We start from the raw sequence: 72,089 nt of genomic DNA, 5'->3' as shown, positions 1-72,089 counted from the left end.
TCAAAATTGTTATTACCAAACATGCAAATGCTACAGGCAAGGTGAGGAGTTCAACACTTGAGATGACTGCAGACTACACAAGCAGAATTCCAAGCAGCATGTTTGTGCCAGAGGTAAAATATTTAACCAGTGCTATTCAGAGCACTGAAGGTGATTAATCAACAACAAAAGACAACAACAACAATATCATGTTCAAGACAGAAAATTCAAGGTGGCATTTTGTCCTCTTGGTGGCTGAAAGTTTCAAGGTATATTGAAGCCAGTGCTTGTTGAGTTACTATCCTTTTCACAGCCAAGACAGCCACAAGACAGTAAGGTGGTCCATTCCAAATTGAATATCTACATTGTTTTGGTTTTTTTGACTTTACCTGGGTAACTACTGAATGAGACACGGCTGGTGCTGGTGTATGGATCAACTATATTGAAGTTCCAATGCTTATATATTCTCAGTGTGGCTGCATAAGTAAACCAGCTGGAATGGGCAAAATATATATTCTCATATCCAGGCAGAACCTGGAAAACAGAAGCAGAAAGATGAATAATTTCAGACCCCACAGTATTCTGCATTTTTTCTACTTGATAGAAACTAGGAGAACTACTTGATTTAAGTAGTTTGATTAATTGCATTGTTGAAGAAAGAGCAGATTCTTTTGGTTTTAACTGTGTACTATATGAATTTCTGAAACCTCTGGAAACAATTCTTGCCGACGCGTTATGTTCAAAATAAAACACCTTGGGGTTATTTGGGATACCTGCATCACATGGTATGTTTTTTCTCCCCAGTTTCATTTTGAATATTTGTATTCACACATTCAGATCAGATCTTTGCAAACATATCCAACATTAATTTAAAACATGCTGTTTCTGTGATAATTCCCCTAGTTCACTTTGAGGTGAAGTACAGAAGCACTTACAAATGCAAGTAAATTCAGTTTGAAAAGGTAAATATATATATTGATAGTACATCTCTTCAAAATATTTCCCTGGTTCTATGATCTGTTGTTAGCTCAGAAACCTCTTGCTGTAGGCAAATGCTTCAATTAATGTTTCTCAATTTAAGATGAATATTGTTGCTCTGCAATACATGGAGCCTCCAGATGCTGCTTAAATCCTTAATAATTTTAACTGAAAAATGTAATTGCCACCATGATGCATCAGTCACTTATCTTAAAAATGTGGGAGATTTTTCTGTCATCATCCCATTGGAAAGACATTCAAGGGCATCACTGACTATTAACAGAAAACATTACCCACTTGCACCCATTTGTTTTTATGTTAGCACCGTCTTTTAGTTTAAGTAATCCTTTTCCTTTTCTCCCTGTTTGCCCAATGTATTTGTATTCACTCACAATACCCCTTTTCAGACTTCACTTCTCTAGGTGAAATGAGTTACTCTCTTCCAGTCTCCTCTCCATGGTAGTACCTCATTCCCTAGTAATTCTAGCAGCTTTTCACCATCCATCTCTGTGGTTTTGGTTTGGTCTTTTCCCTCCCCTTGAACACAAGTGAGAAAAACTGGATTCAAAATCCTACGGAGGCACAAATGTCAACTGCATAAATGCAACTTGATCATTGACAGAAGTCTCTTCATGCATATGCAACACGAACAGGGAAGACTCCAGAAATGTACACTCATGGCACTGCAAATCAACAGAGGCACTGGAGATTAAGTTCTGGTGCTCACCTTGATCAGTGCAGAGCAGTGTCCCATGTCCCACTGGTATCTCCCATGGCCTCCTGGCTCCACATCGCATTGTCCACCCCGTGCAGAATAATCAAATAATGCAGGAATAAGGTCCAACAGGTCTCCAACTGCATTCAGAAACTGGACATCAAAGTTGCTCAGTGGCTGAGGAAAGAAGAAGAAGAGAAAAAATGCTTTGAGACAGAAAAGCATCAAGACAACTTCAGTGGTTAGAATTTTTCTTTTGCTCCCAAAGGAAGCTCTTGTATGGTCTATGAAATGCCTACTGACAAGGCCCAGATGCTCACACTCAGTATGGCCCCAGGCACTGAGGAAACTTTCAGGGTCTGGTCCTTGTGGTGGCATTACCAATGCTATGATTTCTGAGGCAAAAAGGAAGACATAACTGTAGCTTGTGAAACCTTAGTGTGTGTTTGCAAGCAGCATACCCATCAGTCTGCTGTTACTGGTACACTGAGCTAAGATTTAATTTTTTTTGTTTATCTAGATGTCTTTGAAGAGTCTTCCACTAATGCTCTTGGGAGCTCTCAGATTTTTATAAACACTGCAATTTAAGACATCCTCAGGACTGAGGAGGAAGAAACGAATGCGGGAAACAATGTTAACAATACCAGTCAAACTAGCTGAAAAAGGTAAGTCAGTCAAAAGGCACTCTGCTATGTGCTTTTGAAAACTCCATATGGTTGGAGCTATCCAGGGTTAACAGGGTTAACTACACTCAGCTGGTTCTGCAACACACTCTTTAGAACCTCCTCTTACTTTGCCTCATCAAAATAAGAGCTTAATAGTGGTTTAACCTCAACCTTCAAATACCGTTTTCTAAATCTTTCCTGTTCTTGATTTCACCATGCCTTTACTTAAGGCAAGGCCTAAGGAAAAGGAGTCAGAACACACATCACTTTAGGGCTGTGAATAGTAATTTTATAATGCCACAGAACCATATGGCAAAGAAACACATTGCTTGCAATATAAATCACTGTTACTAAACCATATAGCTGACCTCTCTACAACCCCAATGAAGGGGGACAAGGAAAAATTAAACAGCATCAAATCCATTTACTTTTTGTTCAGAAGGCTGAATTCTGTGTTATCCATCTGCTGTTTTGGCAGAGAGAATAACCAACAGGAAAACCAGAAATAATGTAAACACCAGTCCATGTATCCCATGGGAAGGAATTAAACCTTCCCACAATGCTTACAAAGACAAGCAAGAGAAATAAGCCATTCTGACAACTAAACCCATTTGTGGCAGAAGGCCCCAACAGGGGCTATAGTCTGAGGAAGAAATCCAAAACAAACTTTCATGTATGTCACATTGCTTTAGTTCACCATGTTTTTGCTGTAGGATCCAAACAGGAAGCAACATCAAGAGACATGTCTTTGGATAGTTTTAAGCAACTTAGAGGTACGAATCAGTTACAAACCAGTCACAACTTCTATTTCATTGGAAACCATATAGAGAGACTTGGCACTGTTTAAGCACCATTTTTCCCCATCCAGCTGCACTGAAAACCCACCACAAAATAAGAAAAAGCCATTTTCCAATGTCTGATTCACATGGGCATCCCTGTACAGTACCACCAGGAAGGGAGCAAACTGGCTTGCATATCAGATTGCTAAACTAGCCCCAAGACATTTTAATTGTACTTAACATCCATTTGCTACCACTCCATATTCTCCTTTGTAAAATCTGCCTTCACTGTAGGATCTTCAGGCAGCTACATTGATACTGCTACAGCATCAGTCAGAATTGCCTGTGTATTTTTTAAGTTTCACACTTCTATGCTTTCTTACTTTCTTAACTTCTGTAACTATTAGGAAGTCCATTTAAATTAGAACAAAAGTGCCAAGCAATGAAGCTTTCATTGGGCACGGAAAGGTGCTCAGTGAGCAGGAGGAAAGACCCACTCAAACAAAGCACAGGTTATGCAAATTCCTAAGGCACTGGGTGAGATTAGGCTGCCAGCTGCCAAAGCCAGCCAAAGTATCAGAGATGAAAAAGACGGACTAGGTTGTTAAGCACCCCCTAGGCTTCTGTTTTCATTCCCTTTTTGAGGGCCAAGCCAATTTCACTCCAGTTTACTTCCAAAAATTCATTATTCTCTTTTAATAAACCTGGTTTTGTGTTTAAAACTGTCTGATGTGACATCACATAAGCACAGTGCTTCTCTGGAGCCTCAATAAAACAATGTATTCAAACAGAAGACACAGGAATCTGCACTGCAAGACAAATCTGGGAATTTCAGGAGTGGTCTGAGGCATCTGCCACAACAAGGCTGAGAACCCTATTTTTGGAAAAACTACAGCTGATGTCCAGGATATATAGAGAAACCTTCTCTGTGAGAAGTAAATCAGTGTCCACTAGCAAGAATTAGACCCAAAAAACTGCATCATAACAAGTGCATGATATAGGGTATATTACAGTTTTTTGTAATCGCCTTCTCCCATCTCACACAGCAATGCCAGGAAAACTCCTTATATACATGGTTTACATCCTGAAGAAGAATGAATAAACTAAACTGACAAGCAGAGAGGTGGTAAAGCCACAGCAAAAGTCCTTTTGCTAGAATGTGTGGCTCCTCTAGGTACTGTCCTGAACAGCAAAACAAAAAATCAATTTGAGTTTGAGTTACATCACAAGTAGGGAGAAATAAACTTACAAAGGGCAGCAGAAAGGACAGAACCAGCCTTAAAGCCTTCTTTACACGGGACATTAAAATAGGCAAGTTATTCTGTAACAATTGTTTTCCAGTAACTTTTCCAAGCCTGAGCACTCTCAGTACAAAATAAGGAAGTACAAACAGGGAGTTATCCTGGAGTCATTCTAGTATTTAAAACCCTGACACCTCCTTATTCAAGAGTAATATCCCTGCATAGACAAGCCCAAGATTAATCACAGCGTTGGTAGAGCATTAGGCAAATGAAAAGGCTTTATGTTCTTTGAGTGCCCCTCCCTCAGAAATTGTCTTGACAAAAGGGTTGGGTTTGTTTACTGGATATAAAATGTTGCTAAACCAGATGGAACCATGTTACACTTTAAGATGAAGATGTATTCAAATTTTGACATCACTCTTAATGATACCTGTATATATCAAATTCAAAATACAGAAGTTTACAATGTACATTGCCTTCATGCAGGTCTTAATGGAAGCACCTACCCAAAATAGTCCTCAGGAGGACAGACTCCATGCAATAAAAACACCGAAGTTTAGAACAAGACGCTACAAAGCATTTGCTTCATAAAGAATAAAAAAAAAAATACTAGTACTGATATCAAACCATTCAAAGTCCAAATTTTCTTTCTGCAACAAGGCTCAGTTACTTGTGGCAGACACAACAGTTCTACAATATTCAAGTGAAGCAGATCTGAAGTTTAGGGGAGAGCAGAAAACCAGAACACTTCAGAGTGACTTGTGTGCACATAATCCAACTCTCACTTAAGAAGCATCTGGATCTGGTTTCAAACTACCATCCATAGCAGCAGACAACAGAAAGACCTGTCACGTGGCTTCCTCAAAGTGCACATCAACTAATCCACCAAACGTAAAACTCCAACCACTTGCAAGTTTGAAAAGGTTATGTGTAGTGCTGATGAGTAAACTTGAAACATGAAATGTGTAAAATTAAAAGCAGATTAGCCATGAAACAGCTTGTTTCCATTCTCCTGAAAAGGAAACAGTTCTATACAACTTTGCCCAGTGCTCAGTGTTACAATCCACAGACTCTGCAAACATAGCTCCTTTTCTTCATCCCCTTTATCTCTTTTAGCCTTTTCTTGCCAACCAAACAACTTCTCAGTGTTCAGGAGAGCATTTTGTCCATGTATGATCATTCATGCTGCAGGGGAACATAAGAACTTCAAAACCCATCTCCTCCTCCCCTTCTCTTTCTCACGTCTCTGGTATTTTGGAAGGGGAAAAGCTTCCCAGCCTTTCTTCTACAGCATTTATTCTTATTTTAAGCTTAAGACAGTGGGAACAATTGCCCTCTACATATAGAGAATAATCAGTTGAATTCAGAAGTCACACAGCTTTCCCAACAGCAAGTAGAACATCAGAACATCACGCAACAAAACAAAGACTGTCACATGTTGGGTCTTGGCTTGATTTTGTTTGGGTTTTGGGGGGTTTCTTTTGTTTTGTTTGGGTGTGGGTAAAAAAAGGAAAAGAAAAACAGCAAATTCACACAGCAGGTATTTTTAGTATTTCTGATGTTCATTACCATCATGAATTCAAACTACTGAACTAGTAGAGATCAAAAGATCAACTTGCTCCCGATGATGATAATCCAAAGACAATAAACACATGGAAAGGATTTTTTTTTCAATTAAACAAAACAGTATCTACCAAAGGAAAGAGGTAAGAAGAGACTTTCAAAGCACTAAGGAAAACGTGCAATAGGAATGAGATTTGTTTTTAAAAACATGCAGAATTTGTTACAGACTTTCAGTAAGAAATGTCTTTGATTGTTTTATTTTAAGGTGAGAACTGAGTAACAGAAAAGTAAATACTTGTTGCTGGAGTTGTTGTCCAAAAAAATATCAAAACAATTGGGTAAATTGAACCAAAGTACAATACTTAAAAATAAGAAAAAAATCATCAATTAGGTGGATTTATTTACCTATCTTTGGATGGTGGATTTCTCTAATCCCAAGGAATAAGGAAGATACTGGTGGTGGTTTTGCTTGTTTGTTTGGTTTGTGAGTTTAGTTGGGGCTTTTAAGTGCTAATAGTTTACAGAAGCTGGGCTGATTCTCAGATAAATGCATGTGTCAAAGCCTGGAACTTTGCATCTGCACCTGTTTTTATTACCCATGTAAGCTCAGAGCGATAGTCTTCCAGCTCTGCTTCCTGAAGGAGATTCTAACAGCAGTTAAGTATGTGTACACAGTTGCAGCCTAATCTCCCAAAAGTACTTAAGAAGTATCATGGTATCCAACAAAATGAACTTCCTGTACTTTTACAGAACTGTCAGGTATCATTTTGATGCCAAGGAAAACCAAGGACCTAGCTGCAAGAGCAGCTGTCCAAAACGTACTCAAAGGTAAGGACTGATGCTAACTTACTGGCTGTGGCAAAGAGAGGAAACAGCAGCACCACTGCAAGTAAGAAATACACACAAGGTGAACATTTCTGCTTTGAATAAAAGTATATGCATCTCAACATTGGTAATAATGTCCAAAGCTAAAATTGTGACTGGCATGGAAAACAGCCAAAATTAATCCCACCAATTGCTGCAAGCACATTTGAGAAAAGAAAAAAAAAAAAAATTTCCTGCATATAATTCAAGAATGGAGGACACAAATATTTCTGCCTGAACCACATATCTAAACTTTCACTAAATGCACCATTTTTTTACAGACATGCCGGGGAGATCTCTAAAAACAGGATAAAAATTATTCAGACACTTCAGAGGTCAGTGCTTCTTAGTATCAAATGCACAGTTAAATAAGCAAGCATCAGGGAACACACCGCACAGGCAGGACATGCCTATTACAAAGAAATAACTCCGACACAAACCAGCACTTTTCCCTTCCCCCCACATGAATCTAAAAGATTCTGAAGCAGCAAAAAAAACCAACAACCTGGTGAGCTTGACAGCGCTCTTCAGATACAGGAGTTATGAAAGGCAATTAGTGTGCTCTTTTCCTAGAAAGTCAAGGTTTCTAGTGTTTTCCCCTACAAACTCAAGTCCCTCAAGATGGATTACTATTATGAACACATTTCTTTTTTTCCAGTTTGAGCTGGCTCCCCATTCATGAAAGCCCCAAAGTGACTTCTATACAAGAAAGATGTACACTTTACTAAAATGCAATTGTTTATAATTCAGGACTTCCAACTTCTCAAAATTCTTGGTACGGTTAACCCAGGTAAAACAGTCAACTACAATTATTCAAGTCCTTCCTCTCACACTGAAAAGCCTATTAGGTATTAGACCTTTGGACAGCATTATAATTGCCATACCTCTACTGGAGTTAAAGGAGTTCTGCTATTATACAAGCTGACGATCTGGAATACAATTCTAATTGCAATTGAAGAAAAATTAGAAAAACAAACAAACAAACAAAAAAAGGCAACGAAACCACCACCAAACAAAACCCCCAAACCTATTCCATCTGACCTGCCACAGACCATATCTTTTGTAACCATAAATTTTTGAGACTTAAAGACAGAAAAGGAGAAGTCATTTAGTAAAGTAAAACATACACTAAAACAGAAAGGCTTTTAAGATTTGAAATCTAATGCTTGGAAATAAGAATGAAAGCTTTAATGCATTCCCTACATGCTGATTCATACTGTTACAGGCACTCTTTATACCTAAAGGGTCATTTGCTTAATAACAATTGTAAAGTGACACCAACGAGCACTTTAGAAGTGTCTGTCCTTCCAACATTCACAGGGATGCAAAAGCCACCCCCAACATAATCAGCACGCGAATGTCCAGGGTTCCAAGTCCCTTATGAAGAATCTGTGGTTACATGACCTGAGTGCTCAGTCACAGTATCTACACTGAAGAGTCACTAAAGATTTTGCAGAATGGCATGCAGAACAAGTACTTGCTACTAAGTATCCTACTTTTTTATTTTTAGAAAGCAGATCCCCTTCTCTCATGTTTGTCCACTGACATCCCAGCCCCAGCTACTGAAAAAGAGGTGCAGTAGTCTTACTGTTCGCTTATGAAGTTTAGCCCACTCGAGGGCTCCCATGTACAGACCATCCAACTGTGCAATAATATAGCCAGCATGTCTCCAAAATGGGTCATCCTTATTATTTCTGATTTGTTGTCTTGTCCATTGATCTTGCTTCCTGCAGAGGAACAAACAGGTTGGGGTTTTCTTGGGTTTTTTTGAGTATAATTGATAATGCAGGGAAGGGACAAATACATTATGACCCAGATGGTCCAGTTTTACTAGAGATTTGAGGCAAATCATGCTTTGGAAATCCTGAAGATATAAACATTATATCCTCCAAGTGTAAATGTTCAGACTTAGGCAAAATACCCTACAATCATGTGCCTCTACCAGATTTTAGTGTCAAAGAAAAAGTTGGACTCCCTGTTTGTGGGGGACTTTGCTATAGCAGATCTAGCATTCCCATACAGTCAGTAAAGGGAAACAAGCATTTGATAGGTCAGATGAACCATTCCCTTTTAAATGCCTATTTAAGACTAAAAATAGATTGACATTTGAAGAGCCTCCTTCTCTCCCCCAGGTTCAAGTGCAATGAAGGCTTTCTGCTGGTGGTGCTCAAATGCTGCCTGAGAACCACGTCTATGCTCCTCTGAGTAACAGGTGGGAGGCCAAACAACTGTACCCTGTGCCAGATCCAGTCAAGAGCCAAATCACCCAGGTTTAGAGCATGAGGCAAGACAAGTTGAACAGACCCTAGGGTAAGAGCCAGCAACATTGTAAGGATCTCTCAGAATTTGCTTTTGCTATGCACAAAGGGCCACAAAAGAACCACAGGAAATGAGGACCAGATGCTGGCCTCTTCCATCCTCCTGTATCTATCCATTCAGCACTATGTAAAGTAGCAAAATAGGACAAACCTGTAAAGGAAACAAACTCTTCCAGCAGTATATGAGTGATAAAACCAACCAGAGTTAGCTTTCTAGAAGCAACAAGATGCAAGAAGTATGTCCAAGGAAATAGGGATGTGATCAGAGCATTTAGGGCTAAGGACTTCCAAGATAACACAGCAACCCACATTGCAAAACTGCTATGAAGTAAAGCAGTAATGCAGGAGTTGAGGATAGAGGCAATAGAAAAACAATACAAGGCCACCTAGTATTGTCCCCCTTCATCCAACAATGCATCTTGGGAAATACAGCTGCCATGCTGTGTCTTTCTAGAAAAAAACACATACACATTGATACGGTAGCTATCCCATTTCTCTCCCTAGGAAGTGCAGAGCAATGCTGAATAATGATAGCAAGGGAGCACTAAGATTTTTTGTTCTATTTTTTGGATAAGCTAAAACCAATCAACTTTATATATGCACACCAATAACAGAATTAGTCAGATATATAACCCCTTATGGAAAGGGCAAGACAAGGCAAAGACGGAAAAAACCAGTCCCCATAAGTGACCATTTCACAAAAGTATTTGTGATGGAAAAAACCACAGGTCTAAGGAGATTAAAATAATTGGTAATCACAGCTGAGTTTCCCAGTACCTGACCTGGTTCTTCTCCTACTTCTAGTTTCCCCACCAGTGTAGCTGCACTATTCAAGCAGAATTTCTTTTGATTTTTACAGCTAAAGAGAAAAGTGAATCAGGACTTTTGTGATTATAACAGAATTTATATTAGTAGTAAAATAAAATATTAACCTAACAGAAGAAGGAAAGGATACACAATGCTAAAAAGATTAAGGTGCCAGGAGACCGCCATTCAGTGTAACATTGAAAATATCAGCTTTTCAAAAAAATAGTTTTACTAGAATGACCTTCAGAATTCATTGACATTATCCACGCCCTCCGGCAGCAATGGTTTTAAACATTTCTTTGAAACAATCAGAATTAGGGAAGGGTATATGCACTTCTTTGTGTATATTTAGAATTTCTTTTAATAATAATGGCATTCAATCAGAGGGAAGGGAAGCATGTATTTTCCTCAGCCCATAAGGAAGAGAATAAAAAAAGCTTGAAAATTCTGTCATCCTCCAACCCCAAGTCTTAACTGATTTATTTTTAGCAAATAAATACATACCCCATAAAATTCTGAACTCCACTTCGAATGGTGGGAGTCTTAATTAGCTGTGGATACATATTTGCAGCATGGTCATACATCTGCCTGAAAGAACAAGAGTAACAGGAGTTATTCCTCTGCATCTTCTATTTACCAACCAGTTAATCAACATGCCTTAACAGACAAGCAACACAGTACACAAAGTAAGCTTTTCCTACTCACAGAAAATACTCCAGTGCATGACAAATAGCAAAAGTAACACAAAAGGATTGTTAAAAGTTGACTTAAAATAAATTACTTTGCTAATGCCTACTCAAACTGCTGCACAATGGAAAGAAGATAAGCAAGAATGAGACTGAACTACTTCACAGCAAAATTTCACATTCAGGGAATATGTGTAGGCCAGAAGCATCTTGAAAGCATTAGCACATTCATTTAAGCACAACAAAAATAGTTTTCTGGAGAGCTATTCTATTCGGAATCAAAAAACCCACAGAGGTGAAGGTAATATTATTTGCTGATTCAGTTAATCTCACTCTTCAGAGAGAGAATTTCAGCATATCTAGCAGGTTTTACTTGCCATTAACCATGTTCCTTTCTGCTTAAGCTAAATATCTCCATTTCTAAGTGTGTGTAAGATGATCCTACATGTTACCACAGGAACTCCCACTCATGGCAGCCCTAAATAGATTCAGCTTTTACGGAGACCAAAATTCTTGTGATTTTTCCTGTTGTTGAATTCAGTTAGCTGTTTTATCCACATTAAATATTAGAAACAGAAGTTCAAAGGGTTTTGTTGCTTGGTTGGTTAGGGCTTTCTTGTTTGTTTTCTTGAAGTGAAGTTCTGCAAGATGAAATCAACTGTCAGAAATGATCACAAGCCCAAAATTCAAGTCACCCTTCCATTTTAGGTGAAATGTAACTGTCTGATCCAAGCCAAAACAAAACTTCAACATTTCTTGATGTGAGTCAAACTCAACCAACATTTTTTTCAGTCGCTGATTAAATTTTTTAAAAAAAAAGGGACATCAGCAGAGAATTGTTTCTCTGAGGTCTGGAGCTGAGAGATAGAATTACATCAGTCATCAGTACACTTATCTCCTACCAAGCGCTGAGAGAAAGAAAACAGCACTGAGAAACAGATACTAGCCTCAAGGAAAGCACATGCCAGCAGAACAGAATTCCTATAGTGAAACTTATGAGGGCAGCTTTCTCCAGGAGGGATGCAGACAGGAGTTCTTCCCAGTTTCCCACAGGGCATAATTAGAGAATGTAAACAGATGATGGAACGGTTTGCTGATGATTAAAGAATCATTCACTGACCTTCTCCCCTCTTTCTGTCCCACTCCCAGACAACTGAATGAACTTGATACCATGATCCTGCTGCTTCTTATCTCAGCTCTGGTACCATTCTGACAATCAAATCCAATTGTCTCACACATTCAGGCATAACACTAACCCAGCAAAAATGTGGTTTATTTTTATTTGTAGTTTGAATTAGGTTGTGGAAGGGAGGTGCTGGGACAAGTGGGGAGCATTCAACAGCTTTGCACCATTACATTTTTCACAAAACTGCAGCTCCAGCACTAATTTTAGTTCTAGAGCTTCCTGTCTCCCATGTAACTCAAGACTACAAAAATAATAATCATAATCTACTTCTTGAAGACAGCAAGAAAGTTGGAGAAACATATCAATATTCTCCACCCCTGCATATTCACAGAGAATTTGGCAAACAAAAATCCCAAGAAATTTTAGGAAGGGAACTAGAGCATGACATACTCCATACTAGAAATCACAGCTCTTGTGTCACTAAAGAGGAGCAAATAGCATGAGTTGGTCCATCTGGCAGATGATCATTTAGGGATTAGAGCCAGATGAGGAAGATAAAATCCAGCTAGAATCCTGGCCTAACCACTGCCTAGGCCAGGACAAATGATCAGGCTTCCAGACTCAACCATCAGCTCTACTCTCTATTTTGCACTCAAAGATTATGCAACACAAGGCAGATTTTACAGCAGTAGTATCTTTAAGCTGTCATGACTGATGCAGAGACTGGGTTAGTTCAGAATCATGTGACTGAAAACACCTTCTTTAATGGCTTTCACTCTTTTACTTGCTAACAGAGGACAGACAATTCCTGGAATTGATTTTTTTTTTAATGACCAAGGTTATCAAGAATTTTTCCCCCAGTTACTCTCTCTGGCATTTTTTGCTTTAACAAAGCTTCTATGTGCATGGCTTGTGCGTTTTGTAAGGGCATTATTCTCTGAATTAAATTGGATCACTACAGTAAGGCTTTGCAATTACATCTAAGGCCAAACACAAGGCAATTGCAAATCCGGGACAAGAATTCCAAGTCTAAAACCAGAAAAGCAGAGTCCTCCTTCTTTAAATTAGTGAGGAAGATGACAGAACTCAGGTCAGTTGAGGCTTTATGAGGAAAGAGTAAAATTAATGTTGCTTCAGATTTTAGGCACCTGGCATGTCCCAATTGGAACTGATTTAAAACAATGTCACAGATTTGGATATGCTCTGCCACTAAGTCAAGTCAGGCCTCTGTTAGAAATGGGGAAAGGAATTTCATACCTAAGAAAGCCAGAGCAAATAACTTGGCTGGATGATATGACTGGACTTTACAGAAAGGTGAGAGATTTGGGATAAAAGTGTCTGGATCTCCAGACGCTACGGGCACTAGGATTCAATTTGTCCAACATCTAACTATGCATTTTAAAAACATACAGATACTCTTATACTCTGAATCAAGTGTCAACACTAGAAAGATGAAGCACGTTGTAGAGAAGATTTACATTTCCATCACTGGAGAACTGGTCTGACTATTGCTTTTTCTACCACTGACCTATACCATTAGAGCTGAGATTAATTCTTCCCCAGTAATCCAAGATAAAACAGTTCTAGCATGTTTCATATTTTGATTTTTTTAAAATCTGGTTATTTTACAGTCTGTTTAGGTTCCTATCATAGGCAAGGCATATACTTTTAAGAGAGATACTTTGTCACTCTTTTGCTTACATGTTAAGGGCCTACCTGTGTCTGGAAACTCTCCTTCATGCCCTAGGAGTAATGTGAGATCTGAGCTAGCTGAGAATTCCTGAAGGTCTCCAAATTGCAGGCACTGTCAAGTTGGAGCTCCTGCTCATCCAACAGCTTCTGCAGGAAGCTGTACTTCAACATGGGTTCAGACACCAACATCTCCTTCCTATCAGTTCATCACATTGGAGCTCTTCTAGTAGGACTTCTAGGATTTCTGCAAAGAGCCACTCTGTGTCTGCTTCATGGAGTCTTTACTGCATATGGATGCAAGACAGCTGGAGACGTTGGAGTTGTTCAGACTAGAGGTAGCCATGTACTAAAAGGCTCTTCAATTACCAAGCACACCAATGTTTTCACATTGGAAGGCTCTGCCTGAACCACCTGAGGTGCTTGTACAGGTAAGTCACACAAGAGTCTTCACTCCAGCAGCTAAGTGGCTGACAATGCAAATAAAGCCTTCCCCAAAGCTAAACACATACCTACACTCTCCCGTGTTCTTACCAAGAACTTCAAAAAGAAGGATGAGCTGTGGGCACCAATGTGTGCAAAAGTAGAATGAGAGTGTTTAGGGACACCTTCTCTAAGGAAAGTTGTGATGGTGCTAGAGTTTCCCTGAAGACAGCCTAAATGGGCCAGGCAGTCTGATGGGAATAAAGTTACAGATTGAGAAAGGCTATCTCCCAGTTTTACTTCAGAAGACTTGTTTAACTGTCCCATAGATAGAACATCTATCTGCCAGCATGTTAATTAGGATTCTCTACATTCTAGGCAAGATGAAGGAGAAATAGAGTTCTGAGTGCAATCTTAACATCTGCAGCCTTAGTGGGTTCTCACTTCTGCAATTTAGGAAATTGCAAACACAGTCTATAAAAGGATTCATTAGTTGCAGTTTGCCAAATAAAAACCCACCGAGGTCATGCAGCTAAAACCTCAAATAATAGGATCTCTCTCTTATCAAGGGTCAAGAGAGTACATCCCTATTTCATCTCTGCTCCTTATGTGAAACATTTTCAAAAGGTATTCTCAGCTTCTGGAGAAGCCCTCTTTATCCAAAATAGCTTTACACAACCTGACAGAAAAAACTTATATTTGCAACCCCCAGTGAGAAATACGCTTGCACTGCAGTTACAGATGGGCAATGGGGCAAAGAAATAGCCAAAAAAATTCGATTCAGATGGTATCTATAATATTTGATACTAATTTTATTCATAGCAAGCATTTTCAGGTTTTGTCAGAGAATTCTCTGTGGATTTTATCAAAAAGTTTCCCCAGAAAAAAAGGCTTCGGCTACTTCTGGTTTTGCATCTTAACCCACTCTCACACTTAATCTCCTTTAAAACAGTTGAATTTCCCACTTTGCTTAAAAGCCTAAGTCTCAAGCCCTACTTTTCCACTTTAATACAAACACTCAGCTTCACTTCTGTTCGTTACTAGTTCTTCTATATCCAGTTCTTTACAAAGGGCCACTTAGTGCTGGAGCTGCTAGCCCTAGAGTAAGAGCAGCCAGGGCTAGGAACCAACCTCACCTCAGTAAGCATATGACCTGGAGAAGGCAAAAGCCTTGAGCAGAATAACTTGGATAATTTCACTCCCATGAATCTTCACTAAACACGCATGTAGGGGGAAAAAAAAAAAAAAAAAAAAAAAAAAAAAAAAAAAAAAAAGGAGAAAATCTCCTTCCTCTAAAATTTAGCCTAGAATAAGACAGCAGATAAATCCCTGTAGACACTTTCACATTCAAACCACATTTAAAGGAACAGACATATACTTAAGTTTGCTTAAAACCCAGGAAGACACATAAATCTATTGTGTAGGCAGAAGAGGAACAGGGTTTGAGTTGTTCCTGCTAGAGCACTATTTGCCATCTAATCAAGCTTAGCACAGACTGGGCTACCTGTAGTATGACAAAAGCTTAACCACCTATTGATTAATATACCTAGGTAAAGCCTTAGGAAAAAAAACCTGTTGAACAATACCCAATTTGAACAATATTCTAAATGTAATGCTAGCATTCCCCAGATTCAGGGACAGTTTACATAAACTGACTGAATAGTGCAAGGCAGTAACCTCTCACACCGAATAATCCAACAATATACATTCAGATCTTTCATGTACTTCATTTCCTTTCCCATCTTGGAGTACAGGTTGTGCACTATGAACTTTAAGACTCCTTTCCTCTCACAGAAGTGTTTTGTTATTGACAAGTATTACTTTATTGAATTTCCCTTATACACTTCCAGAGACCTAGGTGCCTCATCAACAAACCCCACTAGAGAGTCACATTTATCATATGCTCAGAGAACTATCCATAAATATTAACTGATCTTAAAATATCTTACTAATTAAATGAATATCATCTTGTCCAGCAGCTGTATCTGACAAATGGTCAGCAGACAACCTTCCCTTGGTGGCCTGTTCAACATAGCCTATGGGTATTTATTTCAGTGTTCTGAAAGCAAAGTTTGTGAAGCCAAAAAGTCACATCACAAGCAGCCATCACAAACCTCTCCCAACCATTTCCCAGCCAGGCATCAGAATTTTGGAATTTTTCTTTTCCTATGACTATGCTGATAGAACAAAAGATGGAGCTTGTTCAGTAACAAGTCACATGTCATGTTCTCAGCTATATCACTAGCTTTAGAGAGTCATAGAATCTCTTAGGCTGGAAAAGACCCTTAAGATCATCAAGTCCAACCTAGATCTGCCATCTTCTAGCAGAGAGTATTTCATAGTATCATTCTGTCTTCCAACTTGGTCAAGGAAAGAACAAAGTTTGGTTAATTTTTTTGGTTGGCTATTGTTTTTGGTTGGCTACTGTTTGGGGTTATGGACTTTTTTGTTTATTTTAGAAAAAAAACCCTGCACTGGATTTGTAACAAGTACAAAATTCTGTCACTTTTCATAGATGTGCAGTGTGGGAAAGGCGCAGCCCCTCAGGGCTTTCAGGACAACACTCACCCTTCTAGACATACCCCAGTCTGCCTTCAGGCCTACAGTGTATATTTTACTTAAGTTGGTCAAGACAACTCCCCATGCTGTCAAGTTTCACTATCTGCTCCCCGGCAGTTTCTTGACAGTATTTGCTAAAAAAGGTCCTTAAGGAAGCCCTGCAGACCTTGCAACCAACATTTCTCCCTGATCTGCTCTCAACTGCCTCATCAGTCATCTAACTACTGGCTGGGGAAATAACTACACTTTTTGCTACTCCTTATGCACTTCTTTACACATACATTATTTTGTGATTACAATACTTAACCAGTAATACAAATATAGAACTCATCTATCTCACCAAAGTGTTGGGAGAGCCTGCAGGATGAGAAGGGGAGAGCACATCCTGATCCCATAATGAAGAAGCTATACTTCGTACCTGCTACTAATTAAAAGAACAGCATACAGCTGAAAAATGTTTAAATGGACAGGAATTTAGGGCAATGAAAGCAAACAAAAAAACCTCACAAATACAGATATCCACTGGAAGTGTCGTGAATTGAGTTGCTTCCTGAGGTACTTACGGAGCTGTGAGATAGCCTTCCAAGAAGCCAGCAACATACATAATATCTTCATTGCTTAAGGTCTGAGTGCCATAGCCTGCTCTGATCTCCAGAACTCCCCAGCCTGTAGTCTGTAGACTGTTGTTGTAGAAGCCATAAGCATCTCCACTCCTGTCCAGCATATTCCTGACCTGAAGTATTTTTTCAGCTCTATTCCAGTACACAGTTGCATAGCGGAGTTCTGTGGTGGAGAAGAAAGAGGATAAGGGAAACAAACATAAGTAAATGTTTCCTGTGCAATACTGAAATGTCAAGACAGTATTTTAGCAATTTAGAAAGTTAATTTTATAGCTTTCCATCAGGCTTAGTTCTACTACAGAGATCAACACTAATGTTAATGTACTAAAAAAGGGCATGAGAACTAACTGGAGTTTTACAAAAGCTCACAGTTAAACATTCTCGTGTTATTCTTCTGGAAGTTATCTACAACTCTTTCAGTGTACAGCTCCAACATAGCTGAGTGTTAACATAAAACTCTGAAAAGTATTTCCTTACCTGGCCCAGAAGACAATCTATACAAATCTTACTGAAATCTACTTTAGGAGACAGCATGCCTTAGCAACTGCAAAGGATTATAAACTACTGTTGACTTAATTTTCCACTTAAAGATTCAAAAACTAGCAAAAGTTTTCTACATTGACTATCTGGGCAACTAATCCTGGAGGTGGCATAACAGAAGCACTAGGACTCAGTGGGTCACAATCTTAAAGACAAAAGCGTAAGAGGTATGCAGTCCTTTACAAGATACACAATGTCTGCCATCCATCTGAGATAGAATCGATCCCAAGCATGAAATGACAGGAAGGAAGGGCGTTAGATTGCTCAGAGTTCCATGTGGACCGCTGTTTTAAGAAACATTCTTGATTACTTGTGTTTCAATCCTGCAAAACCGAAGAAAAAAGAGCAAGGTATACTGCTTTCTGAAAAAAAAGAACCAAACCACCAAACAAACAACAACAAAATCAATAAAGTTCCACATCCTACAATTCTAATTGAATCTTCCCTAAGATGGGCTGTGATTACATCAGCTCCCTATTCATGAGTGATCAAATCAGTACTACAGTACTGTAAGTGAGAAGAGTTCAAAAAAATCAAATGTCAGATTTCTCAGAATTATTTGAAAAGTTTTAAGGCATAAATTCCTCAACAGCCCTTCTGAGTGGCTGCACAGCCCTCTGGCACATCATCAGCAGACCTGTCAAGGGTACACTCTGCCCCATCATTGAGGTCATCAAGGAAGGTGCTGACCAGTATGAAGCACTGGTATATACCACTTGTTACCAACCTCCAGCTAGGCTTCGTACACTGTGCACTAGATCAGTCTTCATGATGTACTGCAGACACTTCTCATGGGAACAGAAAATGCATTGTCAGAACCAGAATTTTAGTAGTGAAAGAACTCTGCTTTTTCGACATTCTATGAACACAAGTTGTTACTTGAGTCTATTTAGAGATGAAGTAACTTCAGGGACTTGGAACACAGTGTTTAAAAACATGTTTTTCATCTGCCAGGTACTGAGGCTATTTAAAGGACTGAGACATGATGGACTTCCAGTAACTCTTCAAGCAGCTATGAGCTTAGTCTTCTGCTGTCTCCTTAACTATCTTCTAGCAATAGATGCAGTCATTTCTACTTAAGGTTAAAGGTAGACATGAGAATCACACAGACTGAAAAAACCATAAACAGACGCATAGGCTGATAAGGATCATCACTGATGAAAGCCAAAGGCCACCTTACAAAGCTAGAGCTTACATACCAAAAAAGTCAGAGAAAAGGAGCTTCTGTGAGAGAGTGATGCAAGGGGTCAGAGCAGAACACATCTTGCCTGTCTAGCAGTAAATGGGAAGGCTGATTCCAACCAAGACGGCCATTGCAGGGTAGAGGAGAGACAGGCTACTTGCACAGTAAACAAAGATGTTGAGGAATGTGTAAAAAGAGCAAGAACAAAGTAAGACAAAACATGACCATCTTTCCTTCTCTTTGGGAGGCTGTGGAGACGTGGCTGGAAGTCAAGAGGAACCAGGGCAGCTGGGTATTGCTATTAGTGCCTGCAAACTAAATAGGTATGTCAGATATAATGTGTCTGCCTAAAGCAAAATAGCTGTTGCTTTCCTTTGGAAAAGAAAGTGGATGCCAAAGCCAGACAGACCTATCTGACACAGGTACTCTTACATGGCAGGCTGGGTTTCTTTGTTTTATGCTCTGCCAGAGCATGAACATGCAGAGCTGTTTTCAAAAGTCAGAACAAACTTTTCAATTACCCCTGAAGTCTGCCCTGCTCCAGCTTCCCTACATGACAAATTTAAACTGAAGAAAACCAGGACTCGAAGAGGATGGGAGGGAAGGGGAAATACTAAATAAGAGGATAATTTGCAACAAACCTTGAGAGACCTGTAAAGGAATAGTATTGAGGTAGCTGTTATAGGCATAGTTTAACAACAATGCTGGAAAACACTATTTCCCATTACTGCTTTTTCTTTTCATTGGCTCATCATCTCATTTCACTTTGCAGTTGGAGCTAAAACTACAAGCTTATAAACCTGTGTACACTACAAGGTAATCAAAGCATTTCATACCACCTAATCTGTTACAATTTTATTCTGTGTTCATCTAAACAAGAAGGACTGCCTTTACCAAGAAAGCCATCCAGAACTGAAGCATAACATGGAATACAGATATACAAGAAGCACCTGCACATTTTCAAATACTCCTGTTTGAATTCTGAAAAAAACAGGAGCCTTCCTATTGAATAATACTGGAATTTTTACATTTATTTTTGGAGGGTGAGGCAGGGGTCCTAGCACCTCTTATCTCAGTAGTCATATTGGTCAGCTCTTGCATATAAAACAATTGCAAGGTCTTCATGAACCTACAAATCATCCTTTCATCACAGTTAAGACTTCCAAGTGCTCAGCCTATTAGGACTCTGACAAACAGAAAAGACTGTGCCTGATCTGTAACTATTCCACAGCAGTGTGTCTTAGAATAACCTCAGTAACACACCAAAGCACACACCATCTACTGTGATGAACGAGTCAAAATCCCAGGGGATAGGGCAGGCCAGTGGAATCACCCTTCCTCTCCATCAGCCAGCCAGAAGAACTGCACAGCATCAGCAGTGCAGAGTTTCACCACAACCACCGGTGCGGTGGAAAAGAAACAAGCAGAAGTGCAATGACAGAACAAGCCTGGAAAAAAACAGTTCCTTCTCCCTTCTGCAGACAGTACGGACTGGGAGGAGCCCTCCTCCAAACTGCCTGCTTATAAAGACACATCAATGCTTCTGCCAAAGATAGATCCAGAAACAGGGACTATAGTTGAGGAAGTGCTGGAATTTCTACAGCAAGTGAGAAGTATCTGCTTTTTGTCAAAATTATTCCCTAAATAATGGGAAAAGGAACATATTTCAGCCATGAATAGGAGGTGGTAGTGGTCCCTTTGGGTTTCAAGCTGAAATGCCAAATCTGTTCTCTGCCTCTTGGGCTCAATACAGGTACTTCCAAAGTTTTAATATAACTGCTCATTGTCTTTTATTTGGTGGCAGCAGGAGAGAAGAAATACATATATGTTCATTAGAATATGAAACAAGCAATTAAAAGAAATACTAAGAGGATTGACACATGATGAAACACAAGGAAAGCAGATGCTGAAGAGGACATGAAAGAATGGCAGTAATTTGCAATAAAAGAATTGACAGAGAAGATGAGGAATTAAAGAAAAGCAGTACAGAGATGACCCAAGACCATCCAACAAGCTAACATCACTAATATTTATTAAATAAATTACAGCTACAAAAATAACACCTGACATGCCTTAAGAACGCCAGTAAAATTTGTTTGGCAATGTGCAACAGCTGCTTTTCCTTTTGCTTTCCCGGGTATAAGAAGTTTTTAAAACATACATGTATCAAGTTAGGTTCTTGGACTTCATAATTGAAGAAATTAGTAGAACTCTTTCCCTTGCAGAGGAAAGAACTACAGGGTCTGGAGGTGAGAAATAGCATTCGTATTTTTCCTTAGTCTGAGAAACAAACCAACTCACAAGCAATGGAACACTGGTTAGTTCACATGTAACAACCTCAATTAACAACTGTGAGCATCTCCTACTAATATGAAAACGACTGGTTTCCTTTACTACTAATTTTACTAATTTAATTTAACTACTAGTTTTTATCTATGGCTTTCCAAATGTGAAGCTATTTTTGTAGAGGTGTTCTCCATAGATTCTGCCTATAAACTTTCCACTAAATAGGGAAGATATCATTTCACTGAAAATTAGTTTTGCATCACTTCAAAATACAAAAAAAATCTAAAACAAAATTGCACATTTGATTTCAGTATACCCTCCCCTACAAGTAATGTTCAGTAGTAAAGATTATATTATCACAGCATTGTTGGGGTGGCTCAGCCCGCTCTCGGGCTGAAACCATCAAATGTCAGTCAAAGCAGGGCCACCCACTGGGTGGATTTCCCCACCCAGGACAGTGGATCGGAAGGCGGACCAGACGAGATCACTGAGGTCTAGGTTACCTCCCCCTGGGTGGTTCCCAATTTTAAGTTACCTCCCCCTGTTCCAGAAAGTTCTCCCAATCTTAGTTATTAATTGGCTCCCTGTTGTGACTCCTGCCTCCCTGTTTTCCCCATTTGTTCTGAAAAATTGTATCCTCCCCTCTGCTTGTACTCCATTGGTTGTTTTCTCTTTCCCCGCCTTGCTCCACCCCCCCATAAAAGGGTGTGCCCGCTTCTTTTCGAGGCTTTTTTCTGGTTCCTGGACCTTCCCGCAAATAAACCTGTTGGAACCCATACCAGAGGCCCCTCCCGCCTTCTTTGCTTCCGGACTAACGCAGGCCTAGTCCATCGGCTGCCCGACGTGCTTCCTCTGAGGAGGAGCCAGCGCACGCACCCATCCCACGCCGATTCCACTGAGCCGTGTAGCGAGGACATTGTGGAGCCCAACGCTGCGTCCCCTCTGTCCGAGGGCATGCCGGGGCTTGTGGTGACAAGCCCCCTGGTTGCGTTACAGGATAGCATTTAAATAGTTCAGGTCAATCATAACAAGGATGTTTCTGTTCAATTTTTTAATTTGAAAGAGCTTGACCTATTTTTCCATTAAAAATTTTACAGAATCATAGAATGTTAAGGGTTGGAAGTGACATTAGAGACTATCTAGTCCCAACCTCCCCACCATAGCCAGGGTCACCTTTCACTAGGCCAGGTTGCTCAGGGCCCCATCCAACCTGGCCTTGAACATTTCCAGGGATAGGACATCCACAACTGACTTGGGTAACCTGTGCCAGTGCTCATCACCCTTGCAATAAAGAATTTCTTCCTGTATCTAATCTCAACCTGCCCTCTCTCATTTTAAAACCATTGCCCCTTGTCCTGTCACTACACGCCCATATGAAAAGTATAAAATGCCCGTATAAAATCTCCCTCCTCTTTATATGCCCCCTCCAGCTACTGGAAGGTTGCAGTGAGCTCTCTCCAGAGTGTTCTCCAGACTGAACAACCCCAGCTCCCTCAGTCTGTGTTCATAGGAGAGGTGCTCCATCCCTCTGATCATCTTTGTGGCACTCCTCTGATCCTGCCTATCTATGTGTTTGGTTTTTTTAGAAGCATCCTTTTATCTTTTTCAAAAAGGTATAACTCTAAAGAACAAGTGAGATTTCAATATACAGTTATGACTGGAATCTATTACAAAACAAATGTTAAGCATTTCAGGGCTTCTTTAGAGATTATCTTAAACCACACAAGAAATTAACCCGAAGCCCAGTAATTTTCAAATAAAGGAGTAAATACTTTCTTGATCTGCCTGAATAGAAGCCATTTGCGTTTTCTATTCCACTGGCCTTAATTTATCCTATTTCCTCAAATACTTCAGGTCTAAGTAATTTTTCAATTTGCTTCCAACAGGCCTGTCATTATTTGAAGCCTAATCCCCTGGTTTGTGCTTACATCCGAGAAAAGCAATACTCAAAGGTGAACTATCAATTAAGGGTTTCAGTCTTGTATGGTTTTCATGTTCACAAGGACACTTACTAGTAAAGTTTAGCAAATGCAGCAGATTTGCCAAAACAGTTACAGGTACCCACTATAGGTCACCCAGAGAAAGAAAAATAACCATTCAACAAATAGCTTCACTAATCTGAGAGCACCTCAATTTAAGTCATATTAGAGAACATTCTCTAGAAACAGTTTCCAGAGCGTATGATGGAGAACCTTCAAGGCATTCAAAACACTAAAGAACAACGAACCAATTTTTAAAAAGAAGGAATCTAGACAATTCACAATGTTGAAAGCCATTTACTCCATTAAAACAGCCTAAAGGCACTTCTATTTGCTCCTTTGTAGTTTTCTACCAGAACTCAATTATGATGTTAGAAATCAGTTGGGCATTAGCTGAAACTACCTCATACCCTAAACTTCCTTTCATTAATTCATAATTCATATGTGCATAATTCACAGCTGACCCTTCCTTTGGTTCTCTTAACTGAAGTTTTTGCCAATCCAGGTAAAGTTTTAAACTCGTGTCTGCAAGATGAGGTAGGACTGCCCACAAAATTATATAATCACAACATTTTGCACTCATTGAAACAACTCTTAGGTGAATTTCTCCTTGGTTTGTGGCACTTAATACATTAACTGGGAAATTCATGTAAGATAAGCACCAAATCCAGCCCTTAAAACCTTCAGAACTTACTGAAAGCAGCACAAGAGCAAGATACTGTGTCCCTGCCCGAGGCAGCATGGTTGGAACAAGATGATCCTCAAGGTCCCTTCCAACTCAAACCGTTCTGGGATTCCGTGTGAGTTCTGAAGCACAGACCGTGACCTACACCCACAAGGTAGCACTAAAACTGTTAGTCACAAGCTGCAGCATGCTGTAGGCCACAGCACCACAACGGAGTCTCCATTCGGAACGATTCCCGTGCCTGCATATGACACTGAAAACCAGCACGGCTGGGAGCTCAAGGCAACTTCCCACCTGCTGGATCCTCAGTTTGGTTCCCGGCACCCCTCCTGGGAACGGGGAAGATGTTTAGAAAGCGCCGGCACCGAACACCCACGAGGCGGCACGGCCGCGCCGGCCCAGCCGCCGGGGCACGAGGTGCTCCCGGAGGAGCCCCTGGGGGGGCCAGACCCAGCCCGGCCTGCGGGGTCCCGCCGTGAGGAGCGGGGTTCCGGCGGCCTCGCACCCGCGTTCCAGGCAGCGCGGGGCGGAGGTGCAGCTGCCCCAGGTGGGGCGCGGAGCCCGGCGGTCCCCCGGGAGAGCCGCGCTGCCGCAGCCGCAGCAGAGCCCGGGCCGGGCTACCCCTCCCGACTGCCTGGCAAGCCCGGGGCTGGGGGCACTCGCAGGGCAGCGCCGGTACCTCCTTTCGTCCCGCCCACGACGGCGACGGGGCTTTTGGCTGACCGCCCCCCGCGACCCCGCTCGCCTCACCTGCGCGGCCGCCCGCCGCCGCCCACAGGAGGACGAGCGCCCAGCAGCAGCGGCACGCACCACCACCCGCCCGAGCCATGCCACCGCTCCCCCGCACCTCCTCCGAGCGCCGGGAGGCGGCGGGACTTTAAGAAGTTCCCTCGCTCAGGGCAGGTCTCGCCGCTGCCCCCGCCTCCTCCGGCGCCCGCCCCGGCCGCGGCGCCCCGTGCTGGAGGTTACGGCGGCCGGGGAACGGTTGTTCCCCGCGCCGGCCGCCGGGATGTACCCCGGCAGCGGCGGCATCTTTCCTGCCCCGATACGGGTTTGGAGACCCCAAGGCCTGACTGAGGTGTGGGAGTCACTCCTGGCTGAGGTCCGGCGTCGCAGGGTAGTGAGAACGGACCCCCAGGCTGGTGCCTGTGGGACCCCTGGACTTCCCGAGGGTGATTAACCTAAAAGGGGGGAAGGTTTATCAGGAAAGGCCTCCGAAAAGCAACCAGAGTTGGACGATGCCTTGTCGAGCGATGCGTTTTTCATCACAGGAAGGGCAGCTTTCGGCCCTGTTGGGAACAGCAACTGCTGTGTGTCCCAGCAGAAGAAATGAGGGACAGTCCTTTTCCTGGGGTTTACAGATAAAGACAACTGTCCATGGGGTTTTCCTTTGCACCCGTGATTCAGACCATTTTGAGGCACTGCATTTTTGTCTCAACCAGTGTTGGATAGTCTATCTGAAAACGGCCATTATTTGGACTTCGTGTTTCAGTAATTGTTTAAGACAGTTTGAATTTGATACCGGTGCCTGTAATAGCCTCATATAACAGGGTCACATGCCAACCAGTTCAGGCCAAGTAGCAAGCCTTGGCCCCAAGCCCAGGGTAAGAGCACTGTATCTCCAGGCTGCAGGCATCCTTCCATAACTGTCACTGCTTTGTTCTAGGCTATTTTTCACTTAGAGATAAGGAAAAAAACAGACATTCATACCAGAAACCAGGATTTTTAAAAAGAGTAGTCAAAGTTGATTTTATTGTGATGTGTAGGTAACAGATATGTGCAAGGATAGAACCATGTGAAAAACAAGTCTACCAGAAGATGGGTCCATCAACTCATTGCTAAGGTTAACTATTTATCTTCACAAAATGATACGAAATTTATTACCTGAAGAACACTGGAAAGAGAAGGGCTGCTGAAAACTAAGCACTGTTTAAAATAATCTTCTTAATCAATGTCAGCAGACATTTGCTCTAAAATAATTTGTATCTCAGTGGTGTCAAAGATGAAACCCATAAAACTCCTCTTTAAAAAGAGTAGTTATGTCACTTGTTATCACTTCAAAGATCAGAACAGCTCTTATTGGGGTAATCATAGTGGTTGTCTTCAGGCTTGATGAGTCCAGCACTTGTCACTACAACACAGCTACACTTGCTGAGTGTTTCAGCTACAGCAACCTGAACAGCCCAGCAGTGCCCAGCAGCGCAGCAGTTGCACCCAAGAATGCAGACAAAGCTTGTTATTGGCACCATGAGGTAGGAAATAGCAGACGTTATATTTTTATTGTACTCATACTCTTTTTAATGCATACCAATTTTAGAAGATATGGGTTGGTTTTTTTTCCTATGCTTATCCCAATGGATGTTTCCGTGGGGACACAAAGGATGGTATGGTATTAATGGCAGGTTGAGTTTCAGATTGGTTATATATAATGTGAAAGCTATGGCTGTTGGGTACACATTTTCTGCTATTTGTCTGTATCATGTTCCTGAATGTAGGAATTTACATTTATTAGGTAAGAGTATAAGCCCTACAGCACCTCATTATTTAATTTTTCCAGTAATCTTTGCACTTCAGATCTGTCTATTTACATCTACATTGTTCTTTTGGTGTGTTTTCTTACAAAGCCAGCTTATCTTAACAAAGGAAAAGGCAACTGGATTGCTCTTTTAAAATTCTTTTTATGTTGTCTAGTTGAACAAAAATGCTGTTCAAAACTATAAAAGAATGATTTTGCACCAATGTTAATGGTTTGAATACTGACCAATATTTGACAATGGTGGAAGTAGTTCTGCTTTGAAAGCCAACAATGCACAAAAGGCCCTTGCAAAAGTAGATGTTATTCACTCAGTACATGTTATTTCTTCATGTGAATGCTGATTTTCTTCTACATGCGGCCCCTGTGCTTTTGTTGCTTTTTAAAACTGTTTATTAATATCAGTGCCATGGTGTCAGTTGAAGAACAAGTCATCTGAGTAAAACCTGCTTGACTGTAAAACTGCTTCCAAAAGTTGAATTGAAAAGGTCTGAGGTTAAGAGGTTCAGATAATTTTATTTCCTTAATTTCTTTCTCACTTTTGGTTTGGGTGCAGAAGCAGAAGTGGTGAAAAGATATGAAAGTGTCTTGTTTTGCAAGAATGGCAGTTTCCTTTTTCAGGCCCAGGAGATTCAGATAAGCTTTAGAAACCATACTTCTGGAATAATCTCCCAATGTAAATAACAGAAGTGTCGTCTCTTGAACAAAGTCAGCTTGATTAAAGAAAATACATGAAACAGAGGAAAACAGCAGAAGAAACAAAATAGCAACATATGCAGGTTTTACATATGATATATTTAATTATATTTCCAAATATATTACACCAAATCTTTCTTCAGATAAAAGTTACAAATTAAATACAACATCTAAAAATCATAACAAATTAAGGTTTTGCTGTGAATATTTTCAGAAGTGGATTATTGAACAGGCTATCACAGTTAAAAAAAACCTAACTAAAACAAACCCGCCCACACTATTTTCTGGACTCAAGGGCAAACATTTTCATTCACCTCAAATCACGCTGCATGTGTCCTAACAAAGTCATCCAGCGATTTCAATGTTACAGTGAAGAGATGTTCGATTTACTGATAGCAGGTCGGACAGTAGAAAGGACGCTTGAAAAGGTGTTTTCTTTCTCCTCTAGTTGAGATTATAAGCCACCAGCCTCCACATGAAGTTGTCCAGAGAGTTGCTTCAGCTTTTTGAGTCATACTAGACATCCAGTTTTAAATATATGTGGTAAAATTCTCTTTGCTGACCAGTTGCAGGTATTCCAGGGTACCTGATCGGTAGCTGGCTACCCGCGAAAGCTCCCGCGCCTTGGATCCTTCATTTTCCCTTTTCTGAAGACTAGTGGTTATCATCTCTGCTAAGTCATCTTGCAACCGCTGCTGATTCTCCCTAAAACCAACGGGATGGGAAAAAAAAAAAAAATCAGTAATTCACACGTTTTTAGTGGTCCCTCAGGTCCCCAGAGATTTTTAAACATTTTAATCCGTCTTTATCTTAATGACATCCACACACTACTGATAAAAAGTGTGGGCAGGACCTAATTCAGATTCTGAATTTGGGAAGAGAAGTCAGGATTTTCATGTGAGTTTTCCAGATAGTATGGATCAGTGTCTTTGCACAAGAGCTCTGTAAGTGTGTCATTATTGACCTTAAAAAGTCATGATCACTTGCGCAAAAAGGAAGACACGAATTAGATTCAATCCCAATCAAAATAGTTTTTAGCTCTCAACACCATTACTGACACCAGGACTTTAACTATTCAACTTCAGGTTGCCTTCAGTAATAGAGTTGCCATTGTTTCAGAAATTTCTTCAGTGTATTTGGGTTTTGCTGGAGTACCCCACATATGACAATTTTTAAGGGGCAATCTTATATGAGGAAGTGAAAACAAAAACATCACTGTGATCCAGCTCAAGAGATACTTTCCATAGCTGAATTCCAGAACACTAACAATTCAATAATTCTGATAGTCTCGACAGATCATATTAATTTTAAAAAAGGAGTTCTAAGTTTACAAGGGAGAGGTACCATAAGAGGTAGTCTGGACAGTATTTCCAGCTCAACCCAATCACTTGTACTTTCCATTTAAAAAATAACAAAGTTCATGAGATTCTGTAGCAGATTAAAAATTTGATTATGTTTGTTTTGCAAATGCCCTGAGAAAACCCTCATATTCTGCCTTATCTCCTCTTTTCTCTTACACAGTAGGAATAAATGGACAGGGAATTTTATTTGTGCAAAGGACACATTGTGTAAGACTCAAAACATACAGTAGAAGCAATCTGTAACATTTACTCATGCATTTCAGGACAAGGGATCCCAATGTATCTGGCAAACACCAATTTGCAATATCATCACTTCAATTTGTAATGAAACAATGTCCTTTCAGAGTAGACGGCAGCAAATTCCCACTTAGTGAAGAGTGACTGTACAAAGGTGTTTAGAGCAGAAAGTGAGGAACTTCCACATTTAGTGAGTTTGCAGGAAATAAAGAGGTACTCATATACAAAATATACACTAAAAAAATGTAACAAGTTATCCTGACTTCAATTTTGCATAGTTGCTCAAAAACACCACTTCCACTATTGCTGTATTTTATTCAATTCTAATGGAAAATGATGGCTCTGTTCCAGAACATCAACCTCATATTTTTTTTACTGATCTAAGTGTTGGAAAGGAAGCTCTTGTTTAATTTCTAAAGATTTTATTCCTGTGCAGTACTACAGTAACTTTGTCCTCTTTTAGCAGAATAGTAGTTGAAATCCTGCAAGTTTCATTTCTCTTACAAATTCCTCCACAAGAGCTCACAGGCATAACATGGTATTACAGAGAGCTGCACATTCAGTTGTGGTTACCCTCAGTGACAGGTGCCACTAGGACTAAATTTGGGGGAATATTAATGTTTTACATTTTCCTGTCCATCTGTTGCTCTTACCACAACTTCTCCTGTAAGTCTTACACTGCTTCCAAGGCAAAGAACCTGCTAAACATTTATATAGACAAATAACCTTCAGCACACACATAGTCCCATGTAATGAATATTTATGTGTTTATGTGCACATATGCTATTAAGTCTCTAACTACTGGAGACAAGTTCAATGATATAAAAAATCCACAAGTGCCAAGGAGGAACACTAAAGGCTAAAGCACAAAGAATGGGAACTTCTCCTCCCTTTTCACATATAAAGACCATCTTACACAGAAGGAGGTGTTGGGAGATGGTATTTCTTGTCCTCAGTACCCGTCAACCAGTAGGTAATTTCTGTTCCTCTGCCCTAAATATGTATGACAAAGAAGAGAAAGCACAGTGTTGGGATTAGCATGCAATTTCCTGTAGTTAATTTACTTAAGTAATACTCTATTGCACATTGCCATGTTTGCCTTTGCCTATTTTCAGTAACTGATGCTGACAGCAAAGGATTACAAATCAGAAGTGAGAAGGAGAAGAATGGGGGACATGAAGCTGCACACTCACTTCTTTGTTCCATGACCTGAAACACAAGTTGTGGGAGAGGTGAGCTGTGCTGCCTGCCATCAACTCCCAAGGACAGAAAAGTGGAATAGATTGAAATAAATGGATTGGTAGATACTGGAGCATTACCAAATCAACACTAGGTTCAGCTTCCCTTTCAGCAGATGACTTTACAATCTTCTGTTCCAAATGGTATGTTTCATTTATTCTCCACATCTTTATGTTGCTTTAATTTATGAGTTAGGGAGCTCTTCATCCTCAACCACCAGAGACTGTGATACCAACTGATCAGTAATCCTTGTTCCCCAGCTCTTAATTAGGTTCTGGGGTACTCTCAGCTATACAATACTTTTTACTATCCGTCTTCTCTGTGTTCATGCATGCACATGGTAAAGGTTACCTTCAAGTATGTTTCTCCTCTCTCTTCGTACTGGAATTGGCAGTCTGTTCTTTTCAGGATGTTAATTGTGGAACCGCTTACATGAATCCTTAAAGCTAAAAAAATAAAGAGACAATGAAAGCTCAGCCTGGAAACACATCACATACTCGTATTAGGTATATGTGAAAACTGGTGCAATAGCAGAAGCTCCTTCAATTGTTATCATCATAAATTCTGAGAGCCAAATTAAATGAGAAGCAATTACACTGCTGTATGAAAAATTGGACTCCACTACAGAGCATATCCAGGCAGGTATAGGTGGTACAGCCATTCATCTGAAATACAGGTGACAGTGGTATCTGTAGTAGTTAGAGGTCAAAACAGAAAAGAGTAATTGTGAGTGACCTATATAGAGAATGCTCACATGAAGACACTGGGCAGCAGGAAGAAAAACTGGCTCTTGCCACAGTTCCCTAATGGTGAAGTTGATAACATAATTGCTTTAACTTAAAATACGCAGTCAGTATATTTACACAACAAAGCTGTAATACAATTCTAGGTCAAACTGAAATCTGTGGTTCATAGAGTAAAATTAAATTCCAGACACATAAGTATCATATCTTCCAGAGGAACTCAGGCAGTGAGCCAGCCTACAAACTCCCTGTTACCAGCACTGAAGCATAAACAAGAAACAACTCTTCATTGCCCAGTGAAGTGCCCACTGTCACTTTGGACAATTAAATAATTGGTAATCAAAACAAATAGGGCTTCTTTATCTTTAAAACTTCTGCAAGCTGATAATAAATTGTTCTTGGCTGAAAACAGACACTTTGATCACAAACTAACCAATAGCCTTTGGTCCTGTTACACTGAGAGCTAAAATTAAATCCTTACGCAAGCCTGTGGATTCCATCCGCGAAGCTGTGTTTACTGTATCTCCAAACAAACAGTAACGAGGCATTTTTATTCCAACCACACCAGCCGCACATGGACCTAGAAATGGGATGCAGAGAGATAAAAAGGGTGAACCAAGAGACTTGATTTATTTGGCAGGTGTCTCACTGTTGCAGAGCACTGCAATTCCTGGGGGAACTCTGCGTTCCTCACCAACGGCAATACTTTCTACCTCACTTCCCACAGTATCTTGTGGTCTCCCACTACAAACCAAGCCTAGCTCTGTTATTCTTGCATAATCCAATAAGAGCATAAAAAGGACACAGCTGCACAGTGTTAATTGTATTTAAGCACGATTTCTGTGCAGAAAAAAAGAAGTACATTTATTAACTGTCAGGAAGCAAGAGAAAAATAGAATAAGCTTCATTATGCAGGGGTGCATAGTGGTGCCTCAAGAGGCTTCCCAGTGCCTCAGTCACTTTCTTGGATATGTTCCTCCCCTGGCAGCTGGTGTTGAGGAACTTCCCAAAGTTGTTGAGCTATCTGGAGTTCCCCTTTGACAAAAAGTATTTTTACAGATAAATTAAAACATTAAGTCCTACACAGACTCAACAAAACTTTTTGCCTCCAAAAGCACAAAATACAGGCTTGCATTTTTTGTCTAGATAAGCATAGCTGGCCATGACTGATCTCTGCTTCAGTCAGAGAGAAATAATCTGTGAAGGCTTATTTGATACAACTGGTTTAATCACACCAGGAACAGTGGCTGTTGCTCATCCTAGCTACTGACTTAAGCTGTGAATTAATGGCTATGGGCTATTTCACTACAGCAGGAGCAAAACAGTGACTTATTTACTTCTGTTAGTCTTCCTCTATGAACATTTTTTTTCAACCTGATTCTTCATGAGGAGAGCAGTTGTCTATGGCATATATCCCAGATCTTGTATAGGTGTTAATTCTGTTCAAAACCAGGTTAACAACATTGTCACTGTTGATCTAGCACTACTGTGTACCAGAGTGAATTCCAATGCGAATCCAAACAGGCAGCCCTGGCAGATGTCTTAGTTCAAAAGATCCCATGAAGCTGAGGATGTCCAGAGCCATCATGGAGATGTCCACTGCATGCCGGTTGCCATTCCTGTTTGGTAAACCACTCACCACCATGTAAGCATCACCAATGGTCTCCACCTGTGGAAATAAAATCAGAACTCACTATTTGCAGACATAGAAAAGTACATCTTCAGTTAGAAGCAGAAAGATTTTATCAGATCCTTTTGTTCATGACTAAATATTTCTCCCCCAGAGAGCAGGATTGATTCGTTTAAGGTAGCTGACACCATTTGGGTATATGAGTGTTTATAACTATACCCAGCATTCCAATTAATGAATGTGTGACCACCTACTGTAGGAAATTTGGTATAAGTAGGCACAGTGAAAGCATATTGAAACAAAGTAATCCTGACCTGTTTTTCTCTCTTTTGCTTTGCTTAGAAGGCAGATTTCCTTAGCCACCACATCATGCAATTTGGTTTGTGTGTCCACTGGGTGTAAATGAGCAAAAGTACAGAGATAATCACCTTGTACACATCATGATGGTCAAGAATGTGGTCAAAGTTCTTGTAGATATCGTTGAGCATATCTACCACCTCCATAGGGGTGCTGTATTTGCAGAGCGTGGTGAAGCCAACAATGTCACTGAAGTAGATAGTGACTTCTTCAAACAGCTCTGGCTCTACCAGGCCAGTCTCCTTCAAAGATTTTACTACTGGCCTGTGGAAATAGAGAAGGCAGGAAGACAGAGGAGTAGTGTTTTACTATTAAAGGTATTTTTTCATGCAACCCAATCACAGTATTTCTTTCTGTGTAAGAAACATCAAATAGTTTGCTGAAAACTGCCATTGCAATCGCATTTTAGATGCCCATAATGCTTTTCAGTCAGGGACCTCAAAGCACTTACTAATGGTAATTAATGCACTACAGACTTTCAAAATCCAAGTGTGTGAATAACCACGAGGAAACTGAGACACAGGCAACTGAGCTTCTTGGTTAAGGTCAGAAACAGGGATATTGAGTAAAATTTAAAACTGAAATTCTGAACTTCCTGACATGTAGACCTAAATTCTACCCATACAATAAGTAAGACCAGACAGTTTTTTCTGTTTTCTCAGCATACAAGTAATTTCATTATAATAATTACATCAACTCATCTTGATTTCAGATGAGGTATCATAGTCTGATAATTTTATGGAAGAAAAATTCAATACCATGACAGTCAATGCCTATTCAAGAGGTACCTTCATTTTCTTGCAATTCTAAATCCAGAAAAATACCTGTTCCTAGTGGTGGTATTAGAAGAGAATAACTGAAAGAGACCCAGAAAATTATAGGTTTTGCACAATGCTGTGTTCCATCTACAATGAAACAGTAATAGAGCGGTAGGAACAACAGAGTGGAAGGAGACATGAATTCCTTGTCGCACTGTCTATACAGCCAGATCATTCCTGATTTTCCCCAAAACTGGATTGAACAAGGACTTTGTTTTTTGTCATGAGTCATAAAATCAATACCCTGACTACTGAAATATCCTTGAAGTTAGTAATGACATACCAGGATAGTTCTATTATTCCAAATATGTGCAATACCAAAATTACTGGTATTACCAATATTATAATACCAATAATACTTGTCCTATAGCATGCTCTGAAGAATCCATCTAACCCAGTATGACCCAGCCAACCTCAGCCCCTCTGTTGCACTGCTAAACTCCAGCCTGCACTCCTGCTCTTCAGCTGAAGACACTCCTTCTACCTAGCAAGGTGCTGGAGCAGAGCAGAGCTCTGTGATGTGGGATCACTGTAGGTCTGTGTTCCCAGGAAGGCAGTGAAAGAGAGGCTTGTGCTGGAAAGGGGGAAACCTGTGCGTGAAGAAATGTTGAGGAAGATAATGGGTCCCAATACCATCTTGGCATGACACTCCACCATAGGGTGGAGAGCTCAGGGACAGCTGCTTCTTATTTCCTTTCTGGCAGGATTAGATTAGATGGAAAGAAAATAGAACATAAACATTAATCCTATCCCCTACTCTGCAAGAATCGGGTGTATGTAAATAAAATGGCAGCGAAAATCCTCCTGGCCAGTTACCTTGGAAGTAACATGAAATTAAGCCTGTCTGCTCTGTCTCGCTCTGCTTTGTACAGCTCTGTCCTTTCCTCCACCAGGTGTTCCAAGTTCCGCGAATACAGCTGTAGACGCCGGATCAGGGTATCCATGTAGCTTTCATTGGTCTGGCCATGGAAATTACTGCAAATAACAGAATTACACAGGAATCAAGAAGAAAGATGTACATTGTTGAGAGCAGCTAAAAGGAGGCAAAAAAGCAGCAACAGAAAACTTCTTCAGTGTTTGACTTCCCTATAGTTAGAATGCAAAGCGCCTCAAGTGCATCATTCTTTTGCTTGCTTGGAGGCCTTATGTAGATGAATTGAAAGTCTGTAATCCACACTCGTCAGTTGGAGCTGATAATTCTTAAGGCAGCCTTCAATCACCTAACCCTGCTAATATTGTCAATTCCATATTACCTTGGGTAATCCAGGAACATTCATTTGTAAAAAGTAACTGACAAACTCAAATTCTGAGAGGAAGCTAAAAATAGTAGGTAGAAAATTGCATATAATGTTTAGATGGGGACTTCAGCCAGAAGAATTAAGACAATTTGAGGCTGTCTGATTAGAAGACTGAAGAATACAGTGGAACAATGGACAGCCCCGTGGCTAGTTTTACTCACAAAATCCTGCAGACTAAAGCCTACTAACCCCTGGAAGCAGAAGTGTGGTAACATGAGCTGCTCAAACTTGTTTGTCCGGGCAGCCTGCACTCGCCAAAGCAGTCTGAAAGTAATTGGGACCAGGCTGACTGGAAGAGTCAGATTAGTATTGCATCCAACTGGCCTTCAAAATTACTCTTTAAACAAATTTTATGTCAGGGATGCATCATCTTAGACCTACATGAAAAGAACACTATATTGTGTGTGACAAGAGGCAACCTTTTTGCTTTTGTAGGATGGAGGTTTAGGAGCTGAACCAGGAGGCCTCTCTATTCAGCTGCAGAAAGGTTATTCAGCTGATACATTCAGTTATGCATATTAGAGTTGTCTTGCCCATGTAAAGTGTAAAATGATGCTGTTGGGGTTTGTTCATGGGGAGAACCTTAAAAACTGGGGAGCAATTTCCTAGGAGAAGTGATTAAAAGCTCACTGTTTGGTCATTGAAATAATTAATTCAGACCAAATTCTGCAGGAACAATGCAGCATTGTGCAGGTGAAAGGCCTGTGTAACCCCACAGGGTTTATCCAGCTATGACCCTTATTATTTTCCCAGAACTTTGTACTACCAAAGCCCTGTAATTAATACTTCTTGTGAGTTACAACTCAAAATTTCTAGTCAGCTTAATTTGGGACCATCCAAACTTTCAAATCATCCTTCAAACATCTGTGTGCATTCATTTACCAAAATGTAGATTACATGAGTCACTATACAACTCTTGACTAGAGAGAGGGAGTGAATTACTTGATTGGTTTAAATCCCTAATTATCCAGCTTGCTAGTTCCATAATGTACCAATTTGAGGTAAGGTGATCATCTCACCCTCACTCAGTACATTGTACACAGGTGTATGTATACATATGCACATGCTCACCTACTTTTCTGCCAAAGAATAAAACAGCATCTAAGTGAAGACACTAGGGTTTTCCACTGACTGAATCATAATCACATCAATTTACACACTTAAAAATATGAGCTTTCTAATACAGGAGGAGTTTGGAGCATCTTAAAAAACAAAGCCCCTGCTTCTCACCTGAATATTTTAGCCAGAGTACTCTCAATTTTCTTAAAGTCAGGCCTTTTCTCTGGATCTTCCTCCCAGCAGCTCTTCACTAGTGTATATACCTTCAAAAAAATTTAAGGAAAAGTCCACCTGAGATATAGACAGAGAGTAGTGCTAAACCGCACTAGTTCGTTACAGAATTTCCAGTTACTCTTGACCAGCAACATACTAAATTGTGTGACTAATTGTCTTGAACCTATGGTTAGAACACTCATTGCAGGCATCTTAACTCTGTGATGAGTAGTGACATGATCTTAACTTGAATTTGCAATACACAAATGAAAGGCAAGTAAATGGATCCAGTCTTGCAGATTGGTGTCAGACACAGTTACTGACATGGTGGTAAATGCTGTGTTAATTATATTTCCAATATCCTGAGTTTGGGATTTTTCTGAAACTGGTGATTCAGCCAAAAAGAATGGGATTCATTGCTGGATATGTGAATATCTACAATACAGACATTTTCACCTGAGCAAGAAGCCATAGGGGCTATATTAGTGGAGAGGGGTATACTTGAGGTGTAATTCATCCCATCTCAAGGATATCTAAAATAGGTGAGAAGAGTGTCACCATATAAGTCTCTGTTTCTTTCCAGTGAAATAATTTCCATGAGTCATATTTCACATTGCTGGTAACAACTATAGAATGCAATTTCTTCCCACAAAGTTAGGGCATTTGGCATAAAACACATAGCTTTCACCTTCCCATGATCATGGGCTCTAGTTTGGCCAGGACTTCCACCCTTCACCCAGAAAATGGCTTAGTTAATTATTAGCTTACTTCCACCTGTCTTTCTCCCACTGTTTCCAAGGTCAGGTCTGGTCGGAAAGGCTTCACTTCTTTGCCTCTCTCCACTCTGTAAAGTTTCTCTAATACACGAAAAAGAACAAAGCTTTAAACAAAAAAGCGTAAGGACATTGATTGTGTATAGCAGTCTCTGATGTTACAAGGCACTGTACAAACAGAAGTCTTGAAGACAGTTGCCTCATTTTGTTAGAATTTCAGCTTTGGAGCTTTTCTTAATGTATGGCACAAGTCCGAAACAGGCTGGCTTGAAGGCCCCTGAAAGCAAAATGAGTAGAAATGTACATGAGTATTTATTGGTTACGGTAGACATGGTTATGGCATCTTCCCAAATGAATGTTGGGCATTACTAGTGTGCCTCTCAGCATGAAGTATTATTATAGTAACAATGTGAAAAGCCCATTGCAACTTGATCAAAAGTGTGGAGACATACACCGCTCATTAGAGCAGTTCAAATCATCCTGCAGATGCTTAACTTCCTTAAAATGAAGCTGTTAATATAAATGGGTTAAAAGCATTGCATTTGTTAACTCATTTGTACTCTTAGTCATTAAATGCATTCTATGAAAGTTATTTGGACTCTGAACACATCAAAATCAGGCTGCATTTGCACAACTCAATTTAAGTACAGTAAGAGAGCACTAAAGTAAAAATATCTTCCTTTGTCTTTCTCCTGCAGACTTCAAGAATTCTGGGGGAAGGGGTGGGGGGTGGTAAAAAAAAGAAGCAATTTTTTACCTCTGGATAAAAGGAAATTGAAAGGGATCTGTGGATCAGAACAGATTATTTATTAATAATGTCTGATTATATTTGGGATACAATTTTACTGAAGGAAGTATACATCATTCATGTGTAATTATATGAGGAAGGTTTGTAATTGCACTGGTCTACAGCAGCTACAGATGCCTGAACATACCCAATGTGCATGATCACCTTAAAATGATGCAGCAGCATCCAATTTTTTGGTACAGAAATTACAGACTAGAGATGGAGCAGAAAAGTTGAGTCTCCCAAATGCAATAGAGTGGAGAGACTGCTGAGAAGTCTTCTGTGGGCTAATAGACAGGAAAGTCTGTGTAGGGCTCACGTACACAGGAGGAATGTTCTGGATTTCCATGCTGGACACAAAACTGAGAGAGGAAGTAACAGCACCTGTTAGCAATACTGCAATTAGTCAGTAGCAGAAAGTAGTGGAACAAGGAGGCAGCCTGAATTGAGCATTGGTACGTGGCAAGGTTTCACAGTCTTGAGCAGTGAATGAGTTGTTTCTGCAGAAGAGTGGAGTAACCAGACGGAGAACAGCTTCTTGCAGGGATGTCAGTGAAGCAGATGATGACCTAGTTACTTCTACACATTAGAAATCCAGTTCTGTATACCTGTCATGGGACTTCTTTTCTCTCATTAGCAGCAAAATTATTGTACATTAAGTTGATTGATACATATTTTTACGTTGAGTAAATTGGCTCACTGAGTAACTGAAAGTAGAGTTTAGTTTTTCTAAGTTGGTGGATGGAGCTCAGGTGTGGGGTTTTTAAAAAAGTCTTTTAAAATCTGAACACAGTCCTTGCTGCTGTCATTTAAGCCTGGAGAAGCAGTTATATCAGCTGTCCTGAAATATCAATATCAAGTCTTCTAATTTGCAGAGACTAACTTCTGATAGCCTAGCCACTGAAGGAGTTTCTCTGGTGACTTAAAAACAAAATTAATGTAACAGACAACAGGGACATTTCTTTGTCCATTACCATTGACTCTAATTTGGTTATTTTTTCTCTCTTTTTATCTTGGATGTTTGTAAATTAATGGTCACCCCGAGTTTGAGCTACTGTCTTCCAAAGTTAGATGATGCCACAAACAAAATGCAGAGGTGTTTGAATAAGTATGGTTCACTGTCTTGCTCATCTTGGCTAATGAATGAATCAGGCATTTAAATGAAGAGCCACTTCAGAAATATGTAATAAAATTAATTCCTTTCTGTTACATGAAATTTGATGAACTGATGAACACATTTTACTCAACTTGCGTAATCAAAAGTCAAGAATAATACCAGAAGCCATTAGATCAGCAATATATATCTTAGACATCTACTAATGCTTTTATGGAAAAAAAAAAGTTTTGTGGAGAAAACAATCTCCTCACTGAATGGAAAATTTTAAATTTCAGCTGAAATTTACAAAGCAGATTATTTTTTTAAGTTACAGTGGACCCAGACTTACTAGGTTTCACACCTAGTTAATTTATTGTCTTACCTCACATGCTGGTATGTGACCATCTCCAACATCAGCACTTAGATGCTGTCAGGTACCTAGCTTAGGTGCTACAAATTCTTTGAGTTGCATGGATTAACCTAACGCCATTTGAAAGGGACAGTCTTTCCAAAAGGACAGAATACAGTGTTAAGAAACAGGTAAAAGATAAAACAAGGAACCAGGTTCTCACTGTGACAGCCAGGGTCAAACACAGAGCAATGAGGATGCCACCATATCTCAGAAAAGCCAAGAAAGACTATGTCTGAGGCTAACTTAATAACCATTAAAACAACACAAAAAGACTGTAACTGCTCAAAAAGCAGTTAAAAGAATGTAGTTTGCTATGGTTTTGCTTCACAAGTCAAAATGAGCAAGGTAGGGCATTGCACCTTCCTTTCTCCATGTTGGCAATATTTGTAAAATTCTTGCATTCATGAGGATTGTGTCTGCCTCTTCCCAAGAAAAAGGAATAGAAAGGCCTTATTTTCTCTACCTTTTATTAAGCATGGAATCTTGAAGAGTTTCTTGTAAAGGGAACAGGCATTTCTAATCTCTTTTAAATCTACATTTATGTTATAGAGTTGGTGACGTGAAAAACTGTGTTTCCTGAAATATGAACAGATTTGTGATAATGTAGGATGATGAACATGCCCCAGAAATTATTCTCCAATGTAACTCAGTAAAAGAGCTATTAGGCTGTCGAGCTTCTGCTCTAGATGTTTTAACAAATGTGAGGCGGATCCAACAGAATGACTCAGAGATAAAGGCAATGTCTAAATTTGTTGTTAGTAACTATTGTTAGTCACTAGGAAAATCCCAAACCCACACATGTTTCTGTGTCAGTTCTAGTATATAATAATGTCTGGATTCTGGGAATTGGGATTGACTGGGCTGGATATTGTCCTGGTTTTAGCTAGGGTAGTTAATTTCTTCTCAGAAACGGTTACAGTGTTGTGTTTTGGGTTTGGAGTAAGAATGGTGTTGATAACACACTAATGTTTTGGTTTTTTGATAAGCTGTGTTTCTCCTAAGTCAAGGACTTTTTTTAAACTTGTCTCAGGCTCTGCCAGTGAGGGGGTACACAAAAGAAACTGGGAGAGAGCATAGCTGGGACAGGTGACCCACACTGACCAAAGGGATATTCCATACCAAAGAATGTCATGCCTGGCATATAAACTGGGGGGAGTTACCTGAAAGGGAAGATTATTTGGGTTCAGGAAGGGGGTTTGGGTATTGGTTAGCTGATAGTGAGCAATTTCATTGTTCGTCGCTTGTTTTTCCCTTATTATTATCATTATCACTATCATTTATCATTAATATTGTATTTTACTTTATTTTCAATTTCAAAATATATTCAATTTCAATTTCAAACTGTTCTTATCTCAACCTATTAGTCTTACTTTGATTCTCCTCCTCATTCCACCAGGGGGAAGGAGGGTAGAGAGGCGGGGTTGAGGAAGCGACTGCATGGTGCTTAATTCCCAGCTGGGCTTAAAACCAGAACAGCCACTCAAAAACAATGTCAAAAAATGCACAATACAGGGTGTAATGGATGCACTACAGGAGGAGATGATTTTTGTGACAGAAGTTAAATTGCTAAAGTTAATTATAACCAGCTTGAATAAAGTCTGAATTGCCAGTTTTTAAATGCCAGCTGTTCTTATGTCATGCAACTGAGTTTTTGTTATTCTGTGTTGACAATGCTGATTTATTCTGCCTAAAATGAGTGGCATATTACATGTTGTTTACAAGTCAAAATAGAAAAACCTTTGAGGCCTTTAAATGTTACAGTAAGTCTGGACAACATTGTATAATGTTAACTTCTGTAATGCTGTGCTCCAGGTGAGAAGGGAAGAGAAAGGGCAAGAAAACTCAATGCAAACTTTATTTACGGAAAAAGTAGAGACACTTGCCCCCACAGTGAGATCCTTCAAACAGGCTCTTCATTCACCATGCAGGGAAAGGAGCAGCTGTTCAAACAGTTATGAGAGACAGTGCCTTTCACAAAACATGGAGAATAGGTCACTTATAGCTCCAACCGTCCCAGAAGGCTGCAGTAGAGGAGAAATCTGTGGAATTACCTCTGTTGTCCTGGCAATGTGTGGTGTAGAATGTCTCTTTGCGTAGGATGATTTCTTGGGCAATGATCCCATAGCTGTATACATCACCCTTCTGAGATACATCGGCGTGACGGAGATGCTCAGGAGCTGTCCACAGGTCTGAAGATCCAGATGGCAATGGGGGATGATGTAAAGGGGGAAGGGAGAGAAGTAATTGAAAAAAGGGTGATCCTTCTCAGAGCATCCACTGGCTCTAATGATATTTCCTTTTACTCTTTTCATATCCAATCCAGAGCCCACTGGTATTGTGTATTTCCTACTTTAGCATTTTTCTTGAGAAGCTGACATCAGTACAGGTTAGATAAACCTCTGAGGTAGCTTTCAGTTTTCTGGGATTTGCTGACCCTGCTACTTTCCACTGTAGATGCAGACTCTTACACCTTCAGAAAAGTTATGGCTATTGGCAATGAACTTGCTTTTCTTAGCTACATTTCACAGGCTTCTTAGAAATAGCCGATGTATCTGTATAAGACCAAGGAATGCCAGTGCTATAATAAAAAAACCCTGAGCCATAAACTATTGAGCTAGGAGATGCAAGGAGTTTTTTATGCACAGTGTCTGATGAAAAGACTGCCATATTTCCCAATGGCCTTGATATCATGAAGCTATTGAAATAATTCTCAAGTGCTTTTGAGCCTGACATAGTATTACCTGCTCATAACTACTTGCTTTCTACAGAAATTATTAATCTGTATTTCTAGTGCAATGAGCACCATTGTACCTCAAAACCAGAATGCTACCATGGTACAACAGCTGCGACATGCTGGTGACGTACCATAACAGTGACCTGAACACAGTGACCCTGAAGACAGTGTTATGATATCAGGCTGTAACATCCAGCCACAATGAATCTGTAGATCTCTTGTGAAACAGTGAGTTTCAAGGACATAGACTGAGTAACCGGAAATTCTGAGGCTGCTTATAAGCAATAGAAGATAAATACATTACAATGTAATAATAATATAAAATTAAATAAGAAACTTTTAAAATTAAGAATGAATAGAACATTTATGTTCAGTGCACTTTTCTTAGTCCTTTTTTATGTTCTTATTGCTCCTCTTGAGTATGTTTGTGTCTGAACGTAAAAACTTTCTCCAAACCAGTTGCAACCAGTTTCTTCTCAGGTCATATGCTGCAGTTACAGCACAGTGCCGTGCTTATTGTACCCCAAGCTCTACTCTACAGATTCATATGACATAATTTCAGAGGGGCTCATCTTTTCACTCCAGATCAAGTAAGAAGGAAAAGATGAGTAGAAAGGAGTGTTCTATTTTACAGAAATATTCTATGAATGTGAGGTGAATAAAAAATGTAAAGAAAAGCTATTAATATTATTCCAATCTGAGCATATATTACTAGATTCCTACCTAAGGAAAGAAAAGCGAGTTATCATTGCATATCAATACAGATTTCTTCAAGAGTTATCAGAGTCATGCTTGTTAATGTTTAAATGATACCACAGAGCACCATAGTAACACATGTATCTAATCAATTACGAGATTTATGGTAAATTAACTGCTTTTTTTCTTCACACAATTTCAGTATTACTGCTGAAGAGAGCTGTTTGCATGAAGGACTTGGATACTGAAAATGTTTCTTACACTGCAGTCACAGGTGAAATCTCTGTTTTCTAAACTAAAAGTTGGATATTCATCTTTCCTTCCTTCTCACACTAATTTCTTTCTCTACCTGCTAGTAATTCTTTCGTTGTGTTATTTAAGTTAAAACAATATAATGGCTGCTATAATATGAATCAAAGTCGCATTGTTTTGTACTGTGTAGAAGATGTAATTAGACCCTACTGGTCTATGAAGATAAGAAAATTCCATTGAGTTGGAAACCATGAAGGAGAGTCCAGTTAGGCATTTTTTACCTTTCCTTGGAGGCAGAATTGAATTACAGCCAAAATCAGTGATCTTCACTACCATGCGATTGTCTACTACACAGTTTGTGGATTTGAGTCGACCATGGACTTCAGTTTTGCTTGAGTGCAGGTAAGACATCCCCTGTGGTTGACAATAAAAGACAAAGAAAGCAAACTACATGTGAGACACTCAGATGTTACCAGACTCAACAAGAATGTGAATATTAGCATAATATCTGTGCAAGTAATTAAATGGACTTCATCTGCAATGTATATGTATAAATCACATTTCCCTTTCATATTATTATTTTACAAAGGAGACTTTCCAAGACATTAGGAACAGTCAATATTACAAAATAAGGAAATGGATCCTGTCATGGAAGGCCATCCTTCCTTTTAGTTAACAACATGGCATCTTGGGTTTTGTCAACATTAGAACACAATTAAGCAATTAAGGAAATGTATTTCCTCCCACAAAAGTTGTAATTTCACTTGCTATAAATGTTTTCTGGTAAATTAAATATAGATTTCTTGGAATGTCACACAAAGAAGTGCTTCCAACTACATTGGAATGTAGTTGGAACTACATGTTCATCCAACAGACACAATAGGTGTGAGAGGAATTGCTCCTTATGTCTGTGAAGATCGCCATACACCAGAGACGTTATTTGAAACATTGCAGCAGATCCTCTAACTGCAAAGCAGAGGGCTCAAGAGCAGAGTGTTAGATGATGTACAAGGGCTTAGATCAGACAGGGGATCAGACTAGACAGTCATAAAGGTCTCTGCTGACCTGACTGTTTATGGTTTTCTCTGTACAAGTCAATACATACCAGCTATCCATGAGCTAAACTTGAAGCAAGAATGAGGCCTGGCCAATGCAGTTTCACCTTTATTTCCTGAGATTCAGACTCTTGACTCACAACACACACAGGCATACAGAGATGTGTAGCTTGCCCCTTTTTACTCATGGCCTCTGAAATGATCTGATTTAGTCTAAGACACTTAAATATGGTGCAATACATAAGAAGGGGCTAGCACTGAGGCACAGCAGGACAAGACATTATTAAGTGGGCGTCAGCTCAAGAAGGGAGTAGGTATGCTAATTTGTACCCTCTTGCTATTATTTATTCTGTTTCATCTCACTCTTCTGAACTACTTAAACTCACACCTACTTATAGCCTACTGATGGTTGTTCTTCTTCCTATAGTCCTCTTTTCTTTGTGCTCAGTATATGAAGTGCAATCTATATCCTGTGGAAGCCAGAACGGGTATGTAATATCTGTTTAGTTTCTTCTCTGAATGATCTCCCACTTAGACTCCTACATGTATAGCTCATCCTTTTGTGTAACTGGTAGATAGAATTTAATCAGTGTTACAGCTCATGTGGTCATGAATACACTGTATGCCATGCTGGGTTTTCTTTTCAAATACTGGGTTACCCATAATTGGGAATGGATCAGCAAATGCTGAGATCACTGAGAGATCACAAGAGATCACTGAGACATGAGCTGAGTTTTAGGCAGAGCAGATGTATGTCTGAGACACAAGCAGCCTGCAAAAGATGCAATCTCTGAAGAATGTTGTTGGACTGGTTATCCTGTACCTATCTAGACCATGCCAAATTTACAGAGTGTGCGCACACTATACCCAAGGAACACATTTCTTGATTAGGCAGATTTTAGCATGCAGCCCTGATGACGCTACCCAAGATGTTTTGCCTGTTTAGGCCCTATTTTTGTTTTAGGCCCTATTTCCTCCAGCAGCGTCTTCTTCCAGCTCCTGTTTTCATTGGCCACAAAATATTCCCATTGCAGAATTCCCAGTTAGTATCAGGATCAAATGACAGGCAAAGGTAATTTAGATTTCCTTATCCCAAGGCTTTCTTGTTAACAATTTCTGGAGGCAAAGGTCTTATAGACATACCTGATAAAATTTTCCTCTTTCCTTCCCACTATCCTATGCACCTACCTGAAAACACAGAACCTATTAAGAACCCACAATGTGATTTTCAAAATTTATAATGACTTTCAGTACAATAGTTTCAAATACTTGAGGATTCTTGTAATCTCTGCTCTGGAGCTCTGAACCTTTAGTTCTGACTGACAATCCTTTTTCTGGCACAATGCAAGAATATTACAATCCCTTGCACAATATCCTGCAGCAGCCACTTATTTAATAAATAGCATTGCAACTACAGTGTATGCACTAGTAACTACAAGGCTTGATTACTGCAATTCCCTCTCAGCAGACCTTTCATCAGAGTTCTTTGGTCACATGTAGCTACAAAGGTGGTCCTATCAATCCTAGAGGCAGCTACGATAGCAAAAAAAAAAAGGGGGAGGGGGAAGTAAATGGAGTAGATTTAGGGCTTCCTCTTTGGCCACCCCACCTTCTCTATTGAACTAGAGACTGCTCCAAGAATAGTCATCACTTTGCTGCTTGTACCAGGGAATACAAGTGATCCAACCTTTGTTCAGAAAAAGATGCAGCAGCTTCTTGTGCCAGATGAAGAGCAGGCATAGTATGAGGACTGTTTGGGCCATAGTAAAAGCAGAGTGTATGAAAATGGTGGCATGGAGAGGGAGAAGCATCTCAAAAGGAAGGCAAAGAAACTGCTGCACCTGGTCATAGGTATTTTAACAGCCTGGAGAGCTGTGGCTGGTCTTGAAAAGGATAGATACTGAGAGAGGAATTGGAGCTGAGAGGCCATGAAATGACTTCTGTAAAAAGAAAAGCAATTCAAGTAAATATAGACAGGATGCTTGGAGGTTTAGAAGATGCGGTTTGGAAAAAGCAATACAAGAATTTCATGGAAATGTCTAGGTCCCAGAAGCTTCACCACAGCATCAAATCAAGGAATAGGAGAGGTTGGCAGATCATCCAAATGACAGTAATTTTCCTCATATTCCTAGGTACATACAAGTTTTCATGAAGAGTTTGTGAACCATCTCTACTAACTAGCTAATAATGCTGAGGAGCCATTCCACATAATGGATGCTGTGTGCCAATCCAGCCTCAAGTGCCACGTCCCCTTTACCAATGGTGCAGCAAATGACTGGCTGTGAATTCTCAGTACAAGTGCAGTCATTGGGCATTTGGTCACTTTTTCAGAGGGACTGGGATTTCTCTCTCCTCATAAACAGAGACAGTACTAATCCTTATTTTCTAAAGAAACATCTGAAGGTGAACTGCAAATAGTTAAAAAATACCCTGGGTTTTGATATGTTTTAAGGAGGAAGGAAAACTCCTCTGCTGCTATTTAAAATGAAACTTAATGCTGAACATTAACTGAACTTGAAAGTCATTAACAAGGCCAACAAACTGTTACAATTTGGATTAAGGGGGCTTTAATAAAGCACAAGATTTTCAATATCTCTTTAGAACAGACACGGTGGAGTCATTCATTGTGGAGACCAAATCTGAACTGGTGCATGTAGGGAAATAGGAGGACCGTCCAACTGCAAACCAGCAATAGGAAGAGAAGAGCAGCCAAGCACTAGCAAAAAGAAGTGATTCTCTACATTATCTGTAGAGGTATAATGAATTATTACACCAGTGAATTACAAAGGCTCCTTAACTACTAACTGAACAGTTACAAGTCTCTAATGCAGAATAGAATTTCCTTTACTATGCATATTGATTTTTCCTACCACAAGGACCTAAAAGGCAAAGATCTGTTGAAAGCTACTGAAAACCAGCTTGGTTTCTATACAAGATTAATTTCTTCCCTCTCAAACTGCTTGAAATGGATAGCTGTAGTGAGAAACTAGACTTTCTCACTCTAGTGAGAAAATCAGGATGGTACATAAACAGATTGTTTAGAAAAAGTTGATCCCATCTCTGGATACATATTAGAATAATTCCATGATTTGAAAAAATACAGTTTTGCTTTGTATGCTTTACCTGAGGCCACAAAGCAGTGTGTTTTGAGGAGCTTGTGACTGCATAAGCCCTAGTTATTAAAACCATTGGTCAGCAGATTGTAACCCTCTGATCTTTGGGCCACATTTCTTTGGGGTATACTTTATTTGTTTATTTATAAATAGCCCAAAGCCAGTTCTGGTCCCTATTTCCTCCTTCAGTCTGAAAGCCAGTGGCTTCTCCTGCCTCAGATACCTGTCCCCAGAGGAGAAAAGACTGGAAAGGCATACAGCTCTAAGAAAGAAGAAGACCTTGAGAGCGACACTCCTCTGAGGATCAGTTTTGTAAGACAGGACAGGTTGATTAACATTGCACCATCAGCAGTCCACTTACCTTGGCAATATCATACATGACGGAGATTTTAAATTCCCAGTCCATGAACGTGCCATCAGGGTAGGATATTTTATCATTTAAAACATCCTGTGAAGAGAAGTTTTTCAGGGAAAAAGCAGAAGATGAGATATGGGTATCCAAGTTGCACACCTTTCAACCAGCAACTTTGTTTTTTATAGAGAGTACATGCACTAGAACAGAAGTTGAATCAAAAAACCAGGGAATATTAAATATATATTAAGTTTACACAGAGCTAGGAAAGAGGGTTTTGTGCAATTAAGAATAGGTTGTGAATTTGGTCTTGAAAACAAGTCTTTAATAACACAAAATAGCTGAGAAACAAATGGTCAAGTTGTGCAAGAGGAAGGGAGAGGATTTTCCATGTTTTGTGCTCACAGTCCATTTCCCACCAATTTACTCCTAGCTTTACAAGTTCAAAGTAAACTGTTGCTTTATCTATGCCTGCCAGTCGTTTACAGTTCTTTCAGCCACGATGACATCCACTGCCACATCCACATCCACTGCCAGAAGTAAACTTCCATGAATATGCCAGTTTACCAGAAAATAACTTAGAGAGAACAATTATTTTGCTGCCTTGCTGTGAGTTTGTTCCAGAGACCACTGCTACTGATGACAGTCTTTGTATGATCACAGAAGCAGAGACAATATACACCCACAGAAGAGCTGATGATTATCACTTCATTATTAGCACTGAAATAATATTGGTAGTAATAAACAATAAGTCTTTCCATAATTTTGCCAGCATCAATTTACTACAATTTATCAATGTTTCTTTTTATAAACAAAAATTAAGGGTTGTTGTCCCGTATAATGCAGAACTTGCCATTTTTCTCCCTTACTAATATGGAATATATACTTTTTTCTGTCCTCACACACTCTGTGGTACATAAGCACATCAGCAGAGACAACAGTTACAGCTTGGAAAATAAAGAAAAAGTTATATCCTATATGCTTCCAATAGGGGAGACAATACAAATACTGGCTGTTGCTGTGACCTGGGCCTGTACTTTTTCTTGGCTCCACCTCACCTCATCCTCTTGCTGCTGAGAACCATTAAAGTGACACAGCAGCACCTGGGGAGGGACGGAGAGAACCAAGCAAGGGAGAGGAAACCACCACTTGCTCAGTCCATGACTGCTGCATGAGGGCCAAAGACACAGAGATGGGGATTTCTTTTCTTTGAAATTTGATAATTTTGGGGTAGAAGGAGACCTTTAAAACTCTTTACCCTCAGAGAACCTCTTTCGCAGTACTCAATCACCCCAAAGATCATGGTGTCTATCTTCACGGTGCCATAGAACTTGGTCAGGTTGTAATAATCAATCTGTAGGAGCTAGAGCAGAAACAGTTCATCTGTTTTTAAAAGCAATCATTTTTCATACAGAAACACAGGTCATGGATATTTGTGTGACATGGTTTTTTTATCTCAGGCCCTGATAAGATGTATGAGTTTCCCTTAAACCAGAGTGTATTAAGGCACTGAGTGAAGTACTTGAAGACATTTGTCATTCCAGAGCCTTCTGGATTAGGGAGATAAGAATGGCTGCTGTTGGATACTGCAAGCTAATTCCAGAGCCCATTATAGTATCTATTATTTCCTCTCTATCAAACCTCCCAGCTGACCAGAATAGCCATTGTGAATGACAGAATGTTGTGAATCAGTCAGTAAATGAGCAAATAATAAAAATTTAATGATGCTGCATGATATTATGGACTTCGTCCATTTAAATAGACAACTGTAGTTTACTTTGAGGTATTTTTAGAGTTTATTGAATTCACAATATAGCAGTGTTGTGTAAAAGGAAAGCCATTCAAAACAAGATGCAGTACTGCAGCCAAATTAATCTCCTGTGTTGAAAGAGTCTGTATGCAGAAGTCAGCAGAGAGTAACTTATATTTAAAGAGCGGCACTTGGCATTCAATAATAAGATTTAACTACAGCGTTCTGCTACTGATGAATTAGCATGATATGAGCCAAAAGAGTCCAGTGCTTTTTAGCATCAGCTATAAAAATTGATTTAGTAAGGCCATATGACAGCACATGTATTTAGTAAGGCCATATGACAGCGCGTGAATTACTTCATTCATCCTCAGCTTGACTGGCACACAGTTCAGACTCTGAAGTGGTGATGAGATCACATAACAAAGATAAAGTTCATCAAGCAATATCCTTTGAGGAACTCATTACCTGTCCACCTCACAAACATGCACAAACATATGGCTGTTGGAGTTGACAGTGGAAAGCAATGACTTCACTCATAGACTCCATCCCACCCTCCTGTGTGCAGTTCCTATGTGCAACAGTTACCTTGTTTAGTTCTATTTTTTGCTTCTCTGAGAAATTACCATCACTGTTTTTGAGATCCTTTAGGATCACCACCTGAAGGAAAAATACCAGTGCAGAAAAAAAATCATAGGTTTAGTACAACAGCAATTCATGTTTCTTTTCCAAGAAATGTCCATACAAAGAAATACTTCAGAAACACCTGCCTACTGCTTCACTGTTGGAGTTTCAGTTAATCAGCTAATAAGTACTGGAGCTATACTTTCTTCAAAGGATTTAGATCTAATAACTGTGCAGATTTTAACTCAACAAGAATATTCCTCAGTCAGGCAGACAGCTCTACTGAATGCACAAGAATTGCCATGTAAATGGCCTGTCCTCCATTAACCTGTTCATCTCTTCAGTACCAAAATGTATCACATTTCTGGTCCCTGTGTTTATGCTTCTGTGCTCCTGGGCTAGAGGTTCATGGAGTCTAATATTTAGCCTTCTGTCAGTAAACAAAATACAAAGCAGCTGACAGGGAACAAATGCCTTACCCCTTCCATAAGAACAAACCATTTTGCAAGGTCAGGGGAGGTGGAATGACCTCCCAAAAAGTGCCCTCCTAAAGGTGAGGAAGGGAGCATGGACACTGCAGTCAGGTTACCTTCTTGTCATACTTGCCCTGGCGCAGTCTCTGGGTGGTGTCACGTCTCTTATCTTCATCAATCTGAGAACAAAGAAGAATAATTAACTTGCAATTATCACGTACTCCCCACTTGACAGGTCCAGAGAGATTAGTAATGTCTTTGTGTATCACACAGAGAAGCTTAAGCCTCTCTCTCTAGGGAGGGTCACTACATGCCACAGAAAGTGTGGGACATCCGTGCCACTCCCAGGCCCTCCACCTGCTGTTTTCATGCTCTTGGGCATTACAGAGGCATAACAAAGCACTGGGAAATCATTTGTAACAGAGACTGGAAGTCAATACCCAGCCCATTCCTCCATCACAAAATGAGCTTTACTGATGGGAACAGGTATATTCTATTAGTGAGCAATAGATGTGGAATACTCTCATTTTCTTCAATATAGCAAGTATGTTTAAAAAAAAAAAAAAAAAGTTAACAGATCCTAGTCCTACCAGAGCCATAGGGTGCTGTAGTCAGAACATGTCAAAACCCCAGCATTGATGGTCTTTAGGAGACAGAATCCAAGACCCAGCTTTGGGCATTGTGCTTCTCTTACCTTCAAACTAACATGACTTGTCTCACTGGTCTCCAGAGGCAAGATTTCCTCAGGTGATATATGGGACCATTTCTTCCACCGGCGCTCATTATCTCTCCTGTACTTCCTGAAGAACAAGAGAGTGTTTTGGAATATCCTCCCAGTGAACCGAAACCCACAACAGGAGATTAGGACAGGGAAGCATCTAGTGTCAGGATGACACAAGGATGGTGTGTCAGGCTGATGAGACTTGAGCACAAGCCCTGTGGCTCTCATTCAGTTTGATTTGATACACTTTAATTCCCCTAGCTTTGGGAAAGCCTAAATGCTCATTCAGTTCTATAGCAGAACAGAACAGATTTAGCAGAACAACTGCTAGGCAACTGCCAGAGTCTCAGGGGTGATCAGAAGAATTCAAAGCATAAAGGGCCACCTGGATTTTATATAGTTTTCTCCTCCATGTTATTGAATGTACTTGGAAGAGAGGTCCCACAAACAAATGCAAGCCAAAGGAAGTCCTGCCATCAACAGTGGATAGTTAGAAATGGTGTGAATGCAATGCCAGGAGAGGAGGTAACAACAGCGTTGAGATGAGGTGCCTTTTTGTGGGTGTCTCTTGTATTCTGCACATTTTGTAAAAATGAGGGAAGAGTCCTTGGAAACGGGAGAAAGAAACTGCTGTCTCCCCTGCAAAAATTCAGAGTGAGCACTGTCTTGTCTTACAGAAAAGCTACAAGACAGCTAGTGCTCATCAACTTACCTCCTAACTTGTGCAAGTCCTTCCTCTACTAAAAAAACCCACAGGACTGACTGGAGAGTTTGCAGGAGAATCCTAACACACTGAGGACTGCTGGCAAAATCTCCAAATGACAGAACCCATACTATTGACTAATAACACAAATATTCCCTTTTTCGATACATTTTTAGCATATATTTGCATAAGAAAAGGTAGAGCAACAATTGCAGTAAGAACTGTTTTTCTCAGTTCTAACTTGTAGAAAGGATTAGGATGCACTACAGTTCAAACTGGTGTCAGCTGCTGATTAAGAACATTTCAAACTGAATTAAAATCTACTAGGTCTAATATTTAGTTATATGTTTTTCAGGATTTGGACTTTTCACTTTGCAGTCAGAACGACACAGGTAGCTGTGGAATGGTTCAAGTGTCCTAGAAACTTAGGAGATAAAGAAGGAATAATGAGGCATTTTGTTGATTTTTGTAGGAGTTTCTCTTCTCCTTTGCTTGTTAGGGGATAATCTTTGGCAGGAATTATATTTGAGAAGCTTGCTATTATTTTGACACTAAAAGTACAAGTTTTATTCTAAAAATTCTCAGAAATCTCTTCTATATTTGATGCTTGAGAATATCACAATGATATGTATACAATAATAATCTAATCACCTAAACAGAATCTTTAGATTTTATGCATCTGCAAATACGGAAAAATACAGAATCTTTTACAAGTCCATACTTTTTGTTTATTAATTTTCATAGGCATTGCAAACTTTACTGTCTGTTTATATGTTAGTGCTTAGATGTGACAATGATTAGCTCCTACATATTTTGAGTACAACTGTATGTATAAGAATTGTGTATCCTTATCTTTGATTTTTTTCTCGCTTTAGTTAGCAAGGCAGATTGGTCTACTTAAAATAATAAAGCCTGAGCAGCATCTGTTTCTAATAAACTTTTCTTGAGATCTGATTTTCTTGCTTTTTCTGAAGTTCTCCGATATATAACAAAGATACAGAATGAAAATGGATGCACAATGAAAATGGTAAGATACTTTTTTTAAAGATTAAAGAAAATCATATACTTTGGAACTGTGGTGGGATTTCTTCCATCAAAAGGAGGCATCAATGGTTTCTATTCTGCTCTTTCCATAATGATAAAGCTGGACTGTGTTATATGCATGAAATTCCAAGCTGTTAGAAAAATTGTTATGTAGGGTTAAAAATTGTTATGGACTGTGTTGAAGGAATGGATCCATGCAATGCAAACACCAAAACCTCATGCTGTTTTGACTCCTACAGTGACTCAAGAGAAATACCACCTTCTAGATTGAACTTTTATGTCACCAATACATTAAAGAAATATAAGTGAATCCCAAGAAAGCCAAAGATGTGTAGTAAAGTAGAAAAATTCTGAAGATTGGTCTGAGACTTCTGTTTCTGTGTATATATAGGAAACAGAGCTTTTTAGCAGATGCAGGAACACTGAGCCTTGCTGCATCTTCTCCCTTATTAACCCGTCATAACCACACTATGGATGCAAGCACTACTTGGCATATACCAAAGAGTTCACCCAGGGCCAACCTCATAGGTATGTAAGGTAAGCTAATGAATGGCTCTTCAAGGAGAGATCAGAGGCATTGTCCTAGTTGGAAAACTGTTCAAGGACAAACAAACAGAAAGCCAAAGGGTTTGGTACCTTAGAATCAGCAAAGAGATGATCAGAACCAGAATCACAATTCCTGTGAGTGTAAAGACAGCAATAGTCAATACGTGTGGGCCTGCAGAAAAGAAAAAATTAAATATAAATTACTTCATGGAGGATGCTGAAAAGCAACATTGTATTTAAGAAATTACCTTCACACATGTGCAAATCACAGTAGCTGACCAAGGATACTTTTTGGTCACATCCAAATTGAGAGGTTTTGGTAAAGTCCAGCACTGCCTTGGGATGACACACACTTGCCTCTTTCAATGCCAGATGAAGCATGACCCAGAGCAGTGCAGTCTTACATCCCCACCTGAGGCACAGGCAATCTGTAGGGCCACCCAGGCAGTGGTGCTACTGAGTGGACTGTACTCTTCAGTAGGAAATTAATATGCTATAGAGGGAAATTAATCTGGTGGCAGCACAAAGCCAGTGAAGTGTCCTTGGAAGCTGCCAGGTGCCAAACGGTTTGAAAATCATGTTGTTCAGGCATCTGAGGACTTAGACCCAAAAGCCACAGAGCACACAAGGGTTCTAATCCTGAGCAGGCAGACAGGATGAACAAGGCTGGGAACTGACTAAGGTTTTAATTTTGATTGCCTTACTGTGGAAAAGCAAACTGAAGCCTGTCTTGTATCTGTTCTTGGAGCTCGGGGGTACTGGGAAGGAAAGTTGGTGGCCACCAACTTCCTTTGAAGAATAACAGGCCATTATCACAGGGCTTCAGCTGGTGGTCACATGTCTAGAGTGTACCTACTTTAATGACCAAGTGTCTCAGGCAAAAAAGGGAGAGAAGAATCCAGTTTTGCAGATTGCCATCTTGATTAAGGACAGTAGAAGAGCTGAGTTATTCAGATTTACTGAGACTAATATACTTCTGTCTGTGCCCAGAAACAGAAATGAAGGCACACAGAAAAAAATGATCAAGTGTAAAAATTAGTAAATAAATAAAAAGCAAGTTTACGCACACTAGCTGCCTTCAGAATCAAGCAGCCAGTTGAGGAGGGATTTTCAACATACCAATTTTTGTGCCTGCATCTGACATAGGATTCAGTTTATGAACTCCTCCGGATTTTGGACCCAGATTTCTCCTTTGATTTTTCTTGTTTTGGGTATCACATCTACCCACCTTCTCTCAGTATGTTCATCAGTCTAAGGGCTTCATGGTAATTTAGTATTAATCTGATGCTCTCTGATGAAAACCATCAGTACTATAGTTTCCCTCCACAAGTTAAGTCACCACTATAAAGTGAGAGATAAATGAGAATGTGCAAAGAAATTTTGCATGAAAATTCTCTGAAACTTCAGGTTTGTGAATTGTGGCTTGCATCTTAACAGTGAACAGATTATAGTTTCCCATGAAAGCGCTGTGGGACTGTAATTTCCCTTTCCTGAGGTTCTGCTACCACCTTCTGGCTCTTAGTCTTACAACAGGCAGAGGGAGAGTGCATCACAAATTAACTGGTCCTCTGGAACCAGAAACGTTTGTGTATTGAAGATTGATCTTATCCATGTTTAGAATGAGGATTAAAACTTTATGAATAAGGGGGAAATATGAATGAACCCCCCTTTTTTTTCACAGAATACTAGGAGGAAGATAGGCAGCAGAACTGGATCAAGCTGTTCTCAGTTACGGCTTAGGAAGGAATAGGGCTCGGATTGTCTGCTCTGTTCACCTACCTGGAGGAAAAAAGATATTCCAGGTTGGAAAGTTTTGACTGGCTTAAAAAAGGCACAGTGGTTACTTAAACTTTGACCATTCTCCTTTTGGGGGGGATATATTTATTTAGAATCACACTGAAGGAAGGTTTATTTTTAAAAAATGTTAAAAATAATCAAGTGCCTTTGGGAGGCAGTTTAGTTTAGTATGGCTTGGCCACAGTGTCAGGCTTCAGCTAAGCACTAGGTGTTAAACTACTGACATTTGTAGACATTGGTTTTCTGCCATTCTCTTCCCCCCCCCCCCCCCCCGTGCAGCAGCTTCAAACAAGGACATACTGAAGGGAATATTTGAAAGATATTTCGGATCCACCGAAAACACAGCATGTTGTGGGGCCCAAGGGATGGATGAGAATGGGACTGGAACAACACCGAAAAGACAGGAGCCAGAAAGCACAGAGCTCATGGAGCTGGTACAGGGAGACCCTGTGGCTGATGTGTGCAGTGTTGCAGTCTCTGCACAGACAGGACTCACAGTCATACCCAGAGAGACCAGAGATTTGACCAGAGATGAAAAATGAAAGCTTCACTGAAATCCCTCTGCTCTTCCCAGAACTAACTGGAATCTTATCAAAGCTGCTGCCTCCTCCTGGTAGCTCCCATGGGTACCTGGCAATGAACCACACTACTCCTGCTTCTCTTATGAGAGATAAGGCCTAATTTGAGCGCATCTGATTTACTTTACTGAAGAATAAAAATGTTTGAATCCATTTTACCACCTTACTGTGAAAGGACCCTTAGTTAGCAGAAGGTGTTTATCTCTCCAGTTATGCTTTACCTATTCCCTAATGGAGGCAAGCAGTACAGCAAATTAATGGGAAGCCTTTAGCGGAGACTTTTAACAGCAGCATCTCTGCATTCTCGCTGATGGAATGACTCGGGTGAACACTAACCCACTGTGCACTAACCCTTGCAATTACTGCCACTGCAATAATTTTTATTCTGCATATCACACCCTGAAGCATATGCCCTTCCCTTGCCAAGCACCATGTGGCAGCAGTCTTAAAGGGGGAAACAATCTCAGTCTGATCAGACTGACAAGGCTGTACTCTGCTACGCTGAATGACAAGGGGCTTCATCCATTCTATCCAGGAGTCACCAAAAACTCAAAAGGAGGTGGTGATTTCTGGGATTTTAAATTTAAAATTTGGGTGTAAAAAGAGCCATAACCTAGTTTCCCCTGGTCCTTCTTCAGAGAGTCAGCTCTTCTCAGAGACTTCTCCAGAGAAGAACCCTGAATCTACACAGTGCTGTGTCTTCTCCCCAGCTCCCTACAACAAGGATAAAGAGGCAAGCAGAAGCCACCATGCTCCATCAGAGATACAGAAATGCAGAGTCAGATAACTCATTATAATCTTAATTCTGCTGCCTTTCCTGAAGAGTCTTTCAAGCAATTCACACCACCACCATCTTCTAGTGAAGATTATTTGTTTGGGGGTGACTTCTTCTGAAACATCCCGTGGTATTCCCCATAATCACTGGTACAGTATCAAGTTTACAAGAGACTTAGTATCACCACCTAAACAAAATAAAGGTTTCGAACTGGACTGGAGGCAGAGAACATGGAGGGATGAGGCAGGAGAAGGAAAGATCCTGCTCTGCACCCAGCTCCTGGCATCACTGGCTGGGAGCAGTGTGATGGTAGCATGCTGGATCACACAGCAGGTAGATCTCAGGACTGTGTGACTTGTCTTCAAAGAGGTAGGTGGTAGGTTTAATGGGTGTCTCACCAGTGCCTGGAGTATCACTGGGCAGCTTGTGGTTCTTCCAGATGAAATCCGGACTGTTAGTTGCCTCACGTGTCTTGTTGTTTTGAGTGTTGAAATACAGAAGAGGTTTGAACTACAGATGTAGGAGGGAAGAAATGCAGTCAGCAGCCATGCTCTCTCTTTTGTCCTGTGCTTCAGACTACCCTTAATAAATGTATTGCCCAAACTCAAAATAATTTTCCTGCTACAGTGGTGCATTTCTCAGTGTAGCCATATGTTCGGCTGCCATATTCTTTCTCATTCATCCCCTCTCTCTGAAAATAAATTTACCAATCCCACGAAATACCAGCTGCACTTCACTTACTGAATCACCAGATTACATCAATCCTGTCAGTCTCCAGCACACCTCACATGACCCCCTTCTGGCATGCACAGCATGCCTTGGCACCCTACCACTCCTGCTGTAGTTATTTTCATCATTCTTATGCAATAGTGCAGGGCATTTTGTTTCTCCTTTCACACATAAGGTCGAACAGTTGCACTCGAGACATACATACATGATTTGCAGCCTGTGACGTGTACAGCAGGGTCAGATTGGTATCAATGTCTCCAAATTCATCTAGAGTTACAGGACCCACTACACCTGCAGACACGAGGAATTAGTCAGAAGGCTTGCATTTTCAGAAACACAAATATAGGGCAGGAAGGATGGGATAAATAAAAGGATTTCTGATACTTAGGATACTTTTCTTCTTCATGTATGTGCTAGATACATATCAGCTCAATGTGGCACTACTTCTTTAATACCACACTACATTTTCTCTACAAAATCCAATAAAATGTGTTGACCTGATTGCACTGAAGAAAAAAGTCTCCCTTTAGCTATAGGAAAATATATTTGTCAGATTTGTTCAGCATACCAAGAATGTCAGTCACCACCCTTGAAGAGACCACTTTAGAAGTGAGAAGCAAAATAGTCTGTTTCCACCTGCAGTTTGAATCTATCAGCAATAAAGGAAAGACAAGGATACTTTCATTCCCTTTACTCTTTTGAAAGCTCTAATAATAATGTTTTAACCATGTTCTTTTTGCCTTTAGCCTCCTACCTCTGTATGTCAGCAAATCTGCACATTGAGAAATTGCCTGTGTAGCACATTACAAGGATTTTAAGGTTGAACTTCCCAAATCCCTCAGCACAGCTTGACTTCGCTCCCATGAAGTCAGCTGCCTCAACATGAGCACAAGCTTAGCCAATATCCACTATTCCTGAAAGTCTCACCTTCATTTTTCCCTTTCTGTTTTCACAGGAGGGTTTTTTGATCAGCTTCAGATTGCTGAACCAAAATAATGCTGATACTGAACTTCGGAGAAATAGAACAAGTCATCATCAACAGCAACAAAAGGCCAATTACCTTCTCTCTTTTCACATCAAAAACTGATGCTTTTTCATGGTCCACCTTCTTAATATCAAAATAATTACTGTAAGAAATCCCTACTGTACCAGACTCCATCACAAGAAAGGATGAAGGTGATTCAACACCTATCACTTTTAGGAATTTTTTTTTTTTTAAACTAAACCTATAAATTATGACAAGCATTACAGTGCTGTATTTTGGATGAGTAAAAGTTTGTGCAACTTAACTTTCAAACTTAAACTAAAGAGATGAGTTTACTGATATTCAGAAAGGGATGCTGTCTCCAGGAGGAATTAGTAAACCATATTTTGCTAAGTATGGGATACCATGGTTAAAGCAAAAATAAGCCTGGAACTTTTTCTATCTTAGGAAAATCTGGGAAACTTCTATACACATATTTGCTGAATGTAGGTGGGATATATACACAAAACTTTCAGTCATCATTTTGGTGACTGGAACTGGGACTATACTCCCAGAGAGGTAATGTTTTCACTTCTTTGTGTAAGTTTTGCCTCTGCCTTTTCCTAATGATTGAATTCTGTTATTTTAAGCCCATGGCCTACAAAACAAAAGCCCACCAGTGCTAGAAAACCTGTGAGAGGAACAAGAAAGTTGACTAAAAAGAGCCAACTGACTGCCAGCTGGCCTAAACCCACACTGCAGGCACCCAGGCCTACATGGTTTTGCAAACTGAAAAAGGTTGAAACTACTTCATTAAAGCTTAGCCAAGTGATTTCACAGTCATTTTGAACATCAAATACTGAAGATAACATCCTTGTAAAAACTATATAAAAAGAAAAAAGACTGGGAATAAAACTCATTGAAAGGCTCAGACTTGTTTAGTGTAGAAGTGACTTATCATAAGAGCGTTTAAAATCAAATTTGTTTCCCCTCATCAATTTAGTGAACCCTGCACAGGACTGTACTTTTTTTACCTTCAAAAGTGGTATTTCGGAATTCAGTGATTAAACTGAGAGATGACACTGGGCTCTGGGAGACGACAAATTTCTTGAGACTATGTCCAAACAGCAACACTGCATTAAAATAGCCAGCAAGAAAGTCATCTTCCATCTAGAACGAAAGAAAATAAAAAATGGCTGTTTGAGAGTTCATGTTCCTGCCATAAAGCTACAATAACTTTGATTGGCTCCATTTGGCAGAAACTCCAGCATGGAAGACCAGAATCTGCTGAACACTGAGTGAGTAGATGGTCAATACTACATCAGCATTGTCACTTCAAAAAATAAAGGTAAACAAAATATATTTTTGATGTATGAAGACAGGGAGGTGCTGAAAGAGGCCAATGTAAAGGTCTGTCATGCTGATCCTCGTGCAAAGGATTCAAGAAATCCTACACTGTAGGTTCTTGGCACTTCCGACTTTCTCAGTGTGTCCCAAAGACCCTGGCTTTGGATTAAAGTTTCTGTGCAGATAATTCAGTGTGCTGCCAGCAAGTTTGGGCTTCCAGGTGGCCACGGCTAAAGGGCAAGGAGCTGTGCCAGAATTTCCAGCAGCCTGCCATAGAGCTGGCACCCAAAAAAACCATTGAGCCCAGGCTGGGGGATCTAGAAGCCCTGTAAATCCAGCCAGAAGCTTCAGGCTGCCTGCTGGAGAGCTGAAGCTCAAAGCCACAAATCTTGGGAGGAACTCTACATGAAGGACCTGGTTCCTGGGCAGACGGCAGGAGTATCAGTTTCACTAAACAGATGCAGCATATTCATAGTTTCTGCTTTTCTGGAAAATAACCAAAATACTTATTTCCTACAGAAAAAAAAGGTTCCTGTTTTTGAAGTTTATCTGGAAAGCTGCTGGACAGAACTGGTCGTCATCTCTTAGACATATCTGCACAGAAAAATTAGTCAACAATTATTACTTCTGAAATTTCCATGCTCACATCTCAGTTACACATATAGATCTTTCTTGAGTGATGCCTTGCAGCTATGTGTAAGATTTTCAGCCACTCAGATGTGGAGCTGGAATACCATGTGTAAGTCTCCCTCATGCCCCGTGAACATGACACTTGCAGAACAAATTAGAAGTCTGAGTTGAACTTCACAAAGCAGGAATATGACAGGCTGCAGATTTGCCTTATGATACTATATTTTTACATCATTACAGCAGGACAAAATTTCATCCTGCAATAATATAAGGAAATATCAGCTTAGAAGCATGACAGGGGATGATTACAGCTGCATTTTTAGTTTTCATTTCCTAGTACATGAACATGAATGAACTGAATGCAATAATCAGATATAAAATAGTGTTCTTACCAGGATGTTTTCCTCAGTCTCACTGTAGTCTCTAATTACAGTATTGTAGCTGTAATTAGCTGGTGGCAGAGTCAGAACAAGTACATTGTGCATGTAATCAGCTGAGATGTTCTTCCTGAAGTACACGTTACTGCAAAGCAAAGCACAAGAACCCCATGGACATTGAACAACAGTGGTATCCATGACAGAATCACTCATCTGTTCCCAAGACCACTGTTTTTTAACAGGCTAAAACACTAGATCTAAAAATAAAATTTCATCATGCACAGCTCTTTATATCATTCATTCCCTGATGCCCACTTTTGTGCTTAAATATATTAAAAGGTAATACCAAGGCAATCTGCCAATCTGACACTCAAAGGTTGTTGTGAACTACTGTTATTATTGTAACTGTTTACTGTCCTGTTTATTTCCTCTTTTTTTTCAAGCTAAGTTTATTAAAACTCAGTTTCTCCTTGGAATCCACAATACTGCAGTCATATTCATGTTACTCTGCCTGTTTCTGAACTCTTCTGCACTCTTTTTGCTTGTTCCTCTAATTTTGGTATTTTCTGCTAGAATTGAGCACAGCAGGAGTTGCACTAAAAGCATTTAACAGGAGGGAATGAAACAATCACAGAGGTGCAGAGAGCAGATTATAGATTCATTTGTTTAATTCAGTGAGATAGGAAGATCAGAGGAAACTGTCAACTTGAAATCTCAGCTAAAACAAGCAGAAGATGTTGTAGCTTTCAGGTATCTTTGGTTTCATCACCCTGACAGGCCATCTGGAAGTGCTTCACAGACTGGCCACCACCAGATTCACATGCTAAAGAGGAATTTAGCAATAGATATTAGTGTCAACTATCAGCATCTGTCATTGCTGTGGCTAGATTGATAGAAAGAAAATAATTGTAGGAGCCTTCTCTCATTATTCATGTTTGATCATCCTTTTATTTTGTCAGTCAGTACTGTATTAAGACTTTTTTGGAAACCATGGGCTCTACTCCATGGCCATCTGATTGGATTCTGACACCAGAGCCCTGTCCCTGCCTTTCCCTGAACCTTCTGACTTTTACACAGCACTTTTTACCCTCAAGAATTTCAAAATGTTTTTCATCCAGGCTTGGACTGAACTAGCCAGTTGAAAAGGAAACCTCATTAGATTCCACCAGACTGGATAATCCTCCAGCATCCCACCTTTCTTGAGAGAGGCTTAAAGACTGTGTTTGTGTCCTGCCTGCCAGACAGCTTAGAGCTGAAGAAAGTTTAAATCTATCACTGTTTCAGAGGCACTTCACTCCTGGAGAAGCACGGGACTTTGCCTACTCTCCCTCCCACAGCTTGAGTTTTCATCTAATACATCTGTCTGTATTTTGTTTGTTTTAAGAAGCAAATGTGATTGAGATACTCAGCAAAATAAGGGGTATGTAGAAAGTTTAAGAAGGGCAGCATATAAAACAGCCAGAGGCAGCTGGGTATATCAGAAGGATGCACATCACAGCAAAGAATCCCCTAATCACCCTCACCTATTGTAATACAACAATTCTACATACAACACCAGTGTTAAAGCACTCACATACACAGTTCCCATTGTGCATTTGCAAAGAAACAGGAGTTGAGGCCAGTTGCCTCAGGTAAAGCAACTGGGGATTCCTAGTGCCTGAATAAAATTGTGGAATGTCAGAAGCTCTTAGAAGCACTTCTGAAAAATAGATATGGTGAACCTGAAAGTGTACAGGATAGAGAAGATCCTGTTAGAACCTGAACCACAGAATTCAGTTTGGAACCAAATGTTAAATCTCTGAAGTCATTAACCCAGAGTTTCTCAGAACTGACTTGTTACAGACAGCTTTAGACACAAGAGCTGGGAAGTCCAACTGGCCCTAGAAGTTCATGGAATCTTTTTGCTACACCAACAGTGAAGTAAGTAACATCAAAACATGGGCACATGCATTTGCCGTGTTCCATCCTTGATCCATCCATCCATCCAGCCATCCAATTGCACCACCAGCGCTGTCCCAGGTGATTAACTTTCTTCCAGACTGCGACATGCTATGGTAACTGGGGCTATACCCAAAACCCACCTGATTTACGTATCTATGCTTAGTTGTACAAATGTGATCTCTGCTGTGTCACTTAGGCGTAGGGCCAGAGATCAGCTCTCAGTCCTCACATACAGCGAAGGCTTTTGAGGATACCATTGGTAAGGCCAGTTTATGTCAGACATCTTCTATAAAGATTTTCGTAATTAGCAATATTAAGAGGAAATTAAACAACAGAAAACTTGGGTTGTATACTAAGAAATTTCTCTGAGAAGTTATATTTCTGTGCTTATAAAGATGCCGAAAAGATGGCTGTAAAGTGCAAGAGTTATAAAGTGGGAGAATAGTTGTATCACCTAAGTAATTTAAAGATTGAATAAATGGAGTCTAGAAAAATATACTGTAAGTCATATTTACATAATTGTCTGGTTGGGCAGAGTGTATGAAAAATGTACCATATCTCAAATGAACCATATCTCATGATCATTCTGACTTTGTGCTTCTCTCATGGTTTCCTGCACTGAGAAGCCCACAGGAGGACGTTAAAGCTACCTGCTCTGCCACTGCCTTAGAAAACTATTATATGAACCAAATGGGATTTTGTAGAGGATTTGCCATGAATTAAACACTAAGCACCTTACAAAAATGGAAAGACATGAGGAAAGATGGCAATAGAAAACATTCTGTGAAAGAGCATTTCTTCAACAAAACAGTTCGACTCAGACTATTTCCATTATCTGTATCCATCAGCAAACTGCAGAGAAAAGAAGAAAAGTGAAGGTGATACTTTACTTGAAGAGATCTATCAGGATGATAATGATGTCATTATCCACTTTTTCCGTCCCTAGGTCTCTGCTGACGTCCTCTGGAGAGCCACACATGATGATCACTACACAATGGGCAAAAATGGAGACAGATTGGTGAGATTTACCGACAAGAAGAGGATGCTTGCCTCCTCCCCCATATTTGAGTAGCAGGCAATAGAGCAACTCCAGGCTAAGGCACATTATCTGTGCTGTACTGGGGCCCATGCACAGAGCTACAGCCTCTCTGCAGTGAAACCAGGATGTCTGAGGGGAAGTGGTAAAAGGTGCTTCAACACCTGCACCATTTTCTGTCTGATTGCACCAGAGCACTACCATTATCTCACTCAAATAAGCATTAGGAGTTGTGGTGCCGTAACAGCTACTCACTATGAACACTTCCAGGTTAAATAGCCTTCAAGTAATGGTTTCATTAGCTTGCTTACTCTTGCACTCACTTGGCCTGCTGATGCCAGGTGCTTAGTCTTAGGAGAAGATAAAGTATTTATTCATTCATTTTTCTAGTTTAGATGAATCATTTCCAGAAGTGCCCCTTGATGGCAAAATGAGGTCCATAGATGTACCAGGGCTGCAAACACATGAATGATAAAGAGCTTGCAGTATCTATATTCTTGTAGTATTTAAAGCTCTTCTTAGGAGAAATTGTGATCCCTGGATTTCTGAATCTCTTACAAAATGGAGCTTTTGCATAGATGGGACAATTTACCCCAAAATCTCCCTGGAACCAGGATATTCCCCCATATTTTATGAGGATGAAGAGAGGAATCTAGGAACTTTGCGCCATTTTATCTTTACATCCATGTAAAATGGTATATCTTTGTTTCCACCATTTCTGGTGAAAGGCTTTCCCTATAACCTAACTAAGGGGTGGGTTTGATTTCCTTGGAAATGCAACTCACTTGCAGGGACAGTGCAGCCTCAACCCCTCCTTACCATTGCTTTTCCGATTTGGATTTTTCACAGTTTTTTTAAGCAGCTCCGGAGTTCTTAAAATATCCTTGAACTTCAGTTTTTCAGAGAACTCTGTGATTCCAGCATCTAAAGCATTCATATACCTGGCACAAGGGAGCAAAGATATTGTCAGGAAATTGCTAACTCCTCACATTTTCCTAAATCAGCCACAGTGCAAGAGAGGCTGTTCAGAGCACACAAGAATGTTTATAAGCTGGTATGAAACCTTTTCTGCAGCAATAAAAGTGAGAAAATCAATACATGGCGTGACAGATTTAGAAATGCCTGGAAAGTCAACCAGAGGTATTTGAGCATGGTTGTACAAAGGATGGATTTGGAAAATGCAATGATGTAATAAGACATTAAAAATTAAGGAAAAAAAATCAGGGATATGGGGAAATTCCAGGAAGCTCTGCTATTTAAGACATCAGTGGTAATGTTAGAAGGCACATGTGAAGGTTCAAAGGACTAAATAGGAACTAGAAAGAACTGAGATAAAAACCACACATGTACCCTGACTGTGAGAGAAGCAAAGGAAGAAAAGTAGTAACAAAAAACCTATATAGAATCAGTTAAAACTCGAAGGGAAAAATGAGCTCAGACAAAAAAGCAAGCAAGTAAAAGTTTGCTAAAAGATTAAGAAAAAACAGTCAACTCCTGAATCCTACTATTGCTTCAATATGTTGTTTCTGAGAAGAGATATTTTATCTGAAATAAAGTTAATGCAGAGGGAAAACCAAAAGAACTCTCTTTGTTTTCAAACTACATAACCTTTGATCTACCAGCACTGAGATCTCAGTCCTATGAGTTACTAAATACCTTCTGCTTCCTTTTTTTTCTTTTTTTTTCAGGAACAGAATGATTAACCATTAATTTTCAGAAACATTTGCATAGTTGAAACATAACCTGATTTTGCTATCAGTGTGGGTATTCACTTATTTTTATATGTATATAGGAAAAACAATTAGTTCATGCAGTAATACTTGTGCTTTAGAGAAAATGGATCTTCCTAAATTAGACTGTTCAAAAAACCTTCACATTGACAGTTTCTATTATGGCAGAATGAGATGCATTTTTACAACTAAATTAGGATGAAAAGTGGGCAGAGATACAAAATTAATATTTTTTTTGTTAATTCAGCAATAAAAGGGCTTGAACAATTCTGAAGTCATAAAGAAGGTCCTGATCAGAAGCATTAAAAAAGGTGAAATAAGAAACACTTGGAAAGGTCAGAAATAACTTCCATGCAATTATTTCACTGCAAGGTATGAAACCTGCAGAATTAAAGGGATTTAGCTAAAGTGTGTATAGTGCATTGGCAATTACAGCTGCAAACATGGAGGAATGGGATTGTAGTAAGAGATGAGCAAAGTGCACTGATATTTCAAAACATCAGAGAGGTAACCATAGCAATTACAGCATGCGATCAAATTGCTATCTATACTAAGAAAGAAGAAGAAAACAATAAAAGTCCATAAATACTTACAAAAGAGTTAAATGGAGATCAGGTTTTAGGTATCTTAATTCAGAAAAAAACCCCTTTTAATTCTGTAACCAAAATATTCCATAAGTATTTGCTTCTATCACTCTGAAGCAAACATAGTCAAATTTTGCTTAGAATTCTGCAAGTTCCTCAGGTTATGAATTAAAAATATACATAATAGTTATTTCCATGAACTCATTGCTACTTTTCAGCTATGTTTATAAAATTAGTAGGAGAAATTAGATGATTTTTTTAAATTATTCAGCTTTTTATATCCCAAAATTGGGGAAAAAAAATCAAAGGAGCATAGAAACACTCACATGAGCTGAAAGTTGAATAAGACTCTTTATTTAATTGAATAATTGAACTCTATATTTAATTTAATTAATTGAAAAGTAATTATAAATATTGGCATATTAATGAGTCTCTTTGTCTAAAAGGAGGCTTTGTTTTCAGGCAAGCAGAAAACCCAGCATTTCTGAGAATCAAGCACAGCATGATGTTTCAGGTCACAAAGTGAAAGCTGTCTCCTTTGCTCCAAACTGATGAGAGTATAGCTTAAACTCTGCAATCACTGGGGTAATTCTGTTTGAAGAAAGATACAGTTTGAATTTTGGAAATGTTTTGGAGTAACAATAGTGCCTACAGATTGAACATTTTAAGAGCTTGGTAAGACCCCTGACCTAAAAAGGCATCTATGGGGAGCTTGTGGAGGAACCTCTCATGTCACACTATTTATATCAAGGATGCTGTAAACAAGTATTTTCATCAGAGACAACATGTAAGCTACCTTGTCCAAAGGAAAAGCAAAGGCTTGCAAATATTTAAAACAGGCTAAGAGAAACATTCAGGTAAGTGCTACAGCTAAAAGGTACAATTCATCTTTTCCTTTTCTCATTCCTTGGTAGTAGTAAGGCACCTCCCAAAGTGTAGGACTGAAAGAACAGTTTGCAGAAACCATGTCTGAGGATGGAGACAGCATTTATCACCAGCTGGGTCAGAGGTGGATCCAGATCTTACCAGAGGCATGCCTCTGAGGTTTCAGTCCTCTTGTAAATGTAGACAGTTTCCCAGGTCGTGGTTTTGAACGGCAGCTTAGAAGCTTTCCAAAAATAATAGAAGAATTGGTTCACTTTCCTGGCTGGGGTCAGAAGGCGGGTTAGGTTTACTTTGTAGTCACAGGATAGTCCAAAACTCCCTACAGAGATCAGAGGCAGGCTCAGTATTGTTTCAAGTCTAAAGGAAGAGATAAGAGGACAAGTCTGAACAGACTGTTGTTGCACCAAGGCAGCTACTACCTGATTTCCATCCTCACCTCCCTCTCCTCTTGTGCCCTGAGCTAGTTTTGCAGCAATTTGAACCTGAACCAGAAGGCTCCTCAAGAACACAAGCAGATTTCAAGTCTGTATGGGCACCAAAAAGCCCTGTTGAACTGCTCTAGGCAGCTTCTCTCACTGTCCCCAGTTACCCCTGCCTTTTTGGGTACCACACACCATTTCAGCCCCAAGGGTTGTGACAGGAGTCCAAAGGCTCAAGACAGGCTTCTGCTCCCTGGCTGCCATTACCATGGGATGGATTTAATCTCCTTATTGGGACAGTGCTGCAGGGTGACAGCTTTTTGCCATCAAAAAAAAGCTTTACTCCTACAATTCAAAGGAAAAATCTTTTAGTTTCACAAAGGTGTATTTTAGCAGAGCTGTACAACAGCAGCAGTCAGGGAGGAAAAAACTAAGGCAACCCTCTGCTGACAAGGAATTTGTGAAACAAAGATCATTTTATACACAGAGACAGTAAGCTTTTAAGGACAAAAGTATATTCCTGGATGCTGCGATCTTATCAGACTAAACTCAAAAGATTTCAGTTCTTGTATGGTGTTTTTTAATAACAGGGAATTTTGCCTGCAAAAACCATGACCGTAAGAGTTGTTGGCATTATTGTGACAAAACTTCATTTTCCAGGTAAAGTCCACTTACCCAATTAGAGGGTTTTTACTTATTGCAACAGAAACAGACATAGATGATGTAATAAATAATGACAGTGAGAGTATTTCACTAATTAAACAGGTGAGGGGTTTTTTCTGACAGACTTAGAACAGAAGAGAATAGATTATTTCAGTTAAAAGGACCTACAAAAATCACAGTCCAACTGCCTGACTACTTCAGGACTGACCAAAAGCTAAAGCATGTTATTCATAGAATCATTGAATGGTTTGGGGTGGAAGAGTCCTTAAACATCCTAGTACCAAACCCCCTGCCATGGACAGGGACACCTTCCACTAGACCACTTATGAACTGCATTGTCCAAATGCCTTTTAAACATGACAACCTTAAGGCATCAACTATCTGTCTAGGAAGCCTGTTCCAGTGTTTGGCCATGCTCTCACTAAAAACATGCTTCCTAATGTCCAAACGAAACCTTTCCATACACAGCTTTGAATCATTCCCACTTGTCCTGTTGATGGATCCCAGGGAGAAGAGATCAGGACCTCCCTCTACACTTGCCCTTCTCAGGAAGCTGTAGAAAGCAACAAGGTCTCCCCTCAGCCTCCTTTTCTCCAAACTAGACAAACTCAGTGCTCTCAGCTCCTCACAGGACATGCCTTCCAGCCCTTTCACCACTTTTGTAAGCATTCAAGGACCTTTACATCTTTCTGAAATTGTGGGGCCCAGAACTACACACGGTGCTCAAGGTAAGGCCACACCACCGCTGAGTACAGCTGGATAATCACCTCTCCTGACCAGCTGTGTCTGATGCACATAGGGTTTGCCCTCTGGGCTGCCTGGGCACACTGCTGACTCCTGTCAAGACTGCTGCCAACCAGCACCCCCAGATCCCTTCCTGCAGGGCTGCTCTCCAACCACTCCTCAATCAATCATTCACCTTACTGTCAGGAATTAGAAGTTTCCCTACTAAAGCTGGGATTCTATCAATGGGCTTTGGAAGGGGATTTTCTTCCACCTACCCAAGAGAGTGGCTATGCATAAAAGTCTTACTGCCTTGACTCAAGGCGTCTTACGTATTCTAAACACCAATGCCTCTGCAGGTTTGTTGTTCACAAAACAATTCTGTTCAGCAGCTGACATCTTTAACATCACAATGTAAGTGGAAGGAATTGGTACTTACGAGACCATTTGGTAGGTGGCATAAGTGCAAGCGGGTCCTATGACAGCACAGCCAAGTGTGCCATTATCCTGCAAGGGATCAAAAAGGGTCATTTGGGGTAGGGCGGAGGTCTGGCAGAGAGAGGAGGATGGCGGAATGAAGAAAATTGTAGGATTTGAGGAGTCACAGAATTTACCTAGCAAAAGCAAGAAAAGAGTAGGAAAGGAGCTACAGAAAGTTTAAAAGAACAAACATAAGGGGGAAGAGGAAAAAAATCACAGAAAGCCAAAAAAAGATAGAGTATGATATTTGTTAAGACACAGACAGCAAGCAAGGATTAAAATATTGTTAAAATTGCACATTTGAAATTACACACCCCAGAAGAGTTTGCATTTGCAGAAGACAGGGTGGTTGGAATTACAAGGTCCTGTATATCAGAAAAATTATTAGTTAAGTGCATATGAAACTAGTACTTAAAAAAATCCTTCTATGACCATCAAATGAGGCCTGACCTGTATCTTTGTGTGTCATGAGGGACAATTTCTTAGCAAAGACTAGAGCACAGTCATAGATTAGTGACTTGAAAATTCACATTGGATTGACAAAGTTTCACTGAGAGGTGTGAAAATCTTCAGAAACACGGCTTCTTGTAATGCACCAATTTTAATTGAAGCCTTTCCTCATATTATTCACATAGCTTCTCTCACGTGACTTCCGTGATTTCTAGTGAGGAGCAAGCACTTCATCTTTGCCCTTTGGGCATAGTTCACATAACCATTTCATTGGTAACAGTGCCAGCCTAATGATTTCTCTGCCCACATGTCCCCATCCTCACCACAGCTCTTTGTTTTGTGTATTGTGTAAACTGATGGTGAACCAGATCAGGATCTGATCCAGTTGGAAATGGACCTTTTTGCTCTGCTTGGGCTGTTTTGAGTGTTTGAGTTGTTAGTTTGGTTTTTTCAGTTTTTAATTGTTATTTGGGGTTTTTTTTAATGGATTGCTTTGGCTGTGTGACCACACAAAGAGTTGTGCAAATATAAAAAGGAGGACAACTTAAGCATAGGAAAAGGAGCCAGAAGCTGAAGGCAGTCTCTGGGAAGCATTCACAGAATCTCCAGTATTTGCCTACTTCTTTTCACAAAACATACAGGAACATCTCCTCTTTGGAAACTTCACTTCCCTGTCAAATTTCTTGGGAACTGAGTAACAGGACCGAAAGTTAATAAGGAAAGACAGAGACATACATGTGCACCCAGGCAGAATGAAGGAAGTCTGCTACTCACATAAATGCTTTTGATGAGCTCCACACCTTCACAAGTGCTAGTACGGCAGCCTTGTGAGACATAGAGTGATGAAGCAAAGGGGTGAAAGATGGCATCCACTGTAACATTTTCTCCTGTAACACAAATGTAAAAGCAAACAGTGTCATGAATTGCAGGTAACCACTAATACACTGTTATCCCTCTTCTTCTGACACAGGTCTGAGCAGTCGTACACTTAGAGGTCTCCCTGCTTCTGCAAAGTCTACCTACAACCTAACCCCCACACTATGGATGTGACTGTGAAATCTGCTCCAGTGTGGACTGCTGATTTCTGTTGAGTGTTAGTACTTTCAGTACAAAGTACTTCTAGTGTTGGCCATTACTAGACAAATTTTTTAAGGCTCTGTAGGAAGTAACTAAGAGACCACTTTCCAATAAAATTGGACAAAATCCCTTAAACTAGAGGGCAGAAAGGGAATAGATACTATTTTTTTTATTATTTCTTTGTAACCTCTTTTTCCCATTATATTCTAGAGAGTGACAGTAGATTGGGGATGTTGAAAGGAGAGGTAAGATATCAAAATAAATGAAAGCAACATGACTCTAAATGAAGGAAAAATATGGACTGCAGATTCTTCACACTTCAGATCATGATGCGATCAACAGATAGGGTCAAGAGGAAAATTATTTTCAAAATAGAGGCTAATCCAGTCAGGAGAGAAAGCAAGGGCATTCCAACTACTGCACTAGATGGATAACTGGTTTTGTCTGATCCAGTTCAAGAATTTCCGCGTTACCAAACCCAGCTGAACATCTCCAGTGAAGCATGCAGGAAGAGTCTGCCCAAACACCATGAAAACATATATGGTTCTGCCCATTTGTAGAGCACTTCTATTTATACAAAGAGAGGTCATTATATCCATAAGATCTACATAAGATGGGCAGGCAAGCAGCCTGTCCGAGAAGCAGCTTGCTAAAGGTCGGATGAGTATAACACGGTGACACAAAGAAACCACAGCAAGAGGAGGGTAACCAACACCCGTTGGCTTACCTGTCATCTGGAGTTCCGTTCGTACCCTTTCCAAGGCTTGTTTCACAGCTAACTTCAAACTATCAGTACTTGATGGGAAATCCGAGTAATTCATGAGCATCACATTGATCACGTAACTGCTGTTGCTACACCGATTTGAACCCACTTGCTTCAGCAGCTGCAGTGCGGAAAACAAAGGCCAAATGGCCAGCACCAACACCCGTTGCTTCATTGTCGCTCAGTTTAGACCCATTGTGTGTGCTCTCCCATTTCTTTTTGTCTTCTAACTCTCTTTCTTTCAGATATGCTACATTGGTTTTGTTCCTGGATAGAACGAAAGAGATTTCCACTCTGTAGATTCAAAGGCAGGCTGTGCAATCCTTCTCTCCTGCACTTCCCTATCCCCTTCCCCGCCTTCACCTCTGCCCGTCCCTCCAGTATACTAGCTGGCACTTCAAGGTGAAAAACTAGCAGCAGCAAAAATCAGGAAAAGAGAGGCTAAAGGTTGCTGAGAATGTTTGCTTATGGAAAGGCTGAGGCTATAAACTAAAACATTACCAGAAACCTTGCCTGATAAGTGCACTAACTCTTCATCACAGGCATAAGCTGAGAGAAGAAAGGGGAGGGGACAAATGAACCATAAAGACAACTCTTCAAAATGGAAATAAAATATAAGGTCTGTTAAAGCCTAGAGGAAAACAGATGGTTACTTCATGTTTGCATTGCCCTACATCTCTGATTGCACTGCCACACCAACTCTGCTGATTGAGCTCATTCGTCAATGGTGTATTTTCTTCTGTGGTAAGTTGCCAATTTCATTCCTTTAGCTTATAACATTGAAATACCTTTTGTGTTGGCAAAAATGTCCCACTTGCAGTCCTTCAGACCAAAGCCTTTGTTTCTGCTTCCAGACTCAGTATAAGGCTCGGTCCACTCATTGTCACCCAGCACTGTGCACCAAAGCACCCCAGGTCTGCCCCAGACAGATCTGCTCCCAGCCAGCACAGCTCTCAGCACCCATTCCCACCTCCTCAAATGGGGGCCCTAGATATTCACACTTCGTGTGATGAACCTCTTGCATCAGGTAAGGATTAGCAAAGCTGAAGGCCACATCTCTGACCTGCGGGATCAAAGCTAAATTTTAAATGGCATCACTAACCCCCCTCCCCCAACAACAACAACAAGCACGCACACACGC

At 40.1% G+C, this 72,089-nt stretch overlaps 2 protein-coding genes across 2 annotated transcripts in view; both read right to left on the bottom strand.

Annotated features, from left to right (window-relative positions):
• Positions 1–24,526, bottom strand: part of PLBD1 (phospholipase B domain containing 1) — a 45,546-nt gene extending 21,020 nt beyond the window's left edge. Inside the window, exons 1-6 of the mRNA XM_048301708.1 lie at positions 24,436–24,526; positions 16,956–17,175; positions 10,414–10,497; positions 8,373–8,511; positions 1,685–1,849; positions 369–513 (exon numbers count right to left, since the gene is read on the bottom strand). Of these exons, the coding sequence (XP_048157665.1) occupies positions 369–513; positions 1,685–1,849; positions 8,373–8,511; positions 10,414–10,497; positions 16,956–17,175; positions 24,436–24,514 (832 nt within the window). The 5' untranslated portion in view covers positions 24,515–24,526. The remainder of the gene's footprint in view (positions 1–368; positions 514–1,684; positions 1,850–8,372; positions 8,512–10,413; positions 10,498–16,955; positions 17,176–24,435) is intronic.
• Positions 24,527–26,994: 2,468 nt separating this feature from the next.
• On the bottom strand, positions 26,995–71,310 carry GUCY2C (guanylate cyclase 2C). Its single transcript, XM_048302685.1, has 27 exons — positions 70,913–71,310; positions 69,883–69,995; positions 68,618–68,685; positions 66,515–66,730; positions 63,994–64,115; positions 63,029–63,125; positions 60,213–60,342; positions 58,878–59,013; positions 57,085–57,170; positions 56,549–56,660; positions 53,091–53,172; positions 50,681–50,786; positions 50,103–50,165; positions 49,478–49,549; positions 48,398–48,502; positions 47,149–47,235; positions 42,901–43,033; positions 40,989–41,126; positions 36,638–36,726; positions 35,828–35,919; positions 34,116–34,274; positions 32,553–32,745; positions 31,989–32,163; positions 30,976–31,074; positions 30,103–30,197; positions 29,429–29,505; positions 26,995–27,619 (listed from the first exon to the last, which is right to left on the bottom strand). The coding sequence occupies exons 1-27, from the start codon at positions 71,121–71,123 to the stop codon at positions 27,445–27,447; spliced, it is 3,231 nt and encodes a 1,076-aa protein (XP_048158642.1). The 5' UTR covers positions 71,124–71,310; the 3' UTR covers positions 26,995–27,444.
• Between the last annotated feature and the right edge of the window lie 779 nt (positions 71,311–72,089).

This window comes from Corvus hawaiiensis, chromosome 4, assembly GCF_020740725.1.
Source record: "Corvus hawaiiensis isolate bCorHaw1 chromosome 4, bCorHaw1.pri.cur, whole genome shotgun sequence".
NCBI classification, from domain to species: Eukaryota; Metazoa; Chordata; class Aves; order Passeriformes; family Corvidae; genus Corvus; species Corvus hawaiiensis.
This window is presented reverse-complemented; position numbering and strand designations above follow the sequence as displayed.

Excerpts from the sequence above, each read along its gene's own strand:
- GUCY2C (XM_048302685.1), bottom strand. The coding sequence starts at position 71,123 with ATGAAGCAACGGGTGTTGGTGCTGGCCATTTGGCCTTTGTTTTCCGCA. Across the intron at positions 47,236-48,397 it reads GCGAAAGAGGTTCTCTGAGG|GATGTTTTAAATGATAAAAT; the intron begins GTAAAGAGTTTT and ends TTCTCTTCACAG. Across the intron at positions 27,620-29,428 it reads CTCCCAACACCTCCTTCTGT|GGAGAATCAGCAGCGGTTGC; the intron begins GTAAGATGGTCT and ends CGTTGGTTTTAG.